At 42.4% G+C, this 72089-nt stretch overlaps 1 long non-coding RNA gene and 2 other non-coding genes across 3 annotated transcripts; all 3 read right to left on the bottom strand.

Moving 5' to 3' along the window:
• Positions 1–14408: 14408 nt before the first annotated feature.
• On the bottom strand, positions 14409–14481 carry trnat-ugu (transfer RNA threonine (anticodon UGU)). The gene has a single exon. It is a non-coding gene; the product is annotated as a tRNA-Thr (tRNA).
• A 4352-nt stretch (positions 14482–18833) lies between these two features.
• trnar-ucg (transfer RNA arginine (anticodon UCG)) lies at positions 18834–18923 on the bottom strand. Its single transcript is given in 2 exon segments — positions 18834–18869; positions 18887–18923. It is a non-coding gene; the product is annotated as a tRNA-Arg (tRNA).
• A 22975-nt stretch (positions 18924–41898) lies between these two features.
• On the bottom strand, positions 41899–60363 carry LOC137315159 (uncharacterized). Its single transcript, XR_010961333.1, has 5 exons — positions 60036–60363; positions 55649–55744; positions 48230–48510; positions 43738–43777; positions 41899–43276 (listed from the first exon to the last, which is right to left on the bottom strand). It is a non-coding gene; the product is annotated as an uncharacterized lncRNA (long non-coding RNA).
• Between the last annotated feature and the right edge of the window lie 11726 nt (positions 60364–72089).

The following is a 72089-nucleotide window of genomic DNA, read 5'->3' as shown; positions in this document are numbered from 1 at the left end:
GTAAATCTGTGCTGCTTCCCCTCCAAGGCCAATATATCATCCCTGAGATTCTGTGCCTAAATCTGAAAAAAAAGTACTCCAGAAGTGGTCTGACCAAGGCTCCTTACAACTGAAGTATCACTTCCACACTTTTCAATTAAACCCCCTTGCGATAAAAGCCAACATTCGATTAACATCGATCATCGACCCCGAATCTCTGTCTCCTTCCTCACAACCAATTACCGACCCATGTCACAAGTTTATCTCCAATTCTGGACGTTCGCATTTTTGCTCATAATCTCTTGAGCGAAAACTATCAAAAGCACGGAAATAATTGACATTGTCGGACAACTTGAGAATCTGGAGTTAGGTGTATGTAACCTTTCACGCTGGACTGAAGATATTCTCAGATAAAATTACACCAACTGACAGCACGTTCAATGAAGGCAACAGATTGGAGTCTTTGCTGGACATTACAAGTACATTATGATCTCAATGAATATATCACACAAGGAAGCTGGAGGAAAAGGCAGATTTGATATTCAATGAAATTCTGACATTGAGAGAAAAACACTAACACAAACGCTTCAGAGCAAAACAACAATTTATCGGACACATAACAAGAGCAGTGATGCAGTTAAACCTGATTCAGAAAGTAAGTAATTCTTCAGAATCAGTTACCGGGCACACCAAACACCACCTGGAGAACTGGAACACGGCGAACGGATATACAATCAATTAAACTTTATTTGTGTTTGAGAATTGATGGTGACTCTGGGTGCGGGACACCGAGCTACAACTGACCCTGTGAGTTGATATATTCAGAGAAACCCTTATTAATACAGGAGCGAATCTCCCAGTGGGATCAATAGGCTGCATTGACACTGAGATTGGTGACAGTCAGTGGGACAGTCAGGCAACTCACTTCACTCTGTTCTTACTGAGTGACATCATTGAATAGACTTTCTAGAGTTTTAAAATCAAACAGCGGAAATATTGGTGGATAATTCCGATTATATTTCTTTCCAAAAGAAAGGTGGAAGGTGGAAAGGTTTAATAGCACCCGGTGATGGGAATCCATTCGACTCAATATGAAATTTCCGTTTATCAACTGAAGCGGGAAATTTGAGTCCGTGGTGCAGAATGAGTTAAAAAAAAACAGCGGTTTCATAATCTGGACTTTGTCATACTAAACTGCAAATACGATTCGACAATCTAACATACACATAGATTACGGGGCGATAATATGGAAGTGTTTCAAATTATGCAAGGATGGGAGAAGGTCGATCGAAGCAGATTGTTTTCAAATGATGAGGGTGTCAAGAATAAGGCGCCAAAGATACAAGATTAAATATAACAAAATTAGAACAGAGAGCTAGAGAAACTTCTTCAAAGAGAGTTGGGAGGCGGTGAAATTCAGTTCCTGGGTTAGTGGTTGATGCAGAAACTATATTAAGATTTAAAGTAGATTGGAGAGGTGGATGGAGGAAGAGTGATGAAGGGTTATGGCGACAGGTTGGGTAAATGTGATCAGAACTCTCTTCTAACTCTAAGGATCTGAGTGATATTAAAGGTGAATTTCTATCGAGCAGCGTTTTGACCGGGCGGACAGACTTGCTAAGAGTGCGGCAGGTGTACCAACCTGCAAATGAGTGATCGACCCAATAAAAGTATCCGGTTAATATAAAGGGGCCATAACCCGGCATCTAATGGATGCGATGGGTAAATTACGGGTGTTGGAAGCTGAAACGGTTTCTCAAATCAGGTCAAACCCAGGACAGTTTCACGGAGCGCCGCTCCGCGGTTTCAATCGCTCTCCAGCTGCACTGGATTCCCAGTCTCACCTGTATCGTGACAGCAAGGGTTGTGTCAGAAACCAGCTGCCTCCCACCGTCTAAAGGCAGCAAACTGACGGCCAGATGAGGCAAGAGGTGGCTGAGAACATGCTGATATACGGTCATGGGAGAAGATCAGTGGGAGACTCTGTGTTCCGCGTGGAGCACAAACCCACCCTCGGAATGGATTGTGATCACCAGGAATAATAACAACACTTTGGTGGGAAAAGACCGAAAACAGTCGGAAAATTCTGATTAATGGGACTGAACAATTCCCAGTCCTGATTGTCCGGATTCACTGTTATATGTGCAGGTTTTAATCGGATATTAATAAGTGTTAGATCAGGGGAAGGAGGGGAGGAGAGGGATTCTGTTATATGTCCAGGTATTGAACGGATATTACCGAGTGTTAGATCAGGGGAAGGAGGAGAGGAGAGGGATTCTGTTATGTGTCCAGGTATTGAATGGATATTACCGAGTGTTAGATCAGGGGAAGGAGGAGAGCAGAGGCAGTCTGTTATATGTCCAGGTTTTGAACGGATATTAACGAGTGTGAGATCAGGGGAAGGAGGAGAGGTGAGGGAGTCTGTTATATATCCAGGTACTGAACGGATATTACCCGAGTGTCAGATTAGGGGAAGGAGGAGAGGTGAGGGAGTCTGTTATATATCCAGGTACTGAACGGATATTACCCGAGTGTTAGAATGGGGAAGGAGGAGAGGTGAGGGAGTCTGTTATATGTCCAGGTATTAAACGGATATTACCGAGTGTTAGATCAGGGGAAGGAGGAGAGGAGAGGGAGTCTGTGATATATCCAGGTGCTGAACGGATATTACCCGAGTGTCAGATATGGGGAAGGAGGAGAGGTGAGGGAGTCTGTTATATATCCAGGTACTGAACGGATATTACCCGAGTGTCCGATTAGGGGAAGGAGGAGAGGAGAGGGAGTCTGTTATATGTCCAGGTACTGAACGGATATTACCCGAGTGTTAGAATAGGGGAAGGAGGAGAGGAGAGGGAGTCTGTTATATGTCCAGGTTTTGAACGGATATTACCCGAGTGTTAGATCAAGGGAAGGAGGAGAGGTGAGGGAGTCTGTTGGGAACACGGGAAACAACTTGAAATCCAAATACATCCATTGTATCACGCACCGCACGGATTCGCAGTTCAAAATACAACAGTTTGAAAGACATTTGATGAAGAAAATAAGATGCAGCTTTTGATGGAGATGAACAATAACATTATAATGTCAATAGAATGATCAGTCAAGGAACAAGAAAGAGCAGGAAATACAGTCACTGAATTTCTGCCTTGATATAGCTTGGAAATAACACAGTAAAAATAAGGACATTTACCGTGAGAAGAGCCGTAATACGGTTAAATCCTGAATCATACATTTAGGAAATGAATATAATAACTTACCGGGGACTCCAATGGCTGCTATAATCGGATAGTAAATCATTACTGTCTGAATTACTGGCGGTAACACGGTAAATGGATACGCGGTGAGTGGAACTCTCATTCTGTCTGAGAAGTGATGGTGACTCTTCACGCTGGACACACGGCTCCAACTGACTCTGTGATATGAGAGATTAAGAGAAAATCATTATTTATAATCCGTGGAAACCTCCCGTGGGATCAGGGAACAGCAGCAGCATTGACATTACTTCCAGTCATTTGGGCAGCCCGCAATTCCCTTCACTGTAACGTGTGTGCTGCACTAATTAATTCCAAAAGATATTGCAAGTGTTTTGAAATGAAATAGCCCCAAGTTTGAAGTAACATTTTGTTCACATTTCTATTTAACAATATACTGTAAGCCGGACTCTGACTGCATCACTGAAACACGTTAAACAGAAGTAGGTTCAGTTTCCCTTCTGTTTTGTGACGCGGTTCACTCCTGTCGCTGCACCAACTCAATACCAAGAATTCTCAAACATGCTTCAAGGGTTTGCACTGCTTCCCGCGATGAAAACCCGTTGTATACTATCATCGTATGTTGCAGCACTGGGCGAAGCCATTCGGCCCATTGTTCCTGTGTCGGCTTTTTGAAAGAGCAATCAAATTATTCCAATTCCCCTGCTCTTTCCCCGTACCTCTCTTTATGTTTTCATTTCAAGTATTCATCCAATTCCCCTTTTGAAAGTTACTATTGAACCTGCTTCCACCAGCCTTTCAAACACTGCATTTAAGACCATTAAAACTCGCTGTGTAAAAACATGTTTCCTCATGTCGCCTCTGGCTCTTTTGCTGATCACCTTAATTCTGTCTCTCTGTGTCCTTCGGTTCCAACCCTTCCTACCAGCACTGTGGGAGAACCGTCACCACACGGATTGCAGCGGTTAAAGAAGGCGGCTCACCACCACCTTCTCGAGGGCAATTAGGGATGGGCAATAAAAGCTGGCCTCGCCAGCGATGCCCACATCCCGTGAACGAATTTGAAAAAAATCTCGACACAGAACTGAAATGCATCATCCCTAGTATATATTAAATCTCTTCTTATCCCTCTCTAAGAAATTGACATCCTTCCTAAATTGAAGGTGCCCAGAATTGAAAACAGTATTCCAGTTAAGGCACAACGGGAGTTTTCTAAAGGTTTGGTATAACTTCCTTACTTTTGTACTCTATGCCTCTAATAATAAAGCCCAGGGTCCCATATGTTTTTTAATAGCCTTCTCAACTTGTCCTGCCACTTCCAAATATTTGTGTATGTGCACCTCCAGCTCTGTCTGTCCCTACACCTCATTGAAATTGTACCATTGAGTTTTTATTACCTTTCCTCATTCTTCCTACCAAAATGTATCCTCACACTTTTCTGTGTTAAATTTAATCTGCCACCTGCCTACCCATTTCACCAGTCTGTCTATGTCCTCCTGAAGTCTGCTGCAATCCTTCACATTGTTTGCTAGATTTCCCTGTCATATGCAAACTTTGAAATTATAACATCCATACCGATGACCAGGTCATTAATATATATCAAAAAGAGCTGTGGTCCTAATACTGACCCCTGGGGAACACCACTGTATGCTTCCCAACAGTCTGAAAAACAACCGTTCACCACTACTTTATGCTTTCTGTCTCTCAGCCAATTTTGTATTCACGCTGCAACTGTCCCATTAATCCCACGGGATTTAATTTTGGTAATAAGTATATTATGTGTTACTTTATCAAATGCCCTTTGAAAGTCCATTTACACAACATCAACTGCACCACCCTCATCAACCCTCTCCACTATTTCATGAAAGAAATTAATCAAGTTAGTCAAACACGATTTTCCTTCAACAAATCCGTGCTGACTTTATCTTATTAACCTTTTCCAAGTGATAATTAAGTTTGTCCCAGATTATTGTCCCTAAAAGTTGCCCCACCGCCGACGTTAGGCTGCCTGGCCTGTAATTGCCTTCATTTCCCCTTTTATAAACAGACGTGTGACAGATGTAAAGTATTCATTTAGTGCCTCAGCCATGCCGTCTGTCTCCACAAGAACATCTCCTTTTATTGTCCCTGACCACTCCCACCCTTCCTTTGACTTCTCTTTTACTATTTATAAGATTATAAGAGACTTTTGTCTTCCTTTTATGTGAGCCACTAATCTATTCGCACATTCTCTTTACCCCTCTCATTCCCTTTTTTGTACTTTCTGTATTCAGCCTAGTTCTCAACTGTTTTATGAACCTTCCATTTGTCATAAGCCTCCTTTTTCTGTTTCATTTTCGTATCCGTATCATTAGTAATGCAGGGATCTCCGGCTTTCCATGCCCTTCCTTTCTACCTCTCAGTGATTTGTCCACTCCGTACCGGAATCCAACTCCACCTTGACCTTTTCCAAAACTATTGTAAACCTAATGATATTATGATCACTGTTCGCCAAATTGTGCCCCACTGAAACATGCTCCGCCTGGCCAATTTCATTCCCCAGAACTAGACCCAGCATTGTTTCCTTACTCGTTGGGCAAGAAACACATTGTCCCATAAAGTTCTCTTGTACACATTTCAGGAACTCCTTCCCCACATTGCAATTTTCACTATTACTGTCCCATTCTATATTGGGATAATTGAATCCCCCATTATCACTACTCTATATTTCTTGCATCTTTCTGTAATTTGCCCGCAAATTTGCTCCTCTATCTCCTTCCCACTATTTGGTGGCCTACAGTATACATCCAGTTGCGTAATAGCTTCTCTGTTGTATCTTAATTCTAACCAAATAGATTCTGTGTTTGACCTCTCTACTACATCATCCCTTTCCAGTGCTATAATAGTATATTCGATCAATACTGCCCCTCTTTTCTTCCCTTCCCTATCTTTCCTGAATGCCATGTGGCCAGGAATATTAAGCACGCAATCCTCCCCTTCTTTGAGCAAGGTTTCTGTTATTACCACGAGATCATAGAACCATTTGGCGACTTGAGCCTGCAGCTCACCAACCTGGTTTGCCACGTTACGTGCATTTAGGCATATGCACTCCAAACTCATCTTAGACTGCTTTGGATTTGCCCCTGTCTGATCCCTCCTATTTCTGAACTCTCTTTTACTCTAGTGTTTTTTGACCCTCCCAGTCCTCTGTGTACTTTGTTTCTCCTCTCTATTGTTTCCTTCTGGTGCTTATCCCGCTGCCAATTTAATTTAAACGCTCCCCCGCTGCACTAGTTAGCCTTCCCGCGAGGACATTGGTCCCAGCTCTATTGAGGTGCAACCCGTCCATTTTGAACAGATCCCTCCTGCCCCAGAACTGATCCCAATGCCCCAAGAATCTGAAGTCCTCCCTCTTGCACCATTTCTCCATCTGTTTGAATGTGGGCGCTCAGGCTCGTAATTGAATTAGGGATTTATGTATTTCGGACGGGAAGACATCGGGCTTTGCCCGAACACCTCAGGTGGAGTAATGTAACCATAGACAAGGGCTTGAAATAACCTCCGTTTCACTGACATTAAGAATCCTTAAAGGTTTCAGATGATGACAAAACTGACACCTTTCTGTTTGAAGAGCGCTACCCGAGGTATCGGGACCTGGACAATATTGGAATAGATTGTGACAAGTATGAAGCAGAAGCTCGACTGAAATCCACATCCCCAGGATTCTGTGGGCTGCGGTGGGGATTCCAGTTTTTGCTCCGTTCATTACATTTAATTATTATACATTCCAGAGAGTTTCACTTTGATGTTTCCTGTGGTATTATAATAGCTCACGCCTTGGACAATAGCAACATTAGGAACAGGAGTAGGCCATTCAACCCGTCGGGCCTGTTGTAACATTCAGTTAGATCATGGCTGATCTGCGCCTTAAATCCATTTTCCCACCTTTGCTCCCTATCCCTTGATACCCCTAACTAACAGAAATCTATCTATCTCAGTGTTGATAACTGCAATTGACCCCCAGTCTCCACAACTTTTGGGAGAAAGAGTTCCAAATTTCCACTGACCTTCGTGCAAAAAAATGCTTCTTGATTTCGCTCCTGAATGGCCTCGAATTAATTTTAAGTTTATGTCCCCTTGTTCTTGATTTCCCCACCAAAGGAAATAATTTCTCCGCATTTACCCGATTGAATCGTTTTTCATTTTAAACACCTCGATCAGACCATCACTCGATTTCCTATACTCAAGTGATTACAAGCTATGTTTATGCAAAAAGCTCTCAAAACTAACCGTCTCAGCTCCGGTATCATTCTGGTGAATCTGCACTGCACCCGTTCCAAGGCCAAAATATCCTTTCTGAAGCGTTGTGCTGAACACAGTCCGCTGAATGGGCTGTGAACAAGGCTCAAAATAATTGAACCATCACTGCATCACATTTGTATTCCAGCCCCCTTGAGATAAAGGCCAACATATCACAAGACTTTTTAATTGCTTTCTGTACCTGCCTTTCAAAGATTTATGTGCTTGGACTCCCAAATCTCTGTGCTCCTCTACAATCCCTAGCTTCTAACCATTCAGAAAATCCGCCGATTTATGTGTCCAAAGTTGATGACCTCACACTTGCCCACTTTGAACTCTATTTACCATAGTTTTGTCCATTCTCTTAATCTGTCTATGCGCCTTTGCAACTTCCTGCTCCCTTTTTCACTTACTGTCCGTCCTAACTTAGTCACATCTGCAAACTTGGATATCCAACCCTGTATTCGTTCATCGCAGTCATTATAAATATGGTGGAGAGTTGAAGCCCCAGAACAGAACTCTGGGGAACATCACTGTCACATCCCGCCAATCAGAATACCTAAACTTTATCCCCACTCTCTGCCTCCGACATCCCAACTAATATTGAACCCAAGTCTAATGGCTCGCTCCAATTCCGTGCCCTCTCATTTTGGCAAAAATAATTCTTTCCCATTTTTTAAATTTCCCGCGAGTTGAATATTAACAACCTCGCAAAATATTCCCTGCAGAAATTAAACACACATTACAGGGCATGTGTTGAGTGCACAGCAAGAAACCCGCGATTTTTAACAGTGAGAATACACATATTAACACTGAGCGCCAGATCTGAATCGAACCCATTACCCCGAGGTTCCGGGACCCCCACCACACTCACACACTCTCACAAATACACTGTGTTCATATTTAATACCAAATGAAAATCAGAAAATAGTAATCACGCCCAGTGGAATTAGAGAATGTTCGTATTGTACAGAACAGGAAGAGACCATTCGGCCCCTCGGGTCCCGCACTAAATTATGTTCGCTCTCTCTGCTCTGTGTTGCTCTCAGTATAGATTTTCAGTTCACCAATTTGTCTTTTCCTCTCTCTCTATTTTACGGACTGAGTGTGGAAGCGGTTCGGTTTGGCGGCTAATCATTTCGATCAATTATTTGAACATAGTTTATTTTGATTGTAAATTTCTCGGAGACCGAGCGGAAGTTCAGCTGTCAGTTTTCTGAAAGATTTATTTCGATTTCGGAAGCCGAAGGTCCAACTTGGTAAAAGAACAGATAATCAATTAAATGACCAACATCCACAAAGTGAAAGCAAGAGACAGAAAGAAGTAAAGGCTTTAATGAACACGGTTCCGGGTTTTAGATCATTTGTGATCGTGGTCTAATAAAGAAGGCATCTGATTTCGCTCTTTATCGTGATGTCATCACAAGATTGCAGGTTCCAGTCCTGCTGTGGTCGGTTTGTACACTGGTTGATAACGTGTTCTATATGGGCCGGAACTGTTTTACATCCGACCATTTCTAACTGTCCCAGAAAAGACTTGAGGTAAATACATACATTCCTTGTCTTCCTGACTGTGCGATTTCAACATTGTCGGCCTGGGTGCACGGGCAGGACATTTTGTACCGGTCACTTAATTCACACTGTTTGGATTCAGAAAGAAGGAAATAAAACGGCTTTTGGAAGCTACCGGTGCATCGAGGTGGCCGAAATCTTGAGGTGATGCTGATCTACTGCGCTCTGACCTATGATATAACTCGTTCCACGGACATTCCCAACAATTAATTCTCCTTCTGGATTAATTCGAATATGATGATGAGGAGGATTATTATCGTTATTTTCATTATATTCGTTACTGTTTATCATTTTCCCCATTTCCTTGCACAATGTATTTAATTTGTGAGGATCTATTTTGCGTTGTTATTTGCCAATGCTGCATTTCTGCCTGTCCCTTTGTCTGCACGTGCTGTATTCTCAACAGCACATTTCAAATACAAGGGACTTAGAATGTCGAATGAAATCTCTTTCTCTAACATTGGGGAGTTGCTGTTTAGTATTAGAGCTGAGCGCAACAATTGTAAGGATCTGCTGCCCCTCAATTTCTCTGCCCGTCCAGTAAACCGGGTACATTGAGGAGGCGGTTTGTAGATCGAGACCAGCTTTTGTCACGGGCACTGATTTTCCATGAAATCTAGAATTCTCTCCCCGAAAAGGCTGTGGTCACTCCATGAAATGAAAATATCAGTACTGAGATCGAGAGATTTTTGTTGGTTCAGGTTATCAGAGGGTGTCGAGAACAGACGGGTCAATGGAGCTGAGGTACAGATCAGCGAGGAACTAGTTGAATGATGGAACAGGCTCGAGCAGATGAATCGCTTCCATTTGTTCCTAAGTAGAGATCAGCCAAGATCTAATTGAAAGGCTGAACGGACTCGATGGGCTGAATGGCCTCCTCCTGTGCTGCACCGAATATGATCCTGTGATATCCCCGCGCTCCGGGCTCCTGCCCTCGGAGTGTTTGATGGGAAAGTTTAGAGGCAGCTTTGCTCTGTAACTAACCCGTGCTGTACCTGCCCTGTGACTGTTCCATGGGGCAGTGTAGGGGGAGATTTAGTCTGTAACTAACCCGTGCTGTACCTGCCCTGTGACTGTTCCATGGGGCAGTGTAGAGGGAGATTTAGTCTGTAATCTAACCCGTGCTGTACCTGCCCTGTGACTGTTCCATGGGGCAGTGTAGAGGGAGATTTATTCTGTAATCTAACCCGTGCTGTACCTGCCCTGTGACTGTTCCATGGGTCAGTGTAGAGGGAGATTTAGTCTGTAATCTAACCCGTGCTGTAACTGCCCTGTGACTGTTCCATGGGGCAGTGTGGAGGGAGATTTAGTCTGTAATCTAACCCGTGCTGTACCTGCCCTGTGACTGTTCCATGGGGCAGTGTAGAGGGAGATTTAGTCTGTAATCTAACTCGTGCTGTCCCTGCCCTTGGAGTGTTTGATGGGACAGTTTAGAGGCAGCATTACTTTGTATTTAATCCGTACTGTACATGCCCTGTGAATGTTTGATGGGGCAGTGAAGAGGGAGATTTACTCTGTAATCAAACTGGTGCTGTACCTACCCTGGGTGTGTTTGAAGGGACATTGTTGAGGGAGCTTTACTCTCCATCTAACCCCAGCTTCCCAGTTCTCACAATATACATCAAACCCAACTAAGTCCTTCTCTCCATGCCTCTCAAACCCACCTTTCAAGCTTCTCACAATATCCCTCAACCCCCATCTCTCAGTCTGCTGTCGAAGCTCTGTAGCTTTTTTTCGATGTTTGGCTGATAAAAACGTGCCGTGTAAAACCCCATGGAAAATCTATGGGAAGTGAAAATCAACCGAAAGTCTTGACTGGTCGGTTCAGCACTCAGCAAAATTAATATTGCTGTTTTTAGCTCTGTGACGCAATGGATAGCGCATTGATACATCATTGTGAGTAAATGAAGCGGTTTTAAAGGTTGTGGGTTCGATTCCCACTGGCGTTGTATTTTAGATAACGGATACATAGTAATGATACTGAAGGGTGGGACCTTGTAATAAAAACCCAAGCTGTTCACTGATGTCCATCATGGAAGATAAACAGCCACCCAGACGCTTCCTGTTTTAAGAACATGAGAAATAGGAGCAGGAGTCGGTCAGACGGCCCCTCGAGCCTGCTCCGTCATTCAATCAGATCATGGCTGATCTTCTCCCTCAACTCCACTTTCCCGCCCAATCCCCATATCCCTTGATTCTCCTAGAGTCCAAAAATCTTTCTATCTCAGCCTTGAATCTATTCAATGAATCAGCATCCACAGCCATCTGGGGTAAAGAATTCCAAATTTCACAACCGTCTGCGTGAACAAATTCCTCCTCATCACAGTCTTGAATGACCGACCACTTGTCCTGCGACTATACCCCTGGTTCTATTCCATCTAACTAGGGGAAACAATCTCTCAGCACCTAACCTGTCAAACCCCCTCATAATCTTTTATGTTTCAATGAGATCACCTCTCATTTTTCTAAACTTCAGAGAGTATAGGCCCATTCTACTTAACCTCTCTTTATAGGACAACCCTCTCATCCCAGGAATTAATCTAGTCAACCTGCGTTGCACTGTCTCCAAGGCAAGTATATCCTTCCTTAGATAAGGAGAGCAAAACTGTTCGCAGTACTGCAGGAGAGGTCTCACCAAAGCCCTCACAACTGCAATAACACTTCCTTACTCTTGTCCTCCAACCCCCTTGCAATAAAGGCCAACATGCCATTTGCTTTCCTAATTGCTTGCTGTGCCCACGTAATAATTTTTTTGACCTAGGTCACCCAAGTCTCTCTGAAGACCAACGTTTAATAGATTCTCAACATTGAAACAATATTCTGTTCTTCTATTCTGACTGCCAAAGTGAATAACTTCACATTTCTCCACGTTATACTCTATCTGCCACCTTCTTGCCCACTCAGTAAATCTTTTTATATCCCTTTGCAGATTCTTTGTCTCCTCCTCCAAACTTGCTTTGCCGCCGAGCTTTGTATCGTCAGCAAAGGTGGATGCAGTACACTCGTTCCCTTTATCTAATTCATTAATATAGATTGTAAATAACTTAGGCCCAAGCACCGATCCTTGCGACACCTCACTAATTACAGACTGCCAACCTGAGAATGACCCGTTATCCTTGCTCTCTGCTTTCTCTCCGTTAACCAATCTTCAACCATGCTAATATATATTACCACCAACCCCATGCGTCCTTACCAAATGGAACAACCTTTTATGTTGGAACTTATCGAATGCCTTTTGAAAATCCATGTAAACTACAGCCACTGGTTCCCCTTGATCTACCCTGCTGGCTACATCCTCAAACAACTCCAATAAATTTGTCAAACAAGGGGCTCCAGTCCCACTCGACTTTCTTGATACTTAATTCCCTCTGATCTGGATTGCCGAATCGCTCTCAAGGAGGAGGCTGATCTCCAGCTCAGGGGATTCATAGAGAAGAAATGAAAACATGGCCAGATCAAAGTGAATCTGCTGGCCTCCCATTCCAATCTCTGCACTCAGTCCCCATTCAGTCTCACTGCCCGTCTGGACATTATAATCTCCAGGCAGTAAAGATCACCTCACCGTATTGAAACACCTCTTGATGAAACTCTTTGAACGGGATCCAGTGTCCGTGGAAGCCTCACTCACACTGAAATCCCCCAGGATGATGTGACACTTCAGCCAGTTCCTTTGTCTGAACACAGAGACGGATGGAGTGCGGGCGGGGTCGCAACAAGTGAGGAAACCACGTTCGATACAGACAGAGGAGGAGAGAAACGGGATAAATTAGAAAATGATAAGTCGGTGTAATTAAACTGAGTTTTAAGTCCTGAGAAGTATCGGCGGAAGGGAAGAGTCATGGAACGAGGAAAAGCTATATAAACTAAACGGTACAATTCTAATAGGGGTGCAGGAACAGGGAGATCTGCGGGTCTATGTACACAAATCATTGAAGATGGTAGGGCAGGTTGAGAAAGCGGTTAAGAAAGCATACGGGAACCTGGGCTTCATGAATAGATGCATAGAGTTCAAAAGCAAGGAGGTTATGATGAACCTTTATAAAGCAGTGGTTGAGCCACAACTAGAGTATTGTTTCTAGTTCTGGGCACCGCACATTCGGAAGGATGTGAAGGCCTTACAGAGGTTGCAGAAGAGATTTACTGCAATGATTCCAGGGATGAGGGACTTCAGTTCCGTGCATAGACTGGAGAAGCTGGGGTTGTTCACCATTGAGCCAAAATTTTGGAGGAGATTTGATCGAGGTATTCAACGTCATGAAGGGTATGGACAGAGTAGATAGAGATAAACTGTTCCCATTGACGGAGGGGTCAAGTACCAGAGTGCATAGATTTAAGGTCATGGGCAAATGAACCAAAGGCGACATGAGAAAAAAGTTTTTGACACAGCGATGGTTGTGATCTGGAATGCAGTGCCTGTGGGGGTGGTGGAGGCAGATTCACTCGTGGCTTTCAAAAGCGAATTGGATCAGTACTTGAAGGGAGAAAAATTGCAGAGCTTCGAGTAGAGAGCGGGGAAATGGGATTAGCTGGATTGCTCTTGCAAAGAGCCGGCACGGACTCGACGGGCCGAATGTACTCTTTCTGTGCTGGAACCATTCTATGACTCCATAATTCTAAGAGTGTTGTAGATAAGAACATACTGGAGAGCGCTGGCTCCGAATCTGCGGTTAATTCACTCCCTGCAGTTTGAAACACTCCGTTTTTCTTATATTGAGAAGAATCTTGTTGCTGGAACTGAAAAACCAATTTGAAATTTCACTTCCTGTCCGGTCACGAGAATCAGGGGATGAAACTTTTGAAATTGTCGAATGTTTTCCTGTTGAAGTGAAGTGAACCGTGTAAATCCGGTTAAACCGGCGCGTCTGAATCCCCTTAGATTTAGAATCCAGCTCTTCAATCCCTTCGCTAAAACAGCTCTGGTTTAAGAATTAAAGTCGTTGACCAGAAGCGGTCCCGCGGTGTTGGTCTGTGTTTAATCTCCACCATGAATGTTTAGCTCTCCCCGAGAATCAGTTTGTCCAACGTCCTCAGACAAAGATTCGTTCCCTCCTGTCGACTTGATTGGGGAAAATACAGAATATCAGCGAACAGCTGAATTTTTATTCCGCAATTGATTGATATTATTTAATCGAAATATAAAGGAGCAGGGGGCACTTTAACCTCACGGAGATGATTCGTTGCAATTGTAAACCCGTGGATGGGAATCTCTGGAACTAATTTAACTCGGCAGTCAACACAGAGAGGCTGGGAAGCAAAAACCAAGGCCTTCTGGAGGCTGCCAATGAGGAGAAGGAAAGATTGTTCTTGCTGCTCTCTGAAGCACAACGGGTGGAAAATGGGAGCAAAGAAGCTAACAACCTGAGCTTAAAGCACCGCTGGGATTTGAACCCGGGATCTCCTGTTTACAAGACAGGTGGTTTAACCACTGAGCCACGGCGCTCACATTCGTGCCAACCTTTCCCAACGTTATGGTATTGATACCTTTGTCAAGCGACTTTGTTGAGTCTTCCCCTTCAGTGCGTCTGCGTAATAACCTCAATCTTTTGTTCAACGGTCTCAGCCTGAGAAACCATGGATATCAGTCATGACCTTCTCTTCCTTATCCCCTGTCAGTACATCTTATATCTAGTCCTATTCATCCTGATTTATTCCCACACTCTCTCCACACTATCTGGTCTTACCCTATTGCATTTCTGATCTCTTCCCACGAAATGTTGATGAGTACTGTGTGTGATACACCCGGCCCTGACCTCCTCCTGTGGGTGACCTCCGACAACTGCTGCACAATAGTTTAACGTGTGTTTGTTTTACATTATGAAATGTGTGTTAGCGCTAGTCTACCCGGTGTACTCTATTCTCACACAAACGGCAATTTTGCTTCAGATCATTTCAATTTTAGAAAGTCTTACTGGATAAGACAAGTTGGACATTCAAAATTTGGTGAAAAGACGTTGAGATTGTTTACTTGAAATAATTAGTGTACAACTCGATGATGCTGTACATCGGAATAGAAAGCGAGATTGAATGAACAGGAACCGTCTGAAAGGATGGCTGATCGGCTGTGGGTGGCAGCGAAGTTTTACATTGCTGCATGGTCAATTGCCAGCGTTTCGGTGAACTTCGGGTCTTATTTTCACTTTGAGGTTTTCAATGATTGATAAATGAGAAGTCCGGAGATCGAATCCCAGTTAAGTCCCACTACGCTTCCATTTTAAGTGAAAAATCACCAATTGGCGTCTCAGATTTTTTCATAGCTGCAGACGGCAGGAACGTCTTTTTCCAAGAAAGATGGCAGTGATGGATAGAAGGAAGGAAGATGGGAGGGAGCAGAAATAAACTCGACTGAAAAGGAACAAAAGACTGAGCCTGAGAGTAGATGGCAGGAGAGAAGCTGAGAGGCTGAAGTCTGTGACTTTTCTCAGTCACTTCTTGCTGCCTCATAATTTATTTACCTTCATTGTCCAATCGTAATTGGCTGCGGCACGATTAATGGTGTAAATACAGCGAATTGGCGATCGCCGTTGACGGCAACAGTGGGCTGAGCGACGAAAACAACTTTTATCGTTTAATCGAGCCTTTCGGAGGAGCGGCGGAAATGTTCCAGAAATTATGGGCAAATCACAAATTCCCGTATCTCACTTTCTGCAACATTTACCTATCGATAATGGCGCACGCTGTGAATTCATCATTGTGGCTCGAGGTCCCAGCAATTGCAGGATTAGAATGATAATGAAATAATTCTGGTCCGATAACAGTGAGACCTTGTTCCGCTCCGGGTTCCAACAGCCTTTCTCTGTCCCTGCTCTGTCCACTTATCCCAGTTATCCACAAAGAAAATGAGACCGGTCCACTATTGTAAAAAACTGGTGAAAGAGAAAATCTGTCTTCTTCACCCGGAGAGAACAAGCGTCGAAGAGGGAACCAAAGCAAATGGCGGCAGAGCACAGGCCTGGAGATCTCAGTGAATCAGCCGTCGGTGATTTTAACCTCCCGATCAGGTCAATAAACACCAGACAATTGTTTCTATCTCTCTGCCTGGTGCTGAATCCAGATATAAAAGATAGTTCCTGAGGCAATTGCTGAAAGCAGAGGGAAAACAATCAGGGAGAAAACAGTGTCGGCGAACGAGACCAGACCGGGATCCTGAGCCACACGGGCTGGATCCAATCACTGAGCAGCTCATCGCTTCAACCACCTTCGCGCTTCCCCCTCGGATCAGTTTCACCAAAACCGCTTCCTGTTTCTTGGTCAAATTCAATCTGATCGAGCGGATCAAACATAAAAATCGAACTCATATTTCTCCAGTGGCGCCGTCGGCAAGATCTGGTTCCAGATCCTATTCCTGATTCTTCGAACACTAATCCCTGACTCGCCAGCACGGGGTGCAAAGACAATTCTGATTGAACAGCAAAAACTGACGGTTTTCAATAAAGACCCGAGGACGAGATTTACTGCAGCGCTAACTGAAACCTGTGGGGAAAGACCGTGGGATTTCAAGGATTCCTCAAAATATTAAGGTACCTGATTTCAGTGAACACTCGGGAATGTGCTCCCAATATTTCTGAGTGACTTGGATGAAGGAATAGAGAGTTGTATATCCAAGTTTGCAAATGACAGTAAGATCGGAGGCACAGTTACCTGTGTGGGTGGGATCAGGAAGTTACAAAGGGACAGAGACAGATTAAGTGACTCGCAAAACTGTGTTAAATGGAGTTTAATGTGGGGAAGTGTGAGGTAATTCACTTTGGATCCAATCAATCGGAAAATGTTCTCAATGTCGAGAGATTAGGAACAGTGGAGGAGCAAAGGGATTTGTGTGTCCATGTACACAAATCACTAAAAACTATTTGACAATAAAAAAAGGTAATCAAAAAGGTTAAAGGGATGTTGACCTTTATCTTAAGGGGACTGGAATATAAAGAGGAGGAAGTTATGCTTCAGTTGCATGGAGCCTTGGTCAGACGATAAAACGATTCGGAAGAGTAGATACAGAGAAGTTATTTCCTCCGGTGATGGGGATGGGGCGGGACATAAAATCAGAGCTCGGATTTTCACGGTGAAATCAGGAAGCACTTTATTACGTTGCACATACAGACGGCAATGTCGTTTCTTACCTCATACATTCTGCAAAGTCTTACTTGATAATGAATGTCACGCATTGAAAACGATTTTGGCAAAGAAGGCCTGATCGCGTCGTCTTGAAATAGATAGTGTTCAACATGGACTTGGATGGACAGGGCAGAATTTCAAAGTGTGCAGATGACACGAAACTCGGCAATGTGATAAACAATTTAAAGGATAGTAAAGACTTCAGGACGACATAGGCAGAGTGATGAAATGGCCAGACACATGGCAGATCGAATTTAACGCAAAGAAGTGTGAAGTGATAAGTTTTGGCCTGAAGAATGAGGAGAGACAATATAAATCGAATGGTACAATTTTAAATCGGGTGCAGGAACATCGAGATATGGAGATCTATGTAAATAAATCTTTGAATGTGGCAGGACAAGTTGAGAAGGCTGTTAAATCAGCATATGGGATCATTGGCTTAGAGCCATAGAGTACAAAAGAAAGGAAGTTATGCTAAACCTTTATAAAACACTGGTTAGGCCTCAGCTGAAATATTGTATTCAATTATTGGCCCCACACTCTCGGAAGGATATCAAGGCTTTAGAGAGGGTGCAGCAGATAATTACAAGAATGCTGATTTAAACCCAGTCTCCTGATCCAAACAGTGAATGGTCTTTTGGAGACACCGAGGGAGAACAGGAACAGAGAAGGAAACAAACTGCGGACTGGATTCCAATTGCGCTCGGGAGGTTATTGTTAACTAAAGACACCGTGGAATGGGTTAAACAGAAGAATTGTTGGGGATTTAAATGTTCGGGATTTAAACCCAGACTTTCTCCCATGTTCCCAAATAGCGATCGAATAATCGGGAGATGGTGAAATGCAGGAGATTTAGGAGGGACCGAAGTCCTTCAATCTCTGCAGCAGTTACTGGGAACCGAGCCATGGGTGGGATTCTAGTTCAAAACGGGAGACTCTTAACAATGAGAGAGATCGTGGACTCAAATCTGGACCCGACCTCCCACCAAATTTAATTTTTCGTCATGAAGAGCGGGCGGAGGAATTAAATTTAACAGAAAAAATGTACAGACTTGGTGCAAATCTAATAACTGGACAGGTTCAAGATTGTTAAAAAGTTTTGAAATTCGATTTCATCCTGATGGATAAAGTTAACCCTTTATGTTCCAGCTCCCTTTTCATTTGCTTTTCCCGTTAATCTTTCATTCGCTGTAAACCCCAGAGGCAGCAAGGAAGGACAGAAAGGTTGATCTCCGATCCGTCCTCTCCACTCGACCATTATCTCATTACAGCAGGTGTAAAATTCCAATTGTCCCTCTCCATTTAAACAAAATATAAACAATCCATGGACATAGACTTAAAACACCGGTTTCGAATTGATGGTAATATCATTCAAGACCATTTTAATTGTACAAAACTTACGTAGGGCCGCAACAAAATTTCAATACAATAACGACACGGATGGGATTCCGACCCACACGGACAGAGCAGAATGGATTATTCGACCATTTCTGAATCCAAACAATAGAAACAAAGTCACTTTTACACTATGTCCTGCCCGAGCACCCAGACCGACAATGTTGAATGTGTCGGGCCAACTTCTGTCAGCAAAGGAATTTATGGATTCCGTTCAATGAGGTCAGTCACTGTTCGAAACGGCCCGGTGTCAAACAGTAACGGCGCACGTTGGAAGGAATGTAAAAATGACCGCGGCAGGACTCGAACCTGCAATCTTCTGATAAGATCGACGATTAATACCGAAGTCAGACGCCTTATCCATTAGGCTACGCGGCCTCTACTGCAAAGTTTCAGCAAAAGATCTTAAACCAGGGGCAGGGGTGGTTAAGACTCTGCTTGGATCTTTCACTGACTTTCACTTTGTTGATGTTGTTCATTTATTGTTTTCTTTCTTGGAGCAAGTTGGCTCTACTGTTTCCGACTAATCAGGAAACTGAGAACTGAACTCCCGCTGGGTCTCCGAGAAACCTACAATCAGAATAAACAATGTTCAAATCTTTGATCAAAGTGTTTAGCCTCCAAATCGAATCTCTTTCGCACTCAGCCTGCAAAACAGAGAGAGGGGAAATAAAATAACAAGACAAATCGGTTAACTAAAAATGTACACGGAGAACAACACCGAGCGGAGAATGTGAACAGAATTTAATATCCAAGCCCGACGGGCCGAGTGGTCTCATCTCGTCCTGTAAAATACGAACAATCCCCAATTCTGCTGGGTGCGATTATTATATTCTGATTTTCTGTGTTTGGTAAATATAAACGCGGACGGGGTCCCGCACCACGGGGTAAACGGGTCAGATCCAGACCTGGCGCTCAGTGTTAATGTTAATATTGAGCACGGGATTCTATCCGTGTAATAATAAAATCGCGCGTTTCTTGCCATATATTCGACACATCCCCTTGCTGTGTGTTTAATCAGGGCAGGGAATGTTTTGCTGTTTTCGTGATAATCATTTTTCAGGGAATTAGTAAACTCGTCTCGAAACATGAGATTTCCAGTTTCTATTTCGTTGAATGGAGTTGAGGTGCAGATCAGCGATGAGCTGCTGTGACTCCGCCGCGCCGGTTTAACCGGAATTAGACGTTTCAGTGAAGTGAAGTGAACCGTCTCAATCCGGTTTATTTCTTTATTTATAACATTGTTTATTTTGAGTGACAGATTTTTCTAAAACTCTTTGAGAGTTCAGTTGTCAGTTTTCTGATCAGTTGGAATCTGAAGAAAAGAAAAATAAGGAAAGAAAAACATTACAAAGGTCAAAACTCGAACTGATACAAACACCTTGTCTCCGTCTTAAAAGGTGATTCGTTCTCCCCGGAGACCAGTTCAATATTTATCCCTTCAGCAACATCAATATAATGCATTGTTTGGTCATGAATCTGAGTTGGTACCAGGCCTGGAGAGGGCATGCGCCAAGGGTCTCTGTTGACGCTGAGAGACCATGGTGCAAGATTTGGATAGATGGAGGAACATCCAATAACCGCAGAGTGAGGGGTGATGGAGGGGGTGGGAAAGAGGCCCTCCAGACATACATCCAAAGGCAGCGGGAGGCAGCGGGAGCGGAAGTCGATGCCAGGCGCACAGGAGAATGGACTTGGATGCAGTGCGGGAAGAAGTTCAATGCTCTTACATGAGTCGTTAAGGCGAGTGAGGTGAGCTCTCAAGTGGCCTCGCCTACCAACTGCACCACGCACAACATCCCCCATCCCCCACATATCAACAAACCCTTTCCATCGGTACTCAACTCTTCTAACCAGAGGCTTCCTTTCACCCTTACACATGACCACTGTTGTGAGCCGCCCACCCACATCTCGCAGGTCATACACACTGGCAGCTATCCAAGCATGACAGGCAAATCACACAGACACACGTCCCGTTTTCTTGCAGGAGAAGGTGGCGCATATCAGCAAGTGGCAGTGGCATTTAGCCAGTCGAGCCTGTTCCGCCATTCAATTAGATCATGGTGAACCTGCGACTTAACTCCATATACCCGCCTTTGCCACATATCGCTTCATACCCTTCGTTCACAGTAATCTATTAATCTCAGATTTAACATTCACAAGTGAGCTTGCATCAACGACGGTCAGCAGAAGAGCGTTCAAAACGTCTGCCATCCATTGCGTGCAGAATCCGAGGTTCCGTGGACGCAACACACCTGGAGAAAAGAAAATGTCTCAAGATGTTTTGCAGATTGAAGCTGAATATGAATTGATCCCAATTCAGCGATGTCATGAATGCAGAATGAAAATGCTCCTGCACTGGTCGGTAATGGAACGCTCGCTTCCTGTGTGGCAGGCAAGAATTCGACCACCAAAACATCCATGGTCGAACTGCAGTTGGCTGCATTTGTCCAATTGGAAACATGGTGGAAAGAACATACAGTCTCACAGGCCGGAAATGAGAGTGTTTGATGAGACTGCTTGTCATACGTGGCTCCAGTGGCGCAATCCGTCAACGCGCGGTATTGAAATGATAGTATGAGGCTTGAGAAATGTCGAGGTTGTGAGTTTGAGCCTCAACTGGAGCAGTTTGAACTTTTGCTTCTGAATATTTCCACCCGAGTTCAAGGCACAGCTGGTCTGTTCCTTGAAGCATCTCCTTCTTCGTGTTTTCATGTGTGCACTTGGTGTCCTCTGGCCCGCCGTATTGCAAAGCAGATGTGAGTTTAGATGTTAATCGGCAGGAGAGGGGGCGATTGGCGACAGCGTGAAATGACAAAGGAGGCGGCACGAGATCTTTCAATCCAAAGAACCGAACACACAATTCTTCTCTTCGTGAAACAAACATTCTTCTGTTTGAAGTGTCGTGTCGGAATATGGGGATCGGGCGGGAAAATCGATTCGAGTTCGAAGATCAGCCATGATCTTATTGAATGGTGGAGCAAGTTCGAGGGGCCGTAAGGCCGACTCCTGCTCCTATTTCTTATGTTCTTATATAACAGCTGACCCGCTTTTCGTTGCTTGGCTCTTTGTTTTCCAATATCCCGCCCCGCCTATAGCTTGATCCAGTTTGTTGTTCCAACTTTCACATTCAACTTGTTTCACTTCCTGGTCATGTGATAAAAATAGCGGAGTGCAGAAGGTTCAGAGCCCGCAGGAAGACAAACGTTGGAAGGAATGAAAGCAGCGATGTTGCTTCGCCACCAATGACGAAATGCTCACTTTTTCCTTATTTTTCGTTGTTTTCTCTTGGAGCAAACCTTTGGGAAAGTGAAGCGAACTTCAGTGACTGTAATATCACCAGGGGTTCTGGCTCACAAGATGAAATTGGAGACATCGGCATCTGAGAGGCTGAAAGGGTTCACATTGTTCCCGAGATTCGGTAAGAGGCAGCACGGATTGATTTGTAGCGCTGAATGTCTCTGCATTCTACCGCACACGGAGATGATGCTGGAAGTGTCTGCAAGGAGTGGGTGGCGGTTAAAAGGTATCTAATTTATTGGAACAAAGAAATCAGATCAGCCCAACTAAACTCAGTGTTCACCATCCAATTGACAAGCTACAGATAACTGCACCAATCCAAACATTTCCAGATAATTATGGAAGAGACTTACTTGAAGCAGTTTAGACATTAAGCAATATCTGTACAAACAAGGGACGGGTGGTGTGAACGGGCAATCTGTGGTCTTTCTAACTGATCATCTACTGGCCAAATGTTTCTGGTAAAAATGTTGATCAGAGAAGAACAAAGCCCTTTTCTGAGAATGCTCACCAAAGGTCAACATATTGACAACACATGGCAGGCATCGTCTCTCCCGCAGTTGTTGTTCCGCTGGAAAGGCAGAACTTGCCAACTGTTGTAAAACTGACAACCTGAGTCGGGACTTAAATCCTCGATCCTCAGTTCACTCTTTCGCTTAAAATTCTGATGCTCTACCGACTGAACTATCCAGGGTCGCTATTCGTGAGTTTGCATCATACAGATTCATGGTCGGTCTCTGAATTTTCCATTGTGGACGTCGAACTCGGGTGAGGGTCCGTTTTATAAAATTCTCAGTAACGTTTTGAGGAGAATCCTTGTTTGTGTTGAACCTGATGTAAGAAACATGGAGAGAAAACTCGTGAGTTTACAATTTTTCTTGTTTGTGCCAAATGTCCTGTCATTCGTTAACACCAATTAAATAAAAACTTTACCCAGTGGCTCAAAAGCTAAACTTGTCCCACACCGGAGCTGGAAAAGGTCTCTCGACCTGTCAGCGGATCAACGACTGAAAGCGGAATAATTCCACCCGTTACTCAGTGACACCGGGAAACACATTTACCTTCCGAATTTTCCTACACGACACTTCAAACAGAAGAATGTCTGTTTCACGAAAAGAAGAATCGTGTGTTCGGATCTTTAGATTTGAAGATCTCGTGCCGCCTCCTTTGCCATTTCATGCTGTCGCCAATCGCCCCCTCTCCCGCCTATTAACAAATAAACTCACACCTGCTATTGCAATACGGCCGGCCAGAGGACCCGAAGTGCCCACATGAGAACAATAAGAAGGAGATACTTCATGGAACAAAGCAGCTGTCCCTTGAACTCCGGTGGAAATGTTCATGAAGCAAAAAGTTGAACTGCTCCAGGTGAGGTTCGAACTCACAACCTCGGCATTTCCCGAGCTTGATACTGTTATATAAGTACCGCGCGCCACTGGAGCTGCGCACAATTGAAGCTGCCATCAAATACTCTCATTTCCGACCGGTGATATGTATGATCTTTCAGATCGGTTTCCAAGAGGACACATGTCGCCAACTGCCATTCGGCCGTGTGCAAATCACGACTTGAGTATATCGACTCACGGACTGGCGATTGGTTTTATATTGGGTCATTGTTTAAGGTATGGGCTGTTCAAAGTTTATGTAATAATAATTATCATAATTATTTCCAGCTCCTCCTGCTCACTGGTGCTCGGTGCTTCACCCTGTGAGATACCCTCAGTCTCACGATAAACATCCTCTCGAGAGGGTGCACCTGGGCTGGTGATGGAAACGGTGAACCAGGTGCAGCAATAGATGCTTCGGAGTTACCAAGGTGACTGACATACCCTGACTTCTTGAAATGGTGGGAGAGCTTACAATTAACAACAACTTGCATTTATATCGCGCCTTTAACAAAATAAAATGTCCCAAGGCGCTTGACAGGAGCGTAATCAGGTAAATTTGACACAGATCCAAAAAAGGAGATATTCGGACAGGTTGACCGAAAACGTTGTCAAAAAAGGTCGGTTTTAAGGAGCGTCAGAAAGGAGGAGAGAGAGGCGGAGGGGTTTAAGTCGGGTATTCCAGAATATGGGCCCAGGGAGCTGAAGGCAAGACTGCCAATGGTGGAGCGATTAAAATCAGGAATGCACAAGAGGCCATAATTTGAGGAACTCAGTGATCTTGGAGGGTTGTAGGGCTGTGGGACGTTACAGCGATAGCGAGAGGCGAGGCCACGAAGGGATCTGAACATAACGATGAGAATTTTAAAATCGAGGCATTGGCGGACCGGAAGCCAATGTAGATGAGCGAGCACAGGGGTGATGGACAGTTTCAAAGCTAAGTAACGTGTGCAGGATTGGAGGTACAGTGTGACTCGGGAGAATGGGCCTGGGGCAGTGAGAACATCTCTTTAGCATTAAGATTTTCAGCAGCTGAGAGAGGCAGGGAGATGAGATCTATGTGTCTATTTATCCTGGCATCTGCAAAATCCATCGTCTGTCAATGCCCAACATCTTTCTTCCCCTCTCCCTGCTTTCCTGGTAAAGGTTTATTTTTCAGCCGCAGTATTTGCTTCGAACATCTAATTCCCCGGCATCTCGAGGAAAAGAGGAAGCTGGAGGAAAATAACAGAGAGAAACAGAAGGAGATGGCAGGTGAAACTGGCAGAAAATGTGAGTGTCACTTCCTTCAAATGAGGCCTGAGAGGCCGGCGTTGCCTTGCACCTTTCCAAGGAGATGCATTGATCAGCTGGGTGGGTTTTTGAAATGGACACAGTTACACCAGCAGCTTGTGATAGTATTTCCCCTCACTGTACATTCCATGTTCATGCCTCCCCGCACTTGGTGCTTTCATTCTCTGAACAAGTCTTTCGTGTTCTTGCAGTAAATGTAATTTTGTTTGTGCAGCTTGTCTGCGGCGAAAGTGACCTAAATTTCAAAGGGAAAAGCAGGAAGGGCAGCGTTGGTCGGCTTGATTGAAGGAAAATTGCAGCAGTTTCCCTGGTTAGGATTCGAATGCTGGTCAGGTTCGTTTTCTGGAAGGAACAAATCAACAACGCCGTAAAACCCATCCAGCCGAATGCATCAAAAATAGTTCCGTCTTTGTAAAGGACTGAACGTCAGGACTGGGATTGGAACCAACGGCTCCACGTGACGTGAACGCAGCGCCTCAGACTCCCGACTCCTGGCTGCAGTGGTCACATTCTCTCATTTCTAGATTAAAACCCAAATACATTTTCACTCATTCCGGACTTCGTTAAATGTTTCCGGTAGGCTGAGTGACTGGGATACAGTCTCCCCAAAATTTCCTGCCCATGTGCTCGGTGCATGGGGAGGTTTGACCGGACCGTGGCATCTTGTTTCCCAGGGAGGGGCAGGAATGCGAGGCTGCATTGGCTGCTTTCTACCGGCAGTGGGTGATTGAAGAGAGCGGGGCCGGACAGGCGGCCTCAATGTTGCTGCTTGTCGCGGCTTCACTCACTCCGGGAGCTGGGGAACAGCGAAAATCTGATGGCTTTGTTGCCGCTGATGAAATGCGGTTAAAACCTATTGTTATTAACAGAGGCATCGCTGCAGGTTCCATTAATGATCTCTAACAAATCAACTGAATGTGCAGCTTTGAGAGGGGTTTTCGACATCGTCAGGGCAAGGATTGGGAGTGAGGGAGATACACTGCCGGTATCTGTGTGATGTTTGTCTGAGTAGAACTGTGCAGAGAAAGAAAGAATACACCGGGGCTGTGAGATATTCTATTTTATTCATATTTAACCTCAACATGAATTCTTTTACTTTTGAAATTTTGCGCCTTTAATGAGGAATGTTTTCAAAATAATGCAACGCAATTTCAAACCAGGGCCTTTTCGTGCATTAGGCGAGAGTGCTAAACATTACACTACGGAAACTCAGCTCTGTAAATTACTATCGGAACAACTGAGAAGAGGACAGCGGTCAACAAATGTTTTCAGTGCGGGAGGCGGATTCGATTCTCGTTTCAGAGAATTCACTTTTTACAAAACAGTTTACTGTATTAATTACGAGAACCACAGCAAACTCTTCAAAGACGATGAATAATTATTCAATTCGCCATTAATCAACCGATAACTTTGTGCTTCAGTCTGAAGGGAATCCGAACATGTTTACCGAGTCAGTCAAAGCTCAAATAAGTTTTTGTGTTTTGCATGTGTTGAATTGTTAAATTGCCCACCTCACTAAAACACAACGGTAATTACTGCTCCACTCTATCATATAACCCTAAATAGTGCCGCCTCATTAAAGAACCTTAACTTGTGTCCCCCACTATTGTACAACCTCAAGTGTGTATATACAAGGTGTGAGTGTGTCTATTTATCCTGCAACCACACCATGTGCCGCCTCAATTTAAAAAAAACCTTAACTAATACCATCCCTGCTCTCTGCCACTATTTTTAAACTCAAGTGTGCATATACAAAGTGTGAGTGTGTTTTTTTGACTGTGATATTTAAGTAATAGTAGCCTCCAATCCCTCCGTGTCGTTCAATACCGTTGCAACTGGGCTCTAATGGCCAAATGGGAATTCAGATGTGGTTAATTACAATTGAAATTATTAAATTGAAAAATGAGTAATGAACACAGTCTTTGGGCCTGTGATCTCAATACTCATATTCGCATGCGATTTGCATGTGAACTTTATCCTTTTTGTGTTGTTGGTAAAACGATAAGATGAAAAGCAGAGTGTGCGAGTGTTGTTTCGTCGTTGAGAGTGTTTTACTTCCTTGGTTACTGAATGGTGAAAGATGTTATGAAATACACACATGTGAAGTCCATTTCCTTGTATTGTGTGTGGGGGATGTTTCCACTAAATCCGTTCATGTGGATAAAACGGTGTCTCCACAGTCACACCTGCGGTTAGTCAGCATTTTCCATTGGACAACACTGGACGAGAGCGCGGTGGAGTTGCCTGAGCCCGGACATTGATGCTCCAGTATTGTCAGGGCACGATTCGACTTTCGTCACTAACAAACTTTCCAGAGACATGGAGGGATTGGAGGCTGCTATTTCAAAAATATCACAGTCAAACAAACACACTCACACTTTGTTTATACACACCTGAGGTTGTACAATAGTGGCGGAGAGGGGGATCGTATTAGTTAAGGTTTTTCAATTGAGGCGGCACTTGGTGTGGTTGCAAGATAGAATGGGGGCAATAGTTACCGTTGTGTTTCGTGAGGTGGAGAATTTAAATTCTTTCTCGATTCCTGTTGACATAAGCACGGAACATTTTTAACCAAGTCCCAAAATACCGCCTGTATAATTAGAATGGATGACAATCAACATGGGCAAAACAAAAAAACATATTACATTTTTGACGGCGACTCGCTAACCATGTTTGGATTTCCGGCAATCTGATACAGAAAGTTACCGGTTGATCAATGGATTTGAATGATGCACCCGGGAGCGAGGATGGCCGCATGGTCTAAGGCCATGTGTTCAGATTGCGTGGGTTCGAATTCTGGTCGTGATGTTCAGTACTTCAGCATACAATCATAGAATGGTAACAGCACGGGAGGAGGCCATTCAGCGCATCGAGTCAGTGCCGTCTCTCAGCAAGAGCAATCCAACTAGTCCCACTCCCCCGCCCTATCCCCGGAGCATTGCAATTATTTTCCATTCCCGTACTTATCCAATGCCCTTTTGAAAGGCGCTATTAAATCTGCCTCCACCACCCCCTCAGGCAGTGCATTCCAGATCACAACCATTCGCTGTCTAAAGATATTTTAAGAAAGCGTACGGGATCCTGGGCTTTATAAATACAGGCATAGAGTAGTAATGCAAAGAAGTTCTGATGAACTTTTATAAAACACTGCTTCGGCCACAACAGGAATATTCTGCCTTGGTCTCAGCACCGCACTTTATGAAGGATGTGAAGCCTCGCTGTGCAAAAAGTTCTTCCTCATGTCACCTTTGGTTATTTTACCAGTCACCTTAAATCTATGTCCTCTGGTTCATGACCCCTCCTCCACTAGAACACTTTCTGTCTATCTACTCTGTCCAGACCCGTCATGATTTGGAACACTTCGATCAAATCTCCTCTCAAACTTCTCTCCTATAAGGAGAACAACCCCAGCTTCTCCAGTCTATGCACGTCTCTGATGTCTCATATCCCTGGCATCATCCCAGTGAATCTCTTCTGTACCCTCCATAAGGCCTTCACATCCTTCCTGAAGTCCGGTGCCCAGAACTGGAAACAATACTCCAGTTGTGGCCGAACCAGTGTTTTACAAAACTTCATCATAACACCCTTGCTTTTGTACTGTGTGCCTCTTTTTATCAAGCCCAGGATCCCATATGCTTTCTTAACCGCTTTCTCAAACTGCCCTGCCACATTCAACGATTTGTGCACATATACTCCGAGATCTCTCTGTACCTGCACCCCTTTCAGTTCATACCCTTTAGTTTATATTGCCTCTCCTCGTGCTTCCAACCAAATATATCATTCCACACTTTTCTGCGTTGAACTTCATCTGCAGAGACGTTGAACAAATATGTTTTATCTGTCTTCACAGTAGAAGGCACAAAAGGTACCGGAAATAGTGGTGAACCAAGGGTCCAATGAGAGTGAGGAACTTAAAGTAATTAAGATTATAAAAGAACAGGTACTGGATAAATTAATTGGACTAAAAGCGGACAAATCGCCTTGATATGATGGCTTACATCCTAGGGTTTTAAAAGAGATGGCTACAGAGATAGTGGATGCATTTGTTTTCATCTTCCAGAATTCCCTCGATTCAAAGGCAGCAAATGTAATCCCGCTTTTCAAGAAAGGAAGGAGAGAGAAAACAGGGAACGACAGGCCAGTTAGCCTGACATCAGTGGCAGCGAAAATGATAGAATCTATTATTGGGCTGTGATGAAAGGACACATAGAAACTCATAATGTGATTAGCCGGAGTCAACACGGTTTTATAAAAGGGAAATCGTATTTGACAAATCTATTAAAGGTTCGCGAGGGTCTAACCAGCAGGGCAGATAAGGGGGAACCAGTGGATGCAGCATGTTTGGATTTTATGAAGGCGTTTGATAAGGTGCATCAGTTGAGGTTGTCATACAAGATAAGGACCCGTGGTGTTGTGGGTAATATATTAGCATGGTTTGAGGATCGGCTGACAGACACAAAACACAGAATAAGAATAAACGGTTCATTTTCGGGTTGGCCGGTTTTAACTAGTGGGGTGCCACAAGGATCAGTCCATGGCCCTCCTCTATTTACAATCTATATTAATGACTTAGATGAGGCGACCTCGTGCAATGTAGCCAGGTTTGCTGACGGGACAAAGCTAGGTGGGAAAGTAAGCTGTGAGATTGACACATGGAGGATGCAAAGGGTTAAAGACAGTTGAAGTGATTGGGCAAATCGGCAGCAAATGAAGTATAATGTGAGGAAATGTGAAATCATCCACTTTGTAGGAAGAATAGAAAGGCAGAATATTCTTTAAAATTTGAGAGACTGGTAAATGTTGATATTCAGAGGGATATGGGTGTCCTTATACACGAATCATAGAAAGTTAAAATACAGGGACAGCAAGCAATAAGGAAAGCAAATGATATGTTATGCTTTATGGCATGTGGTTGGAGTATAAGTGTAAGGATATCTTGCTGCAATTAAAAAGCTCTTCAGTTCGACCACGCCTGTTTTACTGTGTGCGGTTTGGGCCTCCTTACCTAAGGAAGGACATACTTGTTTTAGATTCAGTGCAGCGAGGTTTCACTAGATTGATTAGTGGGATGAGAGGGTTGTCCTTTGAGGAGAAATTGTGTTGATTGGGCCTTTTTTCTCTGGAGTTATGAAGAATGAGAGGTGATCTCATTGAAACGCAAACAAAATTCTTCGAGGGCTTGACCGGGCAGATGCTGAGGGGTGGTTTCCCCAGACTGGAGAGTCTGGAACAAGTGGTCATGGCCTCAGATTACGGGGTCGTTCATTTAGGATTGAGATGAGAAAAAAAATCTTCACCCACAGGATCGTGAATTTTTGGAATTCTCGACCCCAGAGCGCTGTGGAAGCTCAGTCGTTGAGTACAGTTAAAACTGAGGTCGATAGATTTTTGGACACGAAGCGAATCAAGTGATATGGGGATCGGGCGGGAAAGTGGAGTTGAGGTTGAAGATTTGCCGTGATCTGATTGAATGGTGGAGCAGGCTCGAGGGGCCGTATGGCTTCATGCTGCTCCTACGTCTTATGTTCTTATGTATAGATGTACCGTGGAGAGTACACTTTCGGTCAGTCCCTATAATGTGATAGTCAGTCTCAGGGAACGCACAAATATTGAGAACGGGAGTAGTTAGTGTTTAAATATAACACTAGAAAACTTAGAAACTCTACCAATATTTACAAAGGCTACGTGTTCTTGCTCCTAACTTATGAGAGGGTAAGGCAAAACTCTTATTTAAGGGGATTCACACACTACAACGGTTGCAAAGCGATCCAGACAATATTCCAATATTTACAAGTCGATCCATAGACTGCACTAAACGTTACTGGACGTGAAGAGACTGGAGTAATATTTACATGTGATCCAGAAACTGTTAGTATTTGGAGAATGATGCAGAGTTTGTGCCAATATTCATGGGGAGCATCCAAAGATGTTTCAATAATAATGGGAAATCATGAGATGGCCCAATAATTTTAGAATTTTCCAGAGCCTTTATCGTTGTATGTAGGAATATTTGCAGGGAAACCCATAGACTGTGCGAATATATTCAGTACAATCCAAAAATTGTACCGTTACTTAAAGGTAAACTCAGAGACTGTACCAATATTTCCAAGATAATCCATTGACTTAACAATATTGACGGGTTATCCAGAGATTACACCAATATTGGCAGGGTGGTCTTCAAGCTACCTGGTAAATGATTCAGTTTCTGTCTCTGAGTGTAAACCCAACCCTTTAGAAATGGTTAGAAACTAACTGAAATTAATTAATAAATCACGTTCAGAAATAATCTGCAATCTTTAATTGAAGCTGCTCTCGCTTCACACCGATGCTATCAGATTGCGGGTCTCATAGTTTCTGTTCTTCCAAATGTTAATTTAAATAATGTGCTGAGCTTTTAGATTTACAACTGTGAAATATTTGGATAAATATATGTTGTGATATAAAATGTATTGGGTTGAAAGGCGTTAACTGAACCTGTTTATTCAGTGACTGTACTTCAATCAGCCTCCACGGGCCCTAATTGTTTCACTGGAGAGTTTCCCTTTGCTATAAATAAGGTGCTCCTTGCAATGTGTTATCCCATATTGTCAGGTAAAGGACCAACTCCGGCCTTAACAGGGATCAGCGGCTCGACAGAGAGTGGGAGAAAGCGTCTGAATCTGAGAACAATAAATTGGAAAGTGACAAGAATGGGCCATAATCTGAGGACAATAGATTGGAATGTTACAACAATGGGTCATAATCTGGTTACAATCGATTGGAATGTTACAACAATGGGCAGGAGTTTCTCCTGGGAGTTTGATTATCTTTCTGCAAATTATGATAGACTAAGATTAGCTGTTCGGATATATTTGGCACTTCGGATTATTCAAAAGATTTACTATCCCATCCTCGCTGTTGCAGGTGTCCCTGGTAATATTCTTTATTATTAATTCCCTAAACCATGTTTAACTTTATTACTGTTCTTCTCATTTATTTCCCCTTACTTGCGGTTGTTGCTGCGCCTGGTAAGTCTCTATATCAAACTATCGATTCTATAATCCACGATTAACTGTACGCCTGTTCCTCTCATTTATTCCTTCAAATTCGCTGATTTTGGTGTTCCTGGTGAGTTCTATATCGAACTATTAATTATATGTCCCACGTTTCACTGTATTACATTTCTTGTGAGTTACCATCCCGTCCTTTCTGCAGTTAGTGTTCCTGGTTAATCTCCATATTCACCCATTAACTCGATAAAACAGGTTTCACTGTTTTATTATTCATGTCATTAATAATTCCCTCCTCGCTTCCATTGGTGTCCCTGGTAATCCTCTATATCCAATATCCAGCTTATTAATTCTCCAAGCCATGTTTCACTGTATTACTGTTCTTGTAAATTACAATCCCCTCCTCGCTGCTGTTGGTGTCCCTGTTAACTTCCATATCATCTATTAATTCTATAACACGTGTTTCACTGTGATACTGCTCTTGCCGTTTCCTGTCTACTACCCGCTGATGATGCTATTGTTGATAAGCCTCTATGTCCAGCTGTTAGTTTTGTAAACTACCTTTCACTGCATTACTGTTCTCGTAATTTACTGCCTCATCTTCACTTCTCCTGGAGCTCCTGCTAAGCATGTATATATATATTGGGGATTCGGGACGCAAGGTGTAACGACGATGTTTGCTGGTAAGTTTCTATATCTATATGCGATCTCTGGGAAGGAGATGTAATTACGGGGTCTCCTGGTAAATCTTCATATCTTCATGTGTTTCCAGGATGCGAGATGTAATTACGGTGTCTCCTGGTAAGTCTCGATATCTACATGTGTTTCCGGGATGCGAGATGTAATTACGGTGTCTCCTGGTCAGTTTCTATTTTTCATGTGTTTCCAGGATGCGAGATTTAATTACGGGGTCTCTTGGTAAGTCCGATATCTGCATGTGCTTCCAGGATGCGAGATGTAATTACGAGGTCTCGTGGTAAGTCTCTATATCTACATGTGTTTCCAGGATGCGAGATGTAATACGGGTTCTCCTGGTAAGTCTCTATATCCAGATGGGGTTGTCGCCATCGGAGATGTAATTACGGGGTTTCCTCGTAAACCTCTATATCTATATCGGTTTCAGGGTGTGAGGTAATTACGGGTTTTCCTTCTCAGTCTCCATCGCTAAATGATTTTTCCGGGATGGGAGATGTAATTCTGGGCTTTCCCCTTCAGTCTCGATATCTATCTGGGGTTCCTCCGATGGGAGATATAATTACGGAGGTCTTCTGCTGAGAAATTATATCTGTATATGGTTTCCAGGATGGAAACTAGGTCTCCTTGGATGTCTCTAAATCTGTATGGGGTATCAGGAATGGGAGTTATAATTACAGGATTTAGTGGTCTGTCCCTATATCTGTATGGGTTTTCCCTGATGGGAGATGTAATTACGGGGGCTCCACGTAAGTCTCTATATCAATATGGGTTTTCCGGGACGGGCGATCTAATTTTTGGGTCACCTCGTAAGACTCTGCACCTCTATGGGGTTTCTGGAATGCGAGATAAAATGACTGGATTCTGCTGCTAATTCTGAATATCTATGTGGGGTTTCTGGGGTGTTAGATGCAATTACAGGCGTCTCCTGATAAGTCTTGATATCGATGTGGGGTTTCCGGGATGGGTGATCTAATTACGGGCACTCTTCTTAAGTCTTTATATCTTTAAGCGGTCTCTGGGATGGTTGATGTAATTGCGGAGGTTTCCTGCTAAGTCTATATATCTATGTAGGGTTCCAGAATGGGAGATGTAATTCCGATATCTACTGGCATGTCCCTTTATCTATATGGGTTTTCTTGGATGGGAGATGTAATTACGGGAACTCCTGCTAATTCTCTGTAATTTATATGGATCTTCTGGGATGGTAAATGTAATTACATGGTCTCCTGGTAAGTTTCTATATCGATATAGGGTTTCTGGGATAGAAGAGAAATTACTGGGTCTCCTGGTAAGTCCCCATATCGATATGGGGTTTCTGGGAAGGGCGACATAATTGCGGGGTCTCCCGGTAAGAATTTATACCCATATGGGGTTTCCGGGATAGAAAATATAATTACAGGATCTCCTGGTAAGTCTCTAAATCTATATGGGTTTTTTCGGGATGGAATTTTTAATCAGAGGGTCTCTTGGTAAGTCTCGATAGAGATATGGTGTTTCCGGGATGGAAGATATAATTACGGAGTCTCCTGGTAAGTCGTTAGATCGATATGGGGTTTTCCGTGATGGAAGATATAATTGCAGGGTCTCCTGCATCGCCTCTATTACTATATAGGGTTTCGAGGATGGGAGATGTGTTTCCGCAGGTCTTCTGGGTGTGAGATTTAATGCAACATGGGTCCCTGGGAGTTTAGCTGTATGATCGGGAGCCTGAGTGTGATGTTGTTTTAAGCGGGCAGTTGGGGAGTGTTCGTATTTAAAGTGGGTCCCGGACAGAATGTCAATATTGATATATAATCCCTGGTATTGTGTCAATATTCACAGGAAGTGTAATTTTAGTTGTCAGTATTTACAGAATGTTTGGGAGTGGTTGAGCGTTTACAGGGGTTCGTACAGTAAGACAGGATTCACAGGGAATCCCCGGGAATGTTTACAATCAAGTTCTGAACCTTGGAGTCTCTCAGAGATGCCATAGAATCCTCGGAGAATGTCATTATTAATAAATAGTACTGGAAGTATGTCACTATATACACCGGGTCAGGGAGTATGTCACTATATACACTCGGTCTGGGAGTATGTCACTATATACACTCGGTCTGGGAGTATGTCACTATATACACCGGGTCTGGGAGTATGTCACTATATACACCGGGTCTGGGAGTATGTCGCTATATACAAAGGGTCTGGGAGTATGTCACTATATACACAGGGTCTGGAAGTATGTCACTATATACACAGTGTCTGGGAGTATGTCAGTATATACACAGGGTCTGGGAGTATGTCACTATATAGACCGGGTCTGGGAGTATGTCACTATATAGACCGGGTCTAGGAGAATGTCACTATGCAGCCCGGGTCTGGGAGTATGTCAGTATATACACGGGGTCTTGGAGTATGTCAGTATATGCACAGGGTCTGGGATTATGTCACTATATAGACAGGGTCTGGGAATATGTCACTATATACACAATGTCTGGCAGTATGTCATTGTATACAACATGTTGCGAGTTGCGTCACATTATTCGTAGGATGTTCGCAGGCGAGTTCACGGATTTATAGGATGTTTCTCAGTGAGTATCAGTATTTACAGGATGTTCTATCGTAAAGTTCAGTATTTGAAGAATGTTCCTGCATGAGTGCCAGTAATTAATACATGTCGGTATGCGATTCATGTTATTCACTAGATTTTGCTGCATGAGTCTCAGTGATTACAGGAAGTACCGTATGGATTATTACTATTCACAGGATGTAGCTATGAGGATGTCCATATTTAGAGGATATTCCTGAGTGAGTGTCAATATTTACAGCATGTTCCTGAGTGAGCATCAGTATTTAGAGAATGTTCCTGGGTAAGTGCCAACAGTACAGAGTGTTGCTGTGTGAGTGTGAGGATTTGAAGGAGTTTCCTGAGTGTGTGTCAGTATTTACATGATGTTCCGGGGTGACTGTCAGTATTGACAGGATGTACCTGTGTGAGTGTCAGTATTTACAGATCATTCCTGTGTTATTGTCAGTATTTACAGGTTGTTCCTGGGTGAGTGTCAGAATTTCCAGGTTTTTATTTCCCGAGAGAGTGTCAGTATTAACTGAATTTACTTGTACAAGTTTCAGCATTTACAGGATGTTCCTGGGTGAATGTTGGTATTTACAGAATGTTTCTGCTTGAGTATCAGTATTTACAGGATGTTCCTGAATGAGTGTCAGTATTTACAGGATGTTCCTGAATGAGTGTCAGTATTTACAGGATGTTCCTGAATTAGTGTCAGTATTTACAGGATGTTCCTAGGTGAGTGTCAGTATCTAGTCGATGTTCCTGGGTGAGTGTCAGTATTTACAGGATGTTCCTGGGTGAGTGTCAGTATTTATAGTTTGTTCGAGGGTGAGTGTCAGGATTTACAGGTTGTTCCTGGGTGAGTGTCAGAATTTACAGGGTTTTTTTTGTTCCCGAGAGAGTGTCAGTATTAAATGAATGCACTTGTATGAGTGTCAGTATTTATAGGATGATCCTGGGTGAATGTTGGTATTTACTGACTGTTTCTGCGTGAGTATCAGTATTGACAGGATGTTCCTGAGTGAGTGTCAGTATTTACAGGTGTTCCTGAGTGAGTGTTAGTATTTACAGGTGTTCCTGAGTGAGTGTTAGTATTTACAGCTGTTCCTGAGTGAGTGTCAGTATTGACAGGATGTTCCTGAGTGAGTGTCAGTATTTACAGGTGTTCCCGAGTGAGTGTTAGTATTTACAGGTGTTACTGAGTGAGTGTCAGTATTTACAGGATGTTCCTGAGTGAGTGTCAGTATTTACAGGTGTTACTGAGTGAGTGTCAGTATTTACAGGATGTTCCAGAGTGTATGTCTGTATTTACAGATTATCCCTGGGTCATTGTCAGTGTTTACAGGATGTTCCTGAGTGTGCGTCATTATTTACGGATTATTCCTTGGTCAATGTCAGTATTTGCTGCTTTTTTTCCTGAATGAGTTTCTATATTTGCAGGATCTTCCTGTGTGAGTGCCATTACTTACAGGACCTTCCTGCGTGATGTTTGTATTTACAGCATGTTCCTGGGTGAGCGTCTTTATTTAGATGATGACACTGGGCGAATGTCAGTATTTACAGGACGTTCCTGATTGTGTGTCTGTATTTACAGGATGTTCCAGATTGAGTGTCTTTATTTACAGGATGTTCCTGAGTGAGTGTCTGTATTCACAGGACGTTCCTGGGTGATTCTCAGTTATGACAGGATGTTCCTGGTTCAGTGTCGTAATTTGCTGTATGATCCTTACGACTGTCAGTATTTAACGATGTTCCAGGATGAGCGTCTGTATTAACCGGACGTCCCGATTGAGTGAGAGTATTTACAGAAAAGCCCTTGAGTCAGTATCAGTATTTGCAGGTTGTCCATGAGTGCATTTCGGTGTTGCAGGATGTTCCTGTGTGAGTGTCAGAATTCACAGGATCTTCCTGGGTGAGTATCAGTGATTACAGAATGAACCAGGTGAATGTCAGTATTGACAGGATGTTCATGAGTGAGTGTCAGTATTTACAGGATGTTCATGAGTGAGTGTCAGTATTTACAGGATGTACCAGGTGAGTGTCAGTATTTATCGGATGTTCCTGGGCGAGGATCATTATTTACAGTATGTTCCTGATTGAGTGTCAGTATTTACAGGACGATCCTGAGTGATGTCGGTATTTATAGGATGTTTCTGAGTGAATGTCAGTGTTGACGGAATATTCCTCTGTGAGTCCTGTATTTACAGGAGGTTCGTGCGTGAGTGCCAGTATTTACACGATGCTCCTGAGTGTCAGTATTTATTGAAAGTTCCGGAGTGACTGTCAGTATTACAGGCCGTTCCTGAGTGAGTTTCAATATTTACACGGCGTTCCGGAGTGACTGTCAGTATTTACAGGTTGATCCGGAGTGAATGTCGATGTTTACAGGATGCTCTTGAGTGAGTGTCAGTATTTACAGGATGCTCTTGAGTGAGTGTCAGTATTTACTGGATGTACCTGGTGAGTATCTGTCTTTACAGGATGTTTCTGAGTGAATGTCCAGTATTTACAGGATTCTCCTGAGTGAGTGTCAGTATTTACAGAAAACTCCTTAGTGAGTGTCAGTATTTAAAGGATGATCTTAAGTGAATTTCAAGATTTACAGGATAATCCTGAGTGAGTGTCATTATTTACCGGATGTTCCCAAGTGAGTGTTAGTATTTACAGTTTGTTCCTAGGTGAGTGTCAGTATTTATAGGTTGTTCCGACGTGAGTGTCAGTATTTAGACGAAATTCCTGGGTGAGTGTCAGTATTTACAGGATGTTACTAGGTGAGTGTCAGTATTTATAGATTGTTCGTAAGTGAGTGTCAGGATTTACAGGTTGTTCCTGGGTGAGTGTCAGAATTTACAGGTTTTTTTTTTCCCGAGAGAGTGTCACTATTAACTGAATGCACTTGTATGAGTGTCAGTATTTATAGGATGTTCCTGGGTGAATGTTGGTATTTACTGACTGTTTCTGCGTGAGTATCGGTATTGACAGGATGTTCCTGAGTGAGTGTCAGTATTTACAGGTGTTACTGAGTGAGTGTCAGTATTTACAGGTGGTACTGAGTGAGAGTCAGTATTTACAGGTGTTACTGAGTGAGTGTCAGTGTTTACAGGTGTTACTGAGTGAGTGTCAGTATTTACAGGATGTTCCTGAATGAGTGTCAGTGTTTACAGGTTGTTCCTCGGTGAGTGTGATTATTTACAGAATCTTCCTGAGTGAGTGTCAGGATTTACAGGATGTTCCTGGGTGAGTGTCAGGATTTGCAGGATGTTCCTTGGTGCGTGTCAGTATTTACATGATGTACCAGGTGAGTTTCAATATTTACAGGATGTTCCTGCGTGATGTTTTATCTACACGATATACCAGGTGAGTGTAAGTATTTACAGGATGTTCTTGAGTGACTGTCATTATTTGCTGGCTGTACCTGCTGAGTATCTTTATTTACAGGATGTTTCTGAGTGAATGTCAGTATTTACAGGATAATCCTGAGTGTCATTATTTACCGGATGTTCTTGAGTGAGTTTCAATATTTACAGCATGTTCCTGAGTGAGTTTCAATATTTACAGCATGTTCCTGAGTGAGTTTCAATATTTACAGGATGTTCCTGAGTGAGTGTCTGCATTTCCAGGAATGTTCCTGAGTGATTGTGAGTATTGAAACGATGTTCCTGAGTGAGTGCCAGTATTTACCAGATGTTCCTCAGTGAGTGTGAGTAATTACAGGATGTTCCTGCTTGATTGTCAGTGTTTAAACGATGTTCCTGAGTGAATGTCAGTATTTACAGGATACTCCTGAGTGAGTGTCAGTATTTACAGGATGATCTTAAGTGAGTTTTAGTATTTACAGCATAATCCTGAATGAGTGTCAGTATTTACAGGTTGTTCCCGAGTCAGTGTCAGTATTTATCGGTTGTTCCTAGTTGAGTGTCGGTATTTACAGGATGTTCCTGGGAAAGTGTCAGTATTTATCGTTTGTTCCTAGTTGAGTGTCAGTATTTAGACGATGTTCCTGGGTGAGTGTCAGTATTTAGACGATGTTCCTGGGTGAGTGTCAGTATTTACAGGTTGTTCCTAGTTGAGTGTCAGCATTTAGATGATGTTCCTGGGAGAGTGTCAGTTTACAGGTTGTTACTCGGTGAGTGTCAGTATTTACAGGATGTTCCTGGGTGAGTGTCAGTATTTCCAGGATGTTCCTGGGTGAGTGTCAGTATTTACATGATGTTCCTGATTGCGTCAGTATTTACAGGATGTTCCCGAGTGTCTGTTAATATTCGCAGGATGTCCCTGAGTGTGTGTCACAATTTACAGAATGTTCCAGTTTGAGTGTTTGTATTTACAGCATGGTCCTGGTTGAGTGTCAGGATTTACAGGATGTTCCTAGGTGAGTGCCAGTATTTACAAATTGCTCCTGGTTGAATGACAGGATATGCAGTCTTTTCCTAGGTGAGTCACATTAATTACAGAATGTTCCTCGTTGACTGTCTGTATTTACAGCACGGACTTGGTGAGTGTCATTATTTACAGATTTTTCCTGTTTGTGTGTGAGTATTTGCAGGAATTTCCTGTTCGACTGTCAGTATTTACAGAATGTTCCTTGCTGAGTATCTGTATTTACAGGATGTTCCTGTTTGTGTGTCAGTATTTGCAGGAATTTCCTGTTCGACTGTCAGTATTTACAGAATGTTCCATTCTGAGTGTCTGCATTTACCGGATGTCACTTGGTGAGTGTCAGTATTTATAGATTGTTCCTCGGTGAGTGTCAGTATTTAGACGATGTTCCTTGGTGAGTGTCAGTAATTACAGGATGTTACTTGGTGAGTGTCAGTATATATAGATTGTTCCTGGGTGAATGCCAGTATTTAGAGGATCTTCCTGGGTGAACTCAGTTTTTTCAGGATATTCCTGGTTGAGTGTCAGTATTTATAGGATGTTCCTGGTTGAGTGTCAGTATTTACAGGATGTTCCTGGTTGAGTGTCAGTATTTACAGGATGTTCCTGGTTGAGTGACAGTATTTACAGGATGTCCCTGGGTGAGTGTCATTATTTACAAGATGTTCCTGGTTGAGTGTCAGTATTTACAGGATGTTCCTGGTTGAGTGTCAGTATTTACAGGATGTCCCTGGGTGAGTGTCAGTATTTACAGGATGTTCCTGGTTGAGTGTCAGTATTTACAGGATGTTCCTGGTTGAGTGTCAGTATTTACAGGATGTTCCTGGTTGAGTGTCAGTATTTACAGGATGTTCCTGGTTGAGTGTGACTATTTACAGGATGTTCCTGGTTGAGTGTAAGTATTTACAGGATGTTCCTGGTTTGAGTGTCAGTATTTACAGGATGTTCCTGGTTGAGTGTCAGTATTTACAGGTTGTTTCTAAATTAGTGTCAGTATTTGCTGGATCTTTCCATTTGTGTGTCAGTAATTATACGTTATTCTCACATGATTCTCACTCTTTACTGGATGTTCCTTTGTGCGTGTCAGTGCTTGTGGGATGCATAAACTTTGTTTGTATTCCCGTTAGTTTAAAATCTGAGAAGTTATCTAATCGACGTTTTTAAAGTCATAAATGGATTGAATCGGGTAGATACCGACAAATGTTTTCTATTCTGGTGGAATCCAAAAGTAGAGGGCAAATTATTCCATTTAGGAGCGAAATCAGGAGGCACTTTTTGACCCAACGGGCAGTGGAAACCTTGAACACTCTTCCCCAAATGGCTGTGTGTATTGGGTCAATTCACATTTTCGAGACTGAAATCGATAGTTTTGTGTTTATTAACAAATTATATGGATCAAAAGGGCGGTAAAGGAGTTGAGATGTCGATCAGCCATGATCTTATTGGATGGTGAACAGACTCGAGCGGCTTAATGGCCCACTCCTGGTCCTTTGTTCTAGATTCGCATTGACTTATTGTTATAGAACCTGTACTTACCAACGCACTCGGGCTTTGTCTGAATGGGCACGCACCCTGGTAACCCTGTAAATATTGACTCACCCACCCATGTAAACACTGACACATTCTGGCGTCTGCCTGAATATGTACAAGCTCTGGTACTGTTTCGTTCGGCCTCAGCTGGAGTATTGTGCCCAATTCTGGTAACCATACTTTAGAAAGTTCGTCAAAGAAAGAGTGCAGAGGCCATTGGCTAAAATGGCAGCAGGGATGAAGGGTTTCATTATGTGGAGAGACTAGTGAAGCTGGGATTGTTCACTTAGAGCAGAAAAAGCCATGGGGAGATTTAATAAAGGCCTTCAAAATAATGAGGGGTTTTGAGAGAGTAAACAAGTAGAAATTGTATCCACTGGCAGGAGGATCGGTAACCAAAGGAACGGATTTAAGATCATTGGGAAATGAAGCAGGGGGAGATGAGGAGATTTTTTTTTTCAAGCAGCGAGTTGTTATGATCTGGAATGCGTTGTCTGAAAGGTGGTGGAAGAAGATTTAACAGTTGCTTTCAAAAGGTATTTGGATATATACTTGAAAAGGAAACATTTTCAGGGCTACAGGGAAAGGGCAGGGGAGTGGGAATAATTGGATAACTCTTTCAAAGAGCCGGCACGGGTACGGTGGGCCGAGTGTCCTCCTTGTGTGCTCTAAGATTATTTTACTGTATGAAATACTGACACTGTCCACCGACCCTTGTCTGGAGACTGAATGAAAACATCAACATTAATGGGGGACTTAGTGACTGTACCAAATTTTCAGGGGTTTCAGGTATTATACCACATTAACACGGGATCCGGAGACTGTAGGAATATTGAAAGTTGGATCTATGGACTTCCCAAATGTTTATAGGGGCGCCTAGAATCTGTTGCCTTACCTACAAGAGTTAAAGGGACGGTACATAGAAACACAAAAACATAGAAAATAGGAGCAAGAGTCGGCCATTCGGTCCTTCGGGCCTGCTCCGCCATTCACAATAATCGCCGCTGATCGTCCAACTAAGTCCCCTGTTCCCGCTTTATCCCCATATCCCTTGATTAAAAAGTGGGTCCACAGGTTATGACAATATTTACTTTGGAACCACGGATTGTATTAATATTTACACGTGGATCAAAGGCTCTACCAATATTTAGAGGGGGATGTGATTCATTGGAAACCTATTATCTTTCATGTGTAATTTAATCCCGTTCTTTTATTTAATTCTCAATCCACTCCTGATTCCAGCAGAAATCCCTGTTTGTTTCTCTATTTCCCAGTCCAATCACTATTATTATATTTAAACTCTGTCTCCAGTCGAAAGCCGTATCACAAGTATAATAATCAGGTCCATAAATGGATGCAGTAATAAAGCAGCAAATTTCACCCCGAACTCCATCAAACTGCTGCTTTTGCTCCCAGCCTGATGTATAATTTCCCTGTTTATTTCCCTTCCTTACAGTTAACTTAGTGACGATTGTGATCCTATCCCAAGGAAAGTGCGGTCTCTCCAAATGTGTCACTCGCTACCTGGTGGCCATGGCAGCGGTGGATCTACTGGTCGTTTTCATCGATCTGATATTGAGACAGATTCCGACTGTTTATTTCGAACAATTTATTTTCCTGTACGACATCCGCGTGTGTAATATCCACGCCGTCCTGCTTTATGCAGCGACAGACTGTTCTGTCTGGTTCACCGTCACTTTCACCTTTGATCGATTTGTGGCCATTTGTTGCCAGAAACTGAAAACTAAATATTGCACCGAGAAAACGGCGGCTGTGGTTCTGGGAACAGTGACTGTGCTGAGCTGTTTGAAGGACACCACCTGGTACTTTATGTTATCGCGTGGGTATACTCTTGGCAACCTTCCCTGGTTTTGTGCTGTAGACGGTCGTGTTCAATATTCCCGGGTGTGGGGAGCAATCGAACTCAGTCATTATATTCTAACCCCGGGGGTCCCATTTGTTCTGATTCTGCTGCTCAATGTTGTAATCGTCAGACACATTGTAGTGGCCAACAGAGCCCGCAGGAGACTCCGGGACCACAGCAGTGAAGAGAGTCCCAGTGACCCAGAAATTACGAGTCGAAGGAAGTCCATTATTTTACTGTTCGTCATCTCGGGGAATTTCATTCTGTTATGGGCGATGTTTATGTTGTATTCTATATGGATGCGGGTGTTGGATTTCGTCGGTGCGACTGTAATTCCGCCTATCGCTCTAATGGAACTGGGATTCATGCTCCAGCTCCTGAGTTGCTGCACAAACACTTGTATTTATGCTGTGACCCAGACTAAATTCAGAGAGCAGTTGAAGAAAATGCTTAAATATCCCTTTTCTCTAGTTGTTAAAATCATTAAATGATGAGCAGAACAGAACAATTCCCAGCATCAGAACTCAATCCTCTTTAATATTCTGTCCGACCCGCTCCGCCCCGGTGTTCTGTGATATCGAGATATTGGGGTCAATCGGCTGTGACACTGAACCAGTCCAAAATGCGATCATCGGTTCCCAATTTGAATGGAGGTTTGCGGACGATCACAACCTCTGAGGTCCCTGCGGTGGCTCTTGAATGGGGCCGGGAAGTTCACTACTGCTTCCTGTCGAGACATTGTGGGTCTGGCCAATCGTTGGAAGGTGTTTTAAATTATTGAAGGAAATTATCAATTAAATGTTCAGTTACATGACGGAAGACTCCTTTGAATATCAGCCAACTTAAATAGACAACAAGTGAACATTTACAAGAAACACCCGGTAAACATTAACAGACTCAAGGAAACACGCTGTAAACTTTCACAGTCGCACAGAATGGCCCTGTAAATAAATCCCGTCTCACAGAAACACCCTGTAAATATTAACATTAACAGAAACAACATGTAATCATTAAAAGTTTCACAGAAAAACCATATAATTATTAACATTCTCAGAAACACCCTGTAAATATTAACAGACTCACAGAAACCACTTGTAAACATTAACAGTTTCAAAGAAACACCCTAAAAATATTAACTGTCCCACAGAAGCACCCTGTAAATATCAACAGTGTCACAGAAAGACCTTATAAGCATTAATGCACTCACAGAAACTTCCTGTAAATCATAACCGTCTCACAGATACAACCTGTAAAGAACAGATTCACAGAAACAGGTTGTAAATAATAACATACTCACTGAAAGACCTGTAAATATTAATATAATCACAGAAATATTGTAAACATTAACAGATTCAAGGAAAAACCCTGTAAAGATTAACAAGTCTCACAGATACACGCAGCAAGCACGAAAATACTGACATATTTCCATACTAATACATTGCCAGGATGTGTTAACAAACTGACAGACGCATCCTGCAAATATTACCGTTGATGAACAGACACCCTGTACCAACCAAAACACTGCCAGAGACTTCCTGTAAACACGAACATAATCCCAATGACTCATGAACATTAACACACCGATAGATTACAGAGGTTAATATTAAAACTGTCACTGAGACACTCTGTACTTCATTGTCCACGGCCAGAGACACCCTGTGAACTGTAAAACACTCCCGCTGATATCAGCAATATTAAAACCCTGACAGGGACATAGGTGAATATTAACAACAATAACTCCCATTTATACAGCGCCTTCAACGTTGTTAAACGTCCTAATGCCTTTCACAGGAGCGATTATCAAACAAAATTTGACACCGAGCCGCCGAAGGAAATATTAGGACAAGTAACCAAATTAATCGTGAAGAGGTAAGTTTAAAGGAGCGTTTTAAAGGGGGAAAGGAAGGATGAGAGGCTGAAAGGTTTAGCGAGGGCACTTCAGAGGTCAGGCAGCTGAAGGCATGGCCGCCTTGGTGGGGCGATGCAAAGCGGGGGAAGGCAAGAGGCCAGAATTGGAAGGGCGCAGAGATCTCGAAGGGTTGTCTGGCTGGTGGAGGTTACAGAGATAAGGTGGGTCGAAGCCGTAAATGGATTTGAAGACAAGAATGAAAATTTAAAAATGAGGGGTTGCTGAATCGGGAGCGAATGTCCATCAGCGAACACAGAGGGGTGATGGGAAAACGGGACTTGATTCGAGTGAGAATTACGGCAACAGAGTTTTGGATGAGCTCAAGTTTGCAGAGGGTGCAAGGGTGGAGGCCGGCCGGGAGAGCATTGAAGTAGTTGAGTCTGGAGGTAACAAAGGCATGGATGATGGTTTCAGCAGCAGATGAGCTGAGACAGGGGTTGAGATGGGCGATGTTAAGGAGGTGGAAGTTGGCGGTCTTGGTGACGGAGAGGATATGGGGTCAGAAGTTCATCTCAGAGTCAAATAGGGTGCTAAGGTTGTGAACGGTGTGGTTCAGCCTCACACATTGGCCAGGGAGAGGGATGGAGTCAGTGTCGAGGGAATGGAGTTCGTGGCAGGGACCGAACACAACGGCTTCGGTTTTCCCAACGTTTAATTAGAGGAAATTTATTTTCATCCAATACTGGATGACGGAGAAGCAGCCTGACAAATTCGAGGCAGTGGACGGGTCGGGAGAGGTGGTGGGGATGTGGAGCTGGGTCTCGTCAGCAGCCTTAACTGGTTCCTCCCGGACTGAGCAGGATTGCTTTTTCAACAACACATCATCAGTGGTGTGAAACTAAGCTGTCTCATGACGGTCTGATCCGAGCTAACGTTCAATATTCGAGTGTGAACAATCCAGCGCTGGGTGACGTCTACTTCACAATGAGAGGAACAGCCGACATCGAAGGATCAAAAAGCGACATCCCCACGAGCGCTGGATCGCCACAGTCCGTCTGGAACCTGACGTTGTGTTTTCGGATGATCTCGGTGAGGCGCAGCATGTAGAGGAGAAATAGGCGGGGGCCAAGGAGAGAGCAAGGGGGGATTCCGGGGGTAAAGGTGCGGGAGAGGGAAGAGAAGCCATTGCAGTTGATTCTCGGACGATGACTGGATAGGTGGGAATGGACCAGGCGATGGCATTCCCTCCTCGGCAAAGAGTGAGGGGAAAGACCGTACCAAAGTGAGAGGGAAAGAGAGAGGCACACAGTGCAAGAAGTGGTGAGAAATAGAGCGGGATAGATGAGAGAGTTGGAGAGACAGAGGGGGAGAGAATTAAACAGAAACACAGTAAAGGTGTGACACAAACTCAGACAGAGCACGAGAGAAAATGAGCATCGCACACTGGTCCAGAATTAATATATCGAATCGCAAATAAGACAAGGTTCAATCGGCCCCCTGAACCCTCTATTTAAACCTCCTTTTTATACCAATTTTATCCCCCCTTATTAAATCCACTTTAACTTATCATTTGAAACTTCATTAAACCCCTTTTAATCCCTTTTAAATCTCATTTTTAAACCCTACTATTTAAGTCATTTGGCCCCTTTTTAAACCCATTTTTTTGAGAGACTGTCTTTCTCCAAACTCTCCCAATGTGGTTGTTTTTGAAACCCATCTCTTTCTCACCGAGCTCACAGTCTCTCTCCTAACCCCTTTTAAACACATTTACCGCCCGTTTAACTATTTAACCTCCTTGAACTGCTTCCAACTGTCCTTTTTAAACATTTTAAGCTCTTGAACCACTTTTTTTCCTCCAACCCCTTTTTAAAAGTTTAACCCCCTTTTTAACCATTTAACTTATTTAGCCCTCTTTTTAACCTCTTTAATACCATTTCAACCAGTAACTTATTGAACCCCGTTTAACCCTCTTTTTAACCCCCTTTATAACATTAGTCTCCTTTTAAACCCTTTTGAAGCTCTTTAACATTATTCTTAATCACCTCCTGTGAGAGAAGCAAAGCGACCCCGAGACATTGAGCACAATGGAGGTTTGCAGAAAGGGAGAGGGGGCAGGAGCTCTGGCCTCGGTGCGACTCACAGGAAGTGACCTCGCCGCGTAAGACAATGATGACCCAACATGGCCGCCTCCAACGCTGCTGCCACGCCCACTCCGCATCCGACATTTTGTCCTTTCCCAGAAGTAAGTTCGCTACGTCGATGCAAGCTCAACGTATCCACCGCTGGGACCAGCTGGGCTCCGCATGCTGCCCCGCAGCCGAGCGAAAGGTTGAGGAGTCACGTGGTCATGTGACGCCATCTCCCAGAGTGCAGCGCGGCCAGAGCTGTGGTTCGAGAGGGGATTTTCTCCGCGTGCTGGATTGTGGGAAGGCGTGGTCGCCATCGCCACATCCGTCCAACCAGCTGCTCAAATTGGCGAAACCGCCGCCCTCCAATGGGGACCGGAGATTAGTGATTGACACTCCTACCTGTTGGTAATTTCAGTCGTTACTGTTTATATTAAAATTAGTGCTGGGGCCCTGAAAGTTTGTTGATGTTTTTCCACCTCTGTCATGGAACCATTTATTCATACTGGCGTCCTCTCTCCTCAAAATGTGATAACCAGGAACATTTCACTGTGTTCTATGAAAACCCAGGCCCTGACTTATAGATACTAGATCACATCTCTCATGATTCTGACTTTCCAAACGTGTTTTGAATATTTTGTAGATTCACAGATAACACACAATCTGAACTCAAATTCATTGGAATGTTGACCCGTTCACGTTTTCAATTTTTAATATCGAGTTACTTCTTCAAAACCTCATTCCGTTTTCCTGCTCATAACTTTTCACTATTTCATAAATCTTCTGTTCCTGCTGCAAAAGTTTCATTTATTCCACTCAGTGCTGTGGCCCTCCTCCCTGTTGATATTAAAAGTAACTACTCAAATTACCATGATTAACGATCAGAAACCACCCATCTGTGTGAAAGATGTTTTCCGCCCTGAACCGGTATCCCTTTAAAACATTCGTGAAGTTTGTTTCTATCTGAAGGGAACGGCCTTTCTTCAATTGAGCCAGTTTAACAAATAACACCCTCGCTAACATATTTTAGCAAAAACAGACGTCCCTGCTCCATTCTCCTATTAATTGGAATCAAACTAATTGATTATAATTAATCAGGAATACGTTTTGTCTCCGATGTTGCTCCTATCCTGTCATTGGATCGCGTTCATTCCGACCCCTCGGGGAACCATATGCTGATTTTCCAGGTGTCAGGCAGAGAGCGATAATCGGCCATTGCGAAAGAGTTAACCCTTTACTGAGCTGAACTGTGTGTTCGATCAGTCTTTGATCAGTTCAATAAAAGTGTACCGGGCACAAAACGGTTGAGTGAGTAAAAAGAGCAAGTATTGCAGTTACACATCAATGCTAAAAGAGTGAGAAAGGACAGTTTCCCTCCCCTGTTTACCGAATTTCAAATTCTAACATGGGGAGGAGGTACCGCTGGACGAGGATGGTGCAAATCTCCAGAGTTCGTGTTCCTGCTTTCTTTCCCAGAACCGCGTTAAATTGTGTCTGGGGGAGTTTGGTGGGGACCATGAAGGGAGAAGCCCTGAAATTCCCAGTGTAAAATAGCCGGACTTCAGTCAGTGTCTGAGCGAAAAATCAGTGAATTGTTCCGTCCGCGAGGAATAGAGAGTTCCGTACGCCGGGGAACATATCTGACCGCAGGAAATCGGCTTTACAAATGAGGAAGGGGCAGAAAATTTAATTAATAAAACAAATTGACACTACATTAAGCTTACCTTGATCCCGCAAGGATTTTCCGTCTCTCAATGTCCGTGTAGATTTTGCCAATTATATCCTTGTTATTTCATTGTAATCAATCGAGTACAAGTTCTTTGCTTCATTTCAGCAGTTCACAACTTGGGAATTTGATCCGATCCTTGTTATGTGAGACTCAGAGCACCGCCCATTGTGAAAGCTGCTGCCAGACATCAGGATGGATTTCAACACAGACATTCCTCATTTGTTTCAGAAATTGTGAACAAAGTTGGTTCGAAATGTTCTTTTTCTCTTCTTGTTCCTGGGAATTTCAGCAAAATAGATACTTGTTTAGAAATAAATTGCTACATTTGCATCAGGGACATTGTTTACTTGAGTCCCATCAATTTTCTGATTTTGGCGCTTTCAAACCTGCGGCCAAGAGCCAGTGTTTCGTCAGTGAGCTGAGGAGAGGCTGTTTTTGAAAGTGAGGATATTAACCGTTATACCGCCTAATTAAACTATGTCTAAGCATCAATCAGCTCAATCACTGGGGGAATGGACAGTATGGGTAAATGATGTGTTTATATTTCATTAAATACACTGTTAAATGAACAGTGTGGGTAAATGATGGGTTTATATACCATTAAATACTCTGTTAAATGGACAGTGCGGTTAAATGGACACTTTATAAATCATTAAATACACTGTTAAACGGACAGTCTGGTTAAATGGTGGGTTTATATGTCATGAAATAGACCTTTAAATGGACAGTGTGGGTAAATTTTGGGTTGAAATATCATTGAATACACTGCTAAATGGACAGTGTGGTTAATTGGATGGTACATATATCATTAAGTACACTGTTAAATGGACAGTGCGAACAAATGGTGGGTTCATATATCATTAAATACACTGTTAAATGGACAGTCTGGTTAAATGGTGGGTTCATATATCATTAAATACACTGTTAAATGGACAGTGTTGTTAAAATGTGTGTTCATATACCATTAAATACACTGTTAAATGGACAATGGCGATAAATTGTGGGTTTATATATCATTAAATACCATGTTAGATGGACTGTGTGGTTAAATGGTAGGTTCATATATTATTAAATACAATGTTAAATGGACAGTGCGGGTAAATGGTGGGTTTATATATCATTAAATACATGTTAAATGGACAGTGTGGTTGAATGGTTGGTTCATATATCATTAAAAACAGTGTTAAATGGACAGTGTGTGTAAATGGTGGGTTTATATATCATTAAATACACTGTTAAATGGACAGTCTGGTGAAATGGTGGGTTCATATATCATTAAATACACTTATAAATGGACAGTGTGTGTAAATGGTATGTTTATATATCATTAAATACACTGTTATATGGACGGTCTGGTTAAATGTTGAGTTCATATATCATTAAATGCACTGCTAAATTGACAGTGCGGGTAAATGGACACTTTATAAATCATTAAATACACTGTTAAGCGGACAGTGTGTGTAAATGGTGGGTTACATATCATTAAATCAACTGTTAATTGGACATACACTGTTAAATGGACAATGTCAATAGATTGTTGGTTTATTTATCATTAAATACATTGTTAAATGGACAGTGTGTGTAATTGGTGGGTTCATATATCATGATATACACTTTTAAATGGAAAGTGTGTGTTATTGGTGGGTTTATATATCAATAATTACACTGTTAAATGGACAGTGTGGGTAAATGGTGGGTTTATATATCATTACATACACTGTTAAATGGAAATTACGAGGAGATGCTGTGTTCACATATCATTAAATACACTGTTAAAAGGACAGTCTCGTTAAATTGTTGGTTCATATATAATTAAATACATTGTTAAATGGACAGTGTTTTTAAATGGTCGGTTTATATATCATTAAATACATCGTTAAATGGACAGTGTGTGTTATTGGTGGGTTTATATATCATTAAATACACTGTTAAATGGACAGTGTGGTTAAATGGTTGGTTTATATTTCATTAAATACACTGTTAAATGGACAGTCTGGTTAAATAGTGGGTTCATGTATCATTAAATACACTGGTAAATGGACAGTGAGTGTAAATGGTACGTTCATATATCATTAAATACACTGTTAAATGGACAGTGCGGGTAAATGGACACTCTATAAATCACTAAATACACTGTTAAATCGTCAATGCGGGTCAATGGTGGGTTCATGTATCATTAAATACACTGTGAAATGGACAGTGTGTGTAAATGGTTGATTTATATTTCATTAAATACACTGTTAAATGGACAGTCTGGTTAAATGTTGGGTTCATATATAATTAAATACACTGGTTAATGGACAAATGTCGATAACTTGTGGGTTAATATATCATTAAATACACTTTTAAATGGACAGTGTGGGTAAATGTTGGGTTTATATATCATTAAATTCACTGTTAAATGGTCAGTGCGTGTCAATGGTGGGTTTATATATCATTAAATACACTGTTAAATGGACAATGTCAATTGATTGTGGGTTTATTTATCATTAATACAATGTTAAATGGACAGTGTGGGTAAATGGTGGGTTCATATTTCATTAAATACACCGTTAAATGGACAGTGTGTGTAAATGGTGGTTTAATATATCATTTAATACATGTTAAATGGACAGTGTGGTTGAATGGTTGGTTCATATATCATTAAATGCACTGTTAAATGGACAGTGTGTGTAAATGGTGGGTTTCTATATCATTAAATACACTGTTAAATGGACAGTCTGGTTAAATGGTCGGTTTATATATCATTGAATAGATTTTAAATGGACAGTGTGGGTAAATGTTGGGTTCGTATATCATTAAGTACACTGTTAAATGGACAGTGTGTGTAAATGGTTGATTTATATTTCATTAAATACATTGTTAAATGGACAGAATGGGTAAATGTTGGGTTCATATATCATTAAATACACAGTTAAATGGACAGTGCAGGTAAATGGACACTTTATATATCATTAATTACACTGTTAAATGGTCGGTGCGTTCAATGGTGGGTGTATATATCATTAAATACAGTGTTAAATGGACAGTGTGTGTTATTGGTTTATTGATATATCAATACTTACACTGTTGAATGGTCAGTCTGGTTCAATGTTGGGTTCATACATCATTAAATGCACTGATAAATGGACAGCGTTGTTAAAATGTGTGTTCATGTAACATTAAATACACTGTTCAATGGACAATGTCGATAAATTGTGGGTTTATATATCATTAAATACACTGTTAATTGGACAGTGTGGGTAAATGTTGGGTTTATATATCATTAAATACACTTTTAAATGGATAGTGTGTGTAAATGGTATTTTTATATATCATTAAATACACTGTTTTATGGACGGTATGGTTAAATGTTGATTTCATATATCATTACATACACTGTTGAATTGACAATGCGGGTAAATGGACACTTTATAAATCATGAAATACACTGTTAAATTTTTGAGTGCGGGTAAAGGGTGGGTTCATATATCATTAAATACACTGTTTAATGTACAGTGTTGGTAAATGTTGGGTTCATATATCTTTACATACACTGTTAAATGGACAATGTCAATAGATTGTTGGTTTATTTATCATTAAATACATTGTTAAATGGACAGTGTGGGGAAATGATGGGTTTTTTCTATCATTCAATACACTATTAAATGGACAGTGTGGGTAAATGGTGGGTTTATATATCATTAAATACTATGTTAAATGGACAGTCTGGTTAAATGGAGTATTCATATATCATTAAATACACTGTTAAATGGACAGTGTGGGTAAATGGTAGGTTTATATATCATTAAATACAATGTTAAATGGACAGTGTGTGTAAATGGTGTGTTCCTATATCATTAAATACACGTTAAATGGGCAGTGCGACTAAATGGTGGATTTATATATCAGTAAATACACTGTTAAATGTACAGTGTGGGTAAATGTGGGGTTCATATATCTTTAAAAGCACTTGTTAAATGGACAATGTCAATAGATTGTGGGTTTATTTATCATTAAATACACTGTTAACTGGACAGTGTGGGTAAATGGTGGTTTTATATATCAGTAAATGCACTGTTAAATGGACAGTGTGTGTATATGGTGGGTTTACATATCATTAAATACACTGTTAAATGGACTGTCTGGTTAAATGGTGGGTTCATATGTCATTAAATACACTGTTAAATGGAAAGTGTGGGTAAATGGTGGGTTTATATATCATTAAATACACTGTTAAATGGACTGTCTGTTTAAATGGTGGGTTCATATGTCATTAAATACACTGTTAAATGGACAGTGCGGGTAATTGGTGGGTTCATATATGATTAAATACACTGATAAATGGACAGTGCGAGTAGATGTTGGGTTTATATATCATTAAATATACTATTAAATGGACAGTCTCGTTTAATGGTCGGTTCATATATCATTAAAGACACTGTTAAATGGACAGTGTTTGTAAATGGTAAGTTTACAGATAATTAAATACACTGTTAAATGGACCGTGTGGGTAAATGGTGGGTTTATATATCATTAAATACACTGTTTAATGGACAGTGTGGGTAATGGTTGGTTTATATCTCATTAAATACACTGTTAAATGGACAATGTCAACAGATTGTGTGTTTATTTATCATTAAATACACTGTTAAATGGACAGTGTGTGTTAATGTTAGGTTTATATCTCATTAAATACACTGTTAAATGGACAGTCTGGTTAAATGTTGGCACATATATCATGAAATACACTGTTAAATGGACAGTGTGGATAAATATTTGATTATATTTCATTAAATGCAATGTTAAATGGACAGTGCAGGTAAATGGTGGCTTTCTATACCAATAAATACACCTTTAAATGGACAGTGTGTATAAATGTGGGTTAAGATATCATGAAATACACTTTTTTAATGGACAGTGCAGGTAAATGGACACTTTATAAATCATTAAATACACTGTTAAATGGACAGTGTGGTTAAATGGTTGGTTTATATATCATTAAATACACTGTTAAGTGGACAGTGTGGGTAAATGGTGGGTTTATATATCATTAAATACATGTTAAATGGACAGTGTGGGTAAATGATGGTTTAAATATCATTAGATACACTGTTAAATGGACAGTGTGGGTAAATGATGGATTTATATATCATTAAATACACTGTTAAATGTACAGTGTGTGTAATCGATGGGTTTATATATCATAAAATACACTATGAAATGGACAGTGTGGGTAAATCATGGTTTAAATATCCTTAAATACACTATTAAATGGACAGTGTGGGTAAATGATGGGTTTATATATCATTAAATAAACTGCTAAATGGACAGTGTGATTAAATGTTGGGTTCATCGGTCATTAAATACAATTTTAAATGGACATTCTGGTTAAATGTTGGGTTCATATATCATTAAATACACTGTTAAAAGGACAGTGTGTGCAAATGGTGGGTTTATATATCATTAAATACACTGTTAAATTGACAGTCTGGTTAAAAGGTGGGTTTATATATCATGAACACACTGTTAAATGGACTGTGTGTGTAAATGGTAGGTTTATATATCAGAAAATAAACAGTAATATGGACAGTGTTTGTAAATGGTTGGTTTATATATCATTAAGTACACTGTTAAATGTTCAATGTTGGTAAATGGTGGGTTCATATATCTTTAAATACACTGTTAAATGGACAGTGTGTGTAAATGCTGGGTTCATTTATCATTAAATACACTTTTAAATGGACAGTGTGTGTAAATGCTGCCTTCATTTAGCATTAAATACACTTTTAAATGGACAGTGTGTGTAAATGGAGGTTTAATATATCATTAAATACACTGTTAAATGGACAGTGTGTGCAAATGCTGGGTTCATATATCATTAAATACACTGTTAAATGGACAGTGTGTGTAAATGGTAGGTTTATATATCATTAGATACATTGTTAAATGGACAATGTTGTTAATGGTGGGTTCATATATCTTTAAATACACTGTTAAATGGACAATGTCAATAGATTGTGGGTTTATTTATCATTAAATACACTTTTAAATGGACAGTGTGTGTAAATGGTGGATTAATATGTCATCAAATACACTGTTAAATGGACAGTGTGGTGAAATGGTGTGTTCATATATCATTAAATACACTGTTAAATGGACAGTCTGTGTAAATGGTGGGTTTATATATCATTAAATACATTGTTAAATGGACAGTGTGGGTAAATGTTGGGTTTATATATCATTAAATACACTGTTAAATGTACAGTGTGGATAAATGGTGGGTTTATATATCATTAAATACACTGTTAAATGGACAGTGTGGGTAAATGGTGGGTTTATATATCATTAAATCACTGTTAAATGGACAGTGTGGGTAAATGGTGGGTTTATATATTATTAAATACATTGTTAAATGGACAGTGTGAGTAAATGGTGGGTTTATATATCATTAAATACACTGTTAAATGGACAGTGTGTGTCAATGGTTCGCTTATATATCATTAAATCACTGTTAAATGGACAGTCTGGTTAAATGGTGGGTTCATATATCATTAAATACACTGTTAAATGAACAGTGTGTGTAAATGGTAGGTTCATTTATCATTAAATACACTGTTAATCGGACAATGTCGATAAATTATGGGTTTATATATCCGTTCCCTTCGTCCTTAACTCACCCTATTGTTGTTTGTCGGTTCAGATCGTAACCGTCCCTTCCCGTCTTCCTCAACTCACCCTAGTGTCCCAAGAACATGAACCCTTCCCTCCTGCTCCAGCCCTGCAGCCGGACATTGACCTGCCTCATATTGTCCTCCTTCAGCAGCCCAGCGCAAAACAATCCAGAGATCACCACCTTCAGGCCTTGTTGTTCAGTCTTGGGCTCCGGAGTTAATATTCATTCTATAAACGGAGCCCTTTCCTTGTTATTCGTTCCGGCCATGACTATTTACCTCTCTCCTTTCCTTCCCAGAGAGTGTACAACCTGTTCCAGGAAGTTCTTCGCTCTGATACCAGGAAGGCAACTTACCAATTGGGACCTGCTCAGGGCTGCAGAACAGTCTGTTTACTCGCCTGACTATAGAATCTCGCAACACTATCGCGCTCCTATTCCTGTGCCTAACCTGCCTGTCACACCTGCGCCACTCGGGGTGTCCCCCTACTCCCTGGTGTCACACTATTAATCAGGAAGGCCAGCCTGAGTCACTGTCTCTATCCACCTTGCAGTCCCTAGCACCAGTTATCTACCGGACAGTTCCAGTACTGATGTCCCTCTACCTGTGACTGCACTGCCCCACTAGATGTTCACTCACTTCTCTCTATCCACAAAGTATCTGCTCGGTTTTCTCTTCTTGTGTGAGCTGCAGGTTCTTGTTCGTGAGCTGGACCCTTTATCAGGACACAATTGATATTTTAAAGGTTGTTCTGAACCTACCGGTGTCTATTCTCATTCTTGTTGAAGATGTTGGGTCTTCTCCCCTGTTTGGTCCTTCAGCCATGGAGGTGACAGGCGTTCCAAGATTCTGATGCTCTGTAATAAATATATTAATAGGAGGGTTAGAGTGAAATATTGAAATGAGAAGGATAAAACGTCGCCTTGTAGCGATATCAAGTCCCTCCTCCCCCATCAGTACAACAGCTGTTCGCTCTGGAATCTAGCATTTCCCGACTGTAAGGATCAACTCTCCACATGAGGTGCGGCAAAGACAGCTGCCCAGTGAAACCCAATGAGACCCGCTGATCTTCACAACCCAGTTGTAGCCGGCCGAGATTCTGCACTGGGAGCACCAATTGGTCAGGTTTACTCACCGTGCAGGCCAACACCAGACTTATTCCTGAGGTAGTGAATATTCTGGAGGGCAATATGGAGCGAGGTGATGAATTAAATGATCCTTCACTCGGTGTTACCCAGTCTGGCGCTGTTGTATTATTTTATTCACAGATTTATTTTTAATATTTTTAATGTGTTGAGTTTTGATATTAAATTCCGGTATTTTATGAACCTGATATCTATCTACATACAGAGTTTGGAGCTGGGTGTGATTTTTCTGCTCTCTATGGACAGTGACATTGTCCGTGTGTTCATGGAGTTGTGTTTTGGTTGGTGCTTCTATTTGAATATATTTACCATATCTCTCATGGTATCAGCACCTGACTAATGAGCACTGTCGGAGGTGAGGAATTTCCGTTCAATAATATCAACACTAATGTATAATATTATGAATCGTGTAACTGTAAACAGATGCTGCACATTTATCTTTGCGTTATCTTTTGGGGTCGTACAATCTCAGAAAACACCACAAATTTCTAAGTTGAAGATTTGACGGCTGTTTTATAATCATAATTCTCCATTTTGTGTGCGCCTTTCTGTATGTGTGCGCAAATGCAAGAGCAACCAATCAAACTATCAGTACCGGTGCTTTCCTTTCCACACTGTTTGAATGTAAAAGCGGTTCATGTCGGTCAGGAAATTTCTGCAAACTATAGTTGAAGTTATTCTCTACCATAAATGTACAACCAAGTTTGAGAACTTGTAAGATGCAGTTATCTGTTGTTTCAGTCACGCTCACACTAGTGCTTTAAACGGACAACAGCAACAAAAATTTAAATTTACACCTACACTAATTACATTAGTGTAATCAAACACAAGATTCATTTGTAAGGAATCTTACAACACCAGGTTATAGTCCAACAAATTTATTTTAAAATCACAAGTTTTCGGAGATTATCTCCTTCGTCAGATGAATGAATGAAAAGGTTCTCAAATCGCATATCTTATACTATGTTGGGACAGCATCACACCAATCAAAAGGTGTCGTCGTTATTCAAACAGGCCAGTCACGGAGAACAGCACGTCCCAGTACACTCGATATACATTGTGTCTATTACACAGGCAGGCAGAAAGAAACTCAAAATGGCAGAGAGAGAGAATTTTGAAAAACATATAAATTTTTTCCCCCTTTTTGCTGGTGGGGTTACGTGTAGCGTGAGGCCGGGATCTTGGGTTCATGTCACGCTACACGTAACCCCACCAGCAAAAAGGGGGAAAAATTTATATGTTTTTTAAAATTCTCTCTCTCTCTCTCTCTGCCATTTTGAGTTTCTTTCTGCCTGCCTGTGTAATAGACACAATGTATATCGAGTGCAATGGGACGTGCTGTTCTCCGTGACTGGCCTGTTTGAATAACAACGACACCTTTTGATTGGTGTGATTCTGTCCCAATATAGTATAAGATATGCGATTTGAGAACCTTTTCATTCATTCATCTGACGAAGGAGATAATCTCCGAAAGCTTGTGATTTTAAAATAAATTTGTTGGACTATAACCTGGTGTTGTAAGATTCCTTACACTTGTCCACCCCAGTCCATCACCGGCATCTCCACATCAAAGATTCATTTGAGCAGTTACTTGCTTTTACATATAAAGACGAGAGATCGGGCCCTCAAACCTGTTGGTAATTTGAATGGTTACTTTTTATATAAATATTAGTGATGGACCCTCCTACCTGTTGGTAATTTCTGTAGTTACTTTTTGTCTGAAGATTAGTGATGGACCCTCCTACCTGTTTGTAATTCAGTAGTTATTTTCACATAAAGATTAGTGATGGACCTTCCTACCGGGTGGTAATTACTGTAGTTACTTTTTAAATAAAGATTTGTGATGGACCCTCCAACACGTTTGTAATTTCAGTAGTTACTTTTTATACAAAGATTAGTGATGCACCCTCCAACATGTTTCTAGTTCAGTAGTTACTTTTCATGTAAAGATTATTGAAGGACACTGCTACATGTAGGTAATTTCAGTAATTACTTTTTATATAAAGATTATTGATGGACCGTGGTAGCTGTTTGTATTTCAGCAGTTAATTTTCATTAAAGATTAGCGATGGAACCTCCTTGCTGTTTGTAATTCAGTAGTTACTTGATATATAAAGATTAGTGATGGACCCTCCTACCTGTTGGGGATTTCATTAGTTACTTTTCATAGAAAGATTATCGATGGACTCTTCTTCCTGTTTGTAATTCAGTCGTTACTTTTTAGTTAAAGATTAGTGATGGACTGTCCTACCTGTTGGTAATTTCAGTAATTACTTTTTAAAAGAAGATTAGCGATGCACCCTCCGACCTATTTGTAATTCAATAATTACTTTTTAAATAAAGACAAGTGATGGACAAATCTCCCTCTCCGTAATTGCAGGAGTTACTTTATATATAAAGAGTAGTGATGGACCCTCCTACCTGTTGGTAATTTCTGTAGTTACTTTTTATCTGAAGATTAGTGATGGACCCTCCTCCCTGTTTGTAATTCACTAGTGACTGTTCTATAAAGATTAGTGATGGACCCTCCCACCTGTTGGTAATAACTGCAGTTACTTTTTAAATAAATATTAGTGATGGACCCTCCCACCTGTTTGTAATTCAGTCGTTACTTTTATATAATGATTAGTGATGGACCCTCCTACCTGTAGGTAATTTCAGTAATTACTTTTTATATAAAGATTATTGATGGACCGTGGTAGCTGTTTGTAATTCAGTAGTTAATTTTCATTAAAGATTAGCGATGGACCCTCCTTGCTGTTTGTAATTCAGTCGTTACTTTTTATATAAAGATTATTGAAGGACCATCCTCACTGTTGGTAATTTGAATGCTTACTTTTTATATAAAGATTAGTGATGGACCCTCCTCCTGCTGGTAATTTCATTAGTTATTTTCTTTAAAAAGATTAGTGATGGACCCACCGACCTGTTGGTAATTAAAGTAATTACGTTTTATGTAAATATTAGTGATGGACCCTCCTACCTGTTGGTAATTTCAGTAATTGCATTTTAAACGATGATTAGCGATGCAACCTCCTACCTTTTGTAATATAATAGTTACTTTTCAAATAAAGATAAGTGATCCACACACCTCCCTGTTGGCAATTTCAGGAGTTACTTTACATACAAAGATTAGTGATGGACCCTCTTACCTGTTCGTAATTTCAAGTGTTTCTCTTTGTATAAAGATTAATGATGGTCCCTCCCACCTGTTGGTAATTTCAGTTGTTACTTTTTATATAAAGGTGAGTGATGGACCCTGCCACCTGTTTGGAATTCAGTGGTTACTTTTTATATAATGATTAGTGATGGACTCTCCTATCTGTTTGTAATTCAGTATTAATCTTTCTCTGAAGATTAGTGATGGTCCCTCCCACCTGTTGGTAATTTCAGTGGTTACTTTTTATATAAAGATTAGTGATGGATCCTCCGACCTGCTCGTAGTTGTAATCGGCTGATTTTCCAGGTGCCCGGTAGAGCGCGAGAATCGGCCATTGCGACTGTGTTAAAACTTTACTAAGTTGAACTGAATGTTCCATCAGTTTTTGGGCAGTTAAATAAAAGTGTACCGTGCAGAAAACGATTCAGTGAGTAAACAAAGCCAGTGTCACAGTTACAAATGAATGCATATAGAGTGAGAAAGGTCAGTTTCTCACCCCTGTTTACTGAATATCAATTTCTAAGTTGGGGAGGAGGCACCGCTGGACTACGGTTGTGTAAATCTCCAGAGTTCGTGTTCCTGCTTTCTGTCCTGTAACCGCTTCAAAATGTGTCTGTGGGGAGATTGGTGGGGCCCATGAAGGGATAAGCCCTGAAATTCCCGGTATAAAATAGCCGACCTTCAGTTCGTGTCTCAGCGAACAATTAGTGAATTGTTCCGTCCGCGAGCAAGAGAGCTCCATGCGCTGGGGAACATATCAGACCGCGGGAAATCGGCTTTCGAAAGGAGGAAGGGGCAGAAAAAGTTAATTCATAAAACAAATTGACACAACATGAACCTTACCTTGATCCCGCGAGGATTTTCCGTCTCTCACTCTCCGTGCAGATTTTGCAAATTATATCCTTGTTATTTCATTGAAACCAATCGAGTACAAGTTCCTTGCTTTATTTTAGCAGTTCACAACTTGGGAATTTGATCTGATCCTTGTTATGTGAGATTCAGAGCTCCGCCTTCTGTGAAAGCTGCTGCCAGACATCAGGATGGATTTCAACACAAACATTCCTCATTTTTTTTCAGAACAGGGAGCGGCCTTTCTGGTGGAATCTAATCGAACCGGTTTGACGATTCGCTGCCAATTGCGAACAAAGTCAGTTATACATTTTACTTCTTCTCTTCTTTTTCCAGGGACGTTCAGTAAAAAAAGATACTTGGTTAGAAATAAATTGTTACATTTGCATCAGGGACATTGTTTGCTCAAAGTCCCATCGATTTTCTGATGTTTGCGCTTTCAAACCTGGGGCCAAAAGACAGTGTTTCGTCAGTGAGCTGAGGAGAGGCTGTTTCTGAAAGTGAGGACATTAACCATTTAACCGCCGAATTCAGCTATCGCTGAGCATCAACCACCTCAGTCACTTGTGGAATGAGCACTGTCTTTCCCCAGTTACGTTTATCATAGTAAATATTCTGAAGATACAGCAGTTAAATTGTTAAATCCGGAAAGGACCATTTCTGTGCTGTGATCGGTATAAGGATCGAATTTCACTCATTTTCAGAGGTCCGAAGAGAGAAAGTGTTTGAGGACAAATGTGGTGATAATTCCAAGGGACAGATTGTTGTGATCAATCCCAGGGACAGATTGTGGTGATAATTCCGAGGGACAGATTGTTGTGATCAATCCCAGGGTCAGATTGTGATGATAATTCCGAGGGACGGATTGTTGTGATCAATCACAGGGACAGATTGTGGTGATAATTCCGAGGGACAGATTGTTGTGACCAATCCCAGGGTCAGATTGTGATGATAATTCCGAGGGACAGATTGTTGTGATCAATCCCAGGGACAGATTGTGATGATAATTCCGAGGGACGGATTGTTGTGATCAATCCCCGGGATAGGTTGTGGTGATAATTCGGATGGACGGATTGATGTGATCAATCACAGGGACAGATTGTGGTCATAATTACATAAACTGTTAAATGAACAGTGTGGGTAAATGGTGGGTTTATATATCATTTAATACACTGTTAAAGAGACAGTGTGTGTAAATGATGGTTTTATATATCACCAAATACAAAGTTACAAGGACAATGTGAGTAAATGGTGGTTTATTTCTCATTAAATACACTGTTAAATGGACAGTGTGGTAAATGGTGGGTTTATGTAACATTAAATGCACTGATAAATGGGCATTGTGGGGAAATGGTGGGTTTATGTATCATTTATTACATTGTTTAATGGACAGTGTGGGTTAATGGTGGGTTTATATATCATTCAATACACCGTTAAATGGACATTGTGCTTAAATGGTGGGTTGATATCTCATTAAGTACATTGTTACGTGGACAGTGTTGGTAAATGATAGGTTTGCATGGATTCTGGGTGCGTTAATTGAGATTTATAAATTGATAAAACGATTCAATAGAGAATTGCACAGAATTACATCGAACGTACGGCATTGAAACACTCCATTCGGCCCAACTGGTCCATAATCCACACGAGACTCCTCCCTCCTTAATTCATCTTCTCCACCCACCATATCATTTCTCACTCGGATGTTTATCTAGCTTCCCTTACATTCATCTAGGCGACTCGCCTCAATGACTCCTTGTGGTCGTGAGTTCCATAGTCTAACTACTCTCTGGGGAAAGACGTTCCTGCTGAATTCCCTATTGGATTTAGTAGTGACTATCATTTATTTATGGCCCATAGTTCTGGTTTCTCCCGCAATTTTGATGATCTGAAAGACCTCTATCAGGTCACCCCTCTATCTTCCCTTTACCAGAGAAAAGAGCTCCATGTTGATCAATCTTTCCTGATAGTTATAACTTCTCAGTTCTCGTATCATCTTAGTAAATCCTTTTTGCACCTTCTCCAGTGCCTCTACATCATTTTTTATCATATGGAGACCAGAACTGTACACAGTAATCTAAGTGTGGCCTAACCAAGGTTTTATACAACTTTAACATAACTTCTCTGCTTTGCAATTCTATCCATCTGGAAAGAACTTCAGTGCCTGATTTGCTTTTTAATGGCTTTATTAACCTGCATCGTGACATTTAGTGATTTCTGTATCTTTACCCCCAGAACCCTCTGCTCCTCTACACTATTTAGACACTTATCATCCAAGCAGTATGTGGCCCCATTATTTTTCCTACCAAAATATAATAAACCACACTCATTAGATACAGAGAAGTCATTTCCTCTGATGGAAGTGTCCAGGACAAGGGGGCACAATACTAAAATTAGCGCTGGGCCCTTCAGGTGTGAAACCTGGACGCACTTTTTCACACAAAGTTTACTGGACATGCGGAATGCCCTCCTCCAATAGGTTGTAGATTCTGGGTCAACTGAAAAGATCAGATAATCGGTGCAAGGGAATCGAAGGTAAACTTTGTTAAATATAGTAAACACACCCATTGTTCCACCCTCTGTCCAGTCAGAATTAAACAGTGAAACCCTGAAACCAATCTGCGATTTTATTTCGGGGACGGTTAAAAGTTCAGTACAAGAGATTCTGTCTCTGTAGATTTTAAATACTAAGGTCCTGAAATTGATGCTTTTTGTATCTGCCGAGATGCTGACCTGATGTGTCCAGGATTCTGGATCTCAATTCACCCCCCACCCAAACCCACGCTATCATAAGAATCTTGTCGTTCAGTCGACAAACAGTGAGACAGGTCAGAACATCGAACTCTCTGGCGCCGTTTCGGAGTCTCCGCCTCTGCCGGGCGAGTCCCAGCAGTTCTCCCGCACCCACCTGGCAGGACAAGACAACAATTGTACAGAAAGTTGTTTTTTAATTTGTGAGTTTGACAGTGCAGTCCTTCTAACTGATCTGCTTTAACCGCAGCAATGCACAAACACGGCCTGCCGGCTCCGGATATTTTATTGGTGCAGTTTTAAGTTCCCCTTCTAACGTGCTCTGGATTGTGCCGACATTGCCGGCATTAATCCGGTCCTCGGGGAGAAGATTTTGGCCTGGGTGTTCCTTCCTGCCATTACTTTCTTTTAATTCCTGGAGTCACTGGTTCAATGCATTATTTAACAGCAATATCAGGAAAGACTTAACAGGCTGTGGCTCTATTCTCTATTAAGGAGAAGACTGATAGACGACCTGATGGAGGTCTTTATATTCAAAATGATTTCCATAGGGTGGACCTAGAGAAGATGTTACCCCTTGAGGGCGGTCCTAAACTAGAGGCCATGAATATTAGGTAGTTACTAATGAAACCAAGTCCGAAATCAGGAGAGACATCTTACCCAGAGAGTGGTTAGAATGTGCAACTCGCTACCACGTGGAATGGTTGAGGCGAAAAGTGCAGATGCATTTAAGGGGAAGGTGGATAAATACTCGAGGGGGCCAGAAATAGAAAGATAAGTTGATAGGATGCGAAGAAGTAGTGTGGGGAACGCTCGTGTGGAACATAAATCCAGACAAAGACCTGTTGGGCCAAGTGGGCTGTTCCTGATCTGTAAAATTCTTTGTCAGTCAGTGAATATTTTTATTACACCAGCTCTTTCATCAACACACAGTGTCAGAATTATCAGCCCTAAAATGAGCAGGGATACTTTCGCAATAAAAGCCCTTTTTTGAGCATGGATACAGTCAGTAATATCAACGCTATATTGAGCACAGGTGCAGTCAGTAATATCAGCTCTATGATCAATAAAGCTACTCTCAGAAGTATAAGCTCTATACTCAAAACTTATACTGTCGGTGGTATCATCTCGAAAATCAGGACAGTTACTGTCAGTAATATCAGCTCTATAATCAATACAGTTACTGTCAGTAATATCAGCTCTATAATCAATACAGTTACTCTCAGTAATATCAGCTCTATAATCAATACAGATACTGTCAGTAATATCAGCTCTATAATCAAGACAGATACTGGCAGTAATATCAACTCTATAATCAATACAGATACTCTCAGTAATATCAGCTCTATAATCAACACAGATACTCTCAGTAATATCAGTACTTTTTAGTTTAACGATACTAGCGCTGCTTTAAACCAACTGGACTTGCACTTTGAAACAGTCTCGAATCACCAATACCATGCCACATTCACCCGCCACATTATATCAGCGGCTCAGTGGTCGGTCTGATGCTCCGAATCGGGATAACAACGCCTCCCCCTGGATCCCGGTTTTCGTGCCATTCCGGTGATTTACTTCCCGCGTAAACCGGGTATAAAAAATCCAATCTCTTTTAACCCCAGATCCCCACTCCTCCTCAAGAGTACAGCGGGTTTAACCTCCTCCCTCACTGAGGGGCCAATCAGAGATTTATGAATACATTCTCATCCCACACTGAGGGACCAATGGGAGACCCACACAGGTGCACTTTCCAGCAGTCACCGGGAACCTTGGGTGTTCTCACTCCACAAACCCTGGAACACTGAGTCCGATTGCAAGTGACTAACTGCAGCGCAGACTGAGACCCAGCCTGATCCCTTCCTGTCTGTACATTTACCCAGTGTCCCACTGCAGCCCAGACTGAGCGCCACCCTGGGCCCTTCCTATCTGTACATTGACACCGTGTCTCACTGCAGCCCAGACTGAGACCTACCCTGGGCCCTTCCTGTCTGTACCTTGACCCAATGTCCCTCTGCAGCCCAGACTGAGGGCCTCCTGGACCCTTCTGTACATTGAGTGTCCCATTGCAGCCCAGACTGAGACCCGCCCTGGGCCCTTTCCGTCTGTAAATTGACCCAGTGTCCCACTGAAGCCCAGAATGAGCGCCAGCCTCGGCCCTTCCTCTCTGCACATTGACACAGTGTCTCATTGCAGCCCAGACTGAGTACTACCCTGGGACCTTCCTTTCTGTACATTTACCCAGTTCACACTGCAGCCCAGACTGAGTCCGATCCTGTTCCCTTCCTGTCTGTATTTTGACCCAGTGACCCACTGCAGCCCAGACTGAGTCCTATCCTGTTCCCTTCCTGTCTGTACATTTACCCAGTGTCTCACTGTAGCCCAGACTGAGTCCTACCCTGGGACCTTCCTTTCTGTACATTTACCCAGTGTCACACTGTCGCCCAGACTGAGTCCAATCCTGTTCCCTTCCTGTCTATACATTTACCCAGTGTCACACTGTCGCCCAGACTGAGTCCTATCCTGTTCCCTTCCTGTCTGTCCGTTGACCCAGTTTCACACTGTAGCCCAGACTGAGTCCTATCCTGTTCCCTTCCTGTCTGTACTTTGACCCAGTGTCACACTGTCGCCCAGAATGAGTCCTATCCTGTTCCCTTCCTGTCTGTACATTTACCCAGTGTCACACTGTAGCCCAGACTGAGTCCTATCCTGTTCCCTTCCTGTCTGTATGTTGAACCAGTGTCACATTGTAGCCCAGACTGAGTCCCACACTGAGCCCTTCCTGTTTGTACATTGAACTAGTGTCCAATTGCAGCCCAGACTGAGTGCTGCTCTGTCCATTCCTGTCTGTACATTGAGACAATGCTCCATTGGGGAACATTCAGCCCCGGATATCGTGCAGAATCAGTGCTCGTGGGACCGGGTGACTGAGTCTCGGGATCCTGTCGCTGCGCCTCTGACGTCACAATGGGAGACAACGCTCGCTCAGCTCGGGCTTCAAACGTGGAGCGCGGCCCGTGAATGGAGAGGGTCAGAGAATCGGTCCAAATGATCAAGGACAGAGAGCACATCGCTTTTAAACAGAGACAGAATGATCCGGGACTGAGAGCACATCGCTTTTAAACAGAGACAGAATGATCCGGGACAGAGAGCACATCGCTTTTAAACAGAGACAGAATGATCCGGGACAGAGAGCACATCGCTTTTAAACAGAGATAGAATGATCCGGGACTGAGAGCACATCGCTTTTAAACAGAGACAGAATGATCCGGGACTGAGAGCAAATCGCTTTTAAACAGAGACAGAATGATCCGGGACTGACAGCACATCGCTTTTAAACAGAGACAGAATGATCCGGGACTGAGAGCACATCGCTTTTAAACAGAGACAGAATGATCCGGGACTGAGAGCACATCGCTTTTAAACAGAGACAGAATGATCCGGGACTGACAGTACACCCCTTTTAAACAGAGATAGAATGATCCGAGACTGAGAGCACATCGCTTTTAAACAGAGATAGAATGATCCGGGACTGAGAGCACATCGCTTTTAAACAGAGACAGAATGATCCGGGACTGAGAGCACATCGCTTTTAAACAGAGATAGAATGATCCGGGACTGAGAGCACATCGCTTTTAAACAGAGACAGAATGATCCGGGACTGAGAGCACATCGCTTTTAAACAGAGACAGAATGATCCGGGACTGAGAGCACATCGCTTTTAAACAGAGACAGAATGATCCGGGACTGAGAGCACATCGCTTTTAAACAGAGACAGAATGATCCGGAACTGAGAGCACATCGCTTTTAAACAGAGACAGAATGATCCGGGACTGAGAGCACATCGCTATTAAACAGAGACAGAATGATCCGGGACTGAGAGCACATCGCTTTTAAATAGAGACAGAATGATCCGGGACTGACAGCACATCGCTTTTAAACAGAGATAGAATGATCCGAGACTGACAGCACATCGCTTTTAAACAGGCACAGAATGATCCGGGACTGAGAGCACATCGCTTTTAAACAGAGACAGAATGATCCGGGACTGAGAGCACATCGCTTTGAAACAGAGACAGAATGATCCGGGACTGAGAGCACATCGCTTTTAAACAGAGACAGAATGATCCGGGACTGACAGTACACCCCTTTTAAACAGAGATAGAATGATCCGGGACTGAGAGCACATCGCTTTTAAACAGAGATAGAATGATCCGGGACTGAGAGCACATCGCTTTTAAACAGAGACAGAATGATCCGGGACTGAGAGCACATCGCTTTTAAACAGAGATAGAATGATCCGGGACTGAGAGCACATCGCTTTTAAACAGAGACAGAATGATCCGGGACTGAGAGTACATCGCTTTTAAACAGAGACAGAATGATCCGGGACTGAGAGCACATCGCTTTTAAACAGAGACAGAATGATCCGGGACTGAGAGCACATCGCTTTTAAACAGAGACAGAATGATCCGGGACTGAGAGCACATCGCTATTAAACAGAGACAGAATGATCCGGGACTGAGAGCACATCGCTTTTAAATAGAGACAGAATGATCCGGGACTGAGAGCACATCGCTTTTAAACAGAGATAGAATGATCCGGGACTGAGAGCACATCGCTTTTAAACAGAGACAGAATGATCCGGGACTGAGAGCACATCGCTTTTAAACAGAGACAGAATGATCCGGGACTGAGAGCACATCGCTTTTAAACAGAGACAGAATGATCCGGGACTGACAGTACACCCCTTTTAAACAGAGATAGAATGATCCGAGACTGAGAGCACATCGCTTTTAAACAGAGATAGAATGATCCGGGACTGAGAGCACATCGCTTTTAAACAGAGACAGAATGATCCGGGACTGAGAGCACATCGCTTTTAAACAGAGATAGAATGATCCGAGACTGACAGCACATCGCTTTTAAACAGGCACAGAATGATCCGGGACTGACAGCACATCGCTTTTAAACAGAGACAGAATGATCCGGGACTGACAGCACATCGCTTTTAAACAGAGATAGAATGATCCGAGACTGACAGCCCATCGCTCTTAAACAGAGACAGAATGATCCGGGACTGACAGCACATCGCTTTTAAACAGAGACAGAATGATCCGTGACTGAGAGCACATCGCTTTTAAATAGAGACAGAATGATCCGGGACTGACAGCACATCGCTTTTAAACAGAGATAGAATGATCCGGGACTGACAGCACATCGCTTTCTAACAGAGATAGAATGATCCGGGACTGACAGCACATCGCTTTTAAACAGGCACAGAATGATCCGGGACTGACAGCACATCGCTTTTAAACAGAGACAGAATGATCCGGGACTGACAGCACATCGCTTTTAAACAGAGACAGAATGATCCGGGACTGACAGCACATCGCTTTTAAACAGAGACAGAATGATCCGGAACTGAGAGCACATCGCTTTTAAACAGAGACAGAATGATCCGGGACTGAGAGCACATCGCTATTAAACAGAGACAGAATGATCCGGGACTGAGAGCACATCGCTTTTAAATAGAGACAGAATGATCCGGGACTGACAGCACATCGCTTTTAAACAGAGATAGAATGATCCGAGACTGACAGCACATCGCTTTTAAACAGGCACAGAATGATCCGGGACTGAGAGCACATCGCTTTTAAACAGAGACAGAATGATCCGGGACTGAGAGCACATCGCTTTTAAACAGAGACAGAATGATCCGGGACTGAGAGCACATCGCTTTTAAACAGAGACAGAATGATCCGGGACTGAGAGCACATCGCTTTTAAACAGAGATAGAATGATCCGGGACTGAGAGCACATCGCTTTTAAACAGAGACAGAATGATCCGGGACTGAGAGCACATCGCTTTTAAACAGAGACAGAATGATCCGGGACTGAGAGCACATCGCTTTTAAACAGAGACAGAATGATCCGGGACTGAGAGCACATCGCTTTTAAACAGAGACAGAATGATCCGGAACTGAGAGCACATCGCTTTTAAACAGAGACAGAATGATCCGGGACTGAGAGCACATCGCTATTAAACAGAGACAGAATGATCCGGGACTGAGAGCACATCGCTTTTAAATAGAGACAGAATGATCCGGGACTGACAGCACATCGCTTTTAAACAGAGATAGAATGATCCGAGACTGACAGCACATCGCTTTTAAACAGGCACAGAATGATCCGGGACTGAAAGCACATCGCTTTTAAACAGAGACAGAATGATCCGGGACTGAGAGCACATCGCTTTTAAACAGAGACAGAATGATCCGGGACTGAGAGCACATCGCTTTTAAACAGAGACAGAATGATCCGGGACTGACAGTACACCCCTTTTAAACAGAGATAGAATGATCCGGGACTGAGAGCACATCGCTTTTAAACAGAGATAGAATGATCCGGGACTGAGAGCACATCGCTTTTAAACAGAGACAGAATGATCCGGGACTGAGAGCACATCGCTTTTAAACAGAGATAGAATGATCCGGGACTGAGAGCACATCGCTTTTAAACAGAGACAGAATGATCCGGGACTGAGAGTACATCGCTTTTAAACAGAGACAGAATGATCCGGGACTGACAGCACATCGCTTTTAAACAGAGACAGAATGATCCGGGACTGACAGCACATCGCTTTTAAACAGAGACAGAATGATCCGGGACTGAGAGCACATCGCTTTTAAACAGAGACAGAATGATCCGGAACTGAGAGCACATCGCTTTTAAACAGAGACAGAATGATCCGGGACTGAGAGCACATCGCTATTAAACAGAGACAGAATGATCCGGGACTGAGAGCACATCGCTTTTAAATAGAGACAGAATGATCCGGGACTGACAGCACATCGCTTTTAAACAGAGACAGAATGATCCGGGACTGACAGCACATCGCTTTTAAACAGAGACAGAATGATCCGAGAATGAGAGCACATCGCTTTTAAACAGAGAATGAATGATCCGGGACTGAGAGCACATCGCTTTTAAACAGAGACAGAATGATCCGGGACTGAGAGCACATCGCTTTTAAACAGAGACAGAATGATCCGGGACTGAGAGCACATCGCTTTTAAATAGAGACAGAATGATCCGAGACTGACAGCACATCGCTTTTAAACAGAGACAGAATGATCCGGGACTGAGAGCACATCGCTTTTAAATAGAGACAGAATGATCCGAGACTGACAGCACATCGCTTTTAAACAGAGACAGAATGATCCGGGACTGACAGCACATCGCTTTTAAACAGAGACAGAATGATCCGAGACTGACAGCACATCGCTTTTAAACAGAGACAGAATGATCCGAGACTGACAGCACATCGCTTTTAAACAGGCACAGAATGATCCGGGACTGACAGCACATCGCTTTTAAACAGAGATAGAATGATCCGAGACTGACAGCACATCGCTTTTAAACAGAGACAGAATGATCCGAGACTGACAGCACATCGCTTTTAAACAGGCACAGAATGATCCGGGACTGACAGCACATCGCTTTTAAACAGAGACAGAATGATCCGGGACTGACAGCACATCGCTTTTAAACAGAGATAGAATGATCCGAGACTGACAGCCCATCGCTCTTAAACAGAGACAGAATGATCCGGGACTGACAGCACATCGCTTTTAAACAGAGACAGAATGATCCGTGACTGAGAGCACATCGCTTTTAAATAGAGACAGAATGATCCGGGACTGACAGCACATCGCTTTTAAACAGAGATAGAATGATCCGGGACTGACAGCACATCGTTTTTTACAGAGATAGAATGATCCGGGACTGACAGCACATCGCTTTTAAACAGGCACAGAATGATCCGGGACTGACAGCACATCGCTTTTAAACAGAGACAGAATGATCCGGGACTGACAGCACATCGCTTTTAAACAGAGACAGAATGATCCGGGACTGACAGCACATCGCTTTTAAACAGAGACAGAATGATCCGGAACTGAGAGCACATCGCTTTTAAACAGAGACAGAATGATCCGGGACTGAGAGCACATCGCTATTAAACAGAGACAGAATGATCCGGGACTGAGAGCACATCGCTTTTAAATAGAGACAGAATGATCCGGGACTGACAGCACATCGCTTTTAAACAGAGATAGAATGATCCGAGACTGACAGCACATCGCTTTTAAACAGGCACAGAATGATCCGGGACTGAGAGCACATCGCTTTTAAACAGAGACAGAATGATCCGGGACTGAGAGCACATCGCTTTTAAACAGAGACAGAATGATCCGGGACTGAGAGCACATCGCTTTTAAACAGAGACAGAATGATCCGGGACTGACAGTACACCCCTTTTAAACAGAGATAGAATGATCCGGGACTGAGAGCACATCGCTTTTAAACAGAGATAGAATGATCCGGGACTGAGAGCACATCGCTTTTAAACAGAGACAGAATGATCCGGGACTGAGAGCACATCGCTTTTAAACAGAGATAGAATGATCCGGGACTGAGAGCACATCGCTTTTAAACAGAGACAGAATGATCCGGGACTGAGAGCACATCGCTTTTAAACAGAGACAGAATGATCCGGGACTGAGAGCACATCGCTTTTAAACAGAGACAGAATGATCCGGGACTGAGAGCACATCGCTTTTAAACAGAGACAGAATGATCCGGAACTGAGAGCACATCGCTTTTAAACAGAGACAGAATGATCCGGGACTGAGAGCACATCGCTATTAAACAGAGACAGAATGATCCGGGACTGAGAGCACATCGCTTTTAAATAGAGACAGAATGATCCGGGACTGACAGCACATCGCTTTTAAACAGAGATAGAATGATCCGAGACTGACAGCACATCGCTTTTAAACAGGCACAGAATGATCCGGGACTGACAGCACATCGCTTTTAAACAGAGACAGAATGATCCGGGACTGACAGCACATCGCTTTTAAACAGAGATAGAATGATCCGAGACTGACAGCCCATCGCTCTTAAACAGAGACAGAATGATCCGGGACTGACAGCACATCGCTTTTAAACAGAGACAGAATGATCCGTGACTGAGAGCACATCGCTTTTAAATAGAGACAGAATGATCCGGGACTGACAGCACATCGCTTTTTAACAGAGATAGAATGATCCGGGACTGACAGCACATCGCTTTTAAACAGGCACAGAATGATCCGGGACTGACAGCACATCGCTTTTAAACAGAGACAGAATGATCCGGGACTGACAGCACATCGCTTTTAAACAGAGACAGAATGATCCGGGACTGACAGCACATCGCTTTTAAACAGAGACAGAATGATCCGGGACTGACAG

Source organism: Heptranchias perlo, unplaced genomic scaffold (genome assembly GCF_035084215.1).
Source record: "Heptranchias perlo isolate sHepPer1 unplaced genomic scaffold, sHepPer1.hap1 HAP1_SCAFFOLD_54, whole genome shotgun sequence".
NCBI lineage: Eukaryota > Metazoa > Chordata > Chondrichthyes > Hexanchiformes > Hexanchidae > Heptranchias > Heptranchias perlo.
This window is presented reverse-complemented; position numbering and strand designations above follow the sequence as displayed.